Source organism: Hordeum vulgare, chromosome 3H (genome assembly GCF_904849725.1).
Source record: "Hordeum vulgare subsp. vulgare chromosome 3H, MorexV3_pseudomolecules_assembly, whole genome shotgun sequence".
Classification (NCBI taxonomy): Eukaryota; Viridiplantae; Streptophyta; class Magnoliopsida; order Poales; family Poaceae; genus Hordeum; species Hordeum vulgare.
Window position 1 is genome coordinate 428,760,302 of NC_058520.1, and position 72,089 is coordinate 428,832,390.

At 43.1% G+C, this 72,089-nt stretch overlaps 1 long non-coding RNA gene across 1 annotated transcript; it reads right to left on the reverse strand.

Moving 5' to 3' along the window:
* Positions 1-30,346: 30,346 nt before the first annotated feature.
* LOC123444099 lies at positions 30,347-35,360 on the reverse strand. Its single transcript, XR_006630942.1, has 2 exons — positions 34,981-35,360; positions 30,347-30,618 (listed from the first exon to the last, which is right to left on the reverse strand). It is a non-coding gene; the product is annotated as an uncharacterized LOC123444099 (long non-coding RNA).
* Between the last annotated feature and the right edge of the window lie 36,729 nt (positions 35,361-72,089).

Here is a 72,089-nt window from a genome sequence, read left to right on the forward strand (position 1 = left end):
CGTGACACCATGATCTCCATCATCGTGTCTCCGTGAAGTCGTCACACCAACTACTACTATCACTACTACTATAGCTAACCGTTAGCAATGAAGTAAAAGTAGTAAGCACATGGCGTTGCATCTCATACAATAAATTAAGACAACTCCTATGCCTCCTGCCAGTTGTCATACTCATCAACATGCAAGTCGTGAAACCTATTACAATAACATGATCATCTCAAACATCATACATGCAACATCACAACTTTGGCCATATCACATCACATGTCAAACCCTGCAAAAACAAGTTAGACGTCCTCTAATTGTTGTTGCAAGTTTTACGTGGCTGATTTGGGTTTCTAGCAAGAACACTTTCTTACCTACGTGACAGCCACAACGATGATATGCCAAAGCTATTTACCCTTCATAAGGACCCTTTTTATCAAATCCAATTCGACTAGAGTAGGAGAGACGGACACCCGCTAGCCACCTTTATGCACGGTGTGCATGTCTGTCGGTGGAACCAGTCTCACGTAAGCGTACGTGCAATGTCGGTCCGGGCCGCTTCATCCCACAATACCGCCGGAAAAGAATAAGACTAGTAGCAGCAAGCAATTGACAAATCATCGCCCACAACCTTTTGTATTCTACTCGTGCATAGAATCTACGCATAGAAAACCTGGCTCGGATGCCACTGTTGGGTAACGTAGCATAAATTCAAAATATTTCCTACTCATATTCAGATCTTCCTATGGAGAGACCAGCAACGAGAGAGGGGTGAGTGCATCTTCATACCTTTGAAGATCGCTAAGCGGAAGCGTTACTAGAACGCGGTTGATGGAGTCGTACTCGCGGCGATTCAGATCGCGGTGTGATTCCGATCTAGTGCCGAACTACGGCACCTCCGCGTTCAACACATGTGCAGCCCGGTGACGTCTCCCACACCTTGATCCAGCAAGGAGGAGGGAGAGGTTCGGGAAGATCTCCAGCAGCACGACGGCGTGGTGTCGATGGAGAGACGAGGTCTCCCGGCAGGGCTTCGCCAAGCACTGGAAGAGAGGAGGAGAAAGAAGAGCAGGGTTGCGCCGAGGGAGATGGAAAATTGTGTCTCCAAAAGCCCAAAAGTGCCCACTATATATAGGAGGAGGGGAGGGGGGGGTACCACCCCTAGGGTTCCCACCCTAGGTGGTGCGGCAGCCCCCCCCCCAGATGGGAGGTGCGGCAGCCAGGGCAAGAGGCAGCGGTGGCGCACCCCTAGGTGGGCCTTAGGCCCACCAGCGCCTAGGGTTTTCCCCCCTCTCCACCTCCTGCGCCTAGGGCTTCGTATGGGGGGCGCACCAGCCCACCTAGGGGCTGGTTCCCTCCCGCACTTGGCCCATATAGCCTCCCAGGGTCGTTGCCCCCTTCTGATGGACCCTCGGGGCCACCTCCGGTGGTCTCGGTGGTCCCGGTACGTTACCGGTGACGCCCGAAACACTTCCGTTGTCCGAAACCATCCGTCCTATATAACAATCTTTACCTCCGGACCATTCCGGAGCTCCTCGTGATGTCCGGGATCTCATCCGGGACTCCGAACAACTTTCGATAACCTCGTATAACAATTCCCTATAAACCCAGCGTCACCGAACCTTAAGTGTGTAGACCATATGGGTTCGGGAGACAAGCATACATGACCGAGACACCTCTCCGACCAATAACCATCAGCACGGTCTGGATACCCATGGTGGTTCCCACTTGCTCCATGATGATATCATCGGATGAACCACGATGTCAAGGATTCAATCAATGCTGTATACAATTCCCTTTGTCATTCGGTATAGAACTTGCCCGAGATTCGATCGTCGGTATACCTATACCTTGTTCAATCTCGTTACCGGTAAGTCTCTTTACTCGTTTAAGTAGCACGTCATTGTGTGACTAAGTCCTTAGTCACATTGAGCTCATGATGATGTTCTACCGAGTGGGCCCAGAGATACCTCTCCGTCACACGGAGTGACAAATCCCGATCTCGATTCGTACCAACCCAACAGACACTTTCGGAGATACCCGTAGTGCACCTTTATAGTCACCCAGTTACGTTGTGATGTTTGATACACCCAAAGTACTCCTACGGTATCCGGGAGTTGCACAATCTCACGGTCGAAGGAAAAGATACTTGACATTGGAAAATCTTTAGCATACGAACAATACGATCTAGTGCTACGCTTAGGATTGGGTCTTGTCCATCACATCATTCTCCCAATGATGTGATCCCGTTATCAATGACATCTAGTGCCCATGACCAGGAAACCATGATCATCCATTGACTAACGAGCTAGCCAACTAGAGGCTTGCTAGGGACACATTGTGATCTATTTATTAACACATGTATTACTGTTTCCTGTTAATACAATTATAGCATGAACAATAGACGATTATCATGAACAAGAAAATATGATAATAACCATTTTATTATTGCCTCTAGGGCATATTTCCAATAGAGGAGACTATATTTTGAAGCACAAGAGGAAGGAGTTCATCATTCTACCACATATATTACCTTTTGGAGGGTGGTGCCTCCTAGATTGGTTAGGTGTCGCTTGGGAGCCTCCTACTTCGTGTTGTGAAGTTGAACTAAGATGTTTGTAAGGGCAAGGAGATCGCCTACTTCGTGAAGATCTACCGTGAGCGAGGCTAGTCCTGAGTGGACGAAAGATGTGGTGGAATAGACAAGGCCGCTTCTTTGTGGACCCCTTGTGAGTGGAGCCCTCCGTGGACTCTCGCAGTCTTTACCCTTCGTTGGTTGAAGTATCCACTAACATGGACGTACGATAGCGCCACCTATCGGAACCATGCCAAAAATCATCATGTCAACCTTTGCATTTGATCTCCATACATTACCCTCTACTTTACATTTGCATGTTTTACTTTCCGCTGCTATACTCTTAGAAGTGCATGTGTAGGGTGTACTTGACTAGTCATAATTGCTTAAACTGGCCCACACTTAAAATTGGGAAAAGACTGAGTTTTTATCTTGTCAAGTAGTCTAATCACCCCCCCCCCCTCTAGACATACTTCTGATCCTACGGATATATTCCTTGAACGGGAAGAACTTCAATGAACAGTTCTGTAAACAATGGCGTTCTTGAGAAGCCGCTGATGTATGGCTTTGCTTGACACAGAAATCCATCCTTAACGGTACCAATATGTGTGCGAAGACTATACTAGCCATAGTTCAGTTTATCCGAACACTGGGTCGTATATTGTTAATCCACATAGATGCATGATAACCCACAAGTGTAGGGGGTCGTTTGTAGCCCTTTTCGATAAGTAATATTGTCAAACCGAATGAGGAGCTAAAGGTATAATTAATATTCTCTCAAGTTCTATCGACCACCGATATAACTCTACGCACGCTAATGCTTACTTTACCTAGAACAAGTATGAAACTATTTTGCGGGAAAGAAGCTAGAAGTACTTAGTAGGTGTAATAGATAGGTTTGCAAGGTAATAAAAAACGTGAAAATAAAAGTTAGGTATTGTTCTGATAAAAGAACAAGAAAATAAATATAGCGAGTGTGGAAAAGTGGTGATAGGATTCTCGAGATTGTCCTAGGCAATTGATAACTAGACAGATATCATTTTCGCGGGTTTATATGAGGGAGAGGCATACGCTAACACATTTTCCGTACTTGGGTCATATACACTTATGATTGGAACTCTAACTAGCATCCGCAACTACTAACGTAAAACCCAACAATAGCATTAAACATCAAGTCCCCTTTACTCCCATATGCAAATAACTCTCTTACTCGAGTGTAAGCTTCTCTCACTCTAGCCACCCACTATAAGAGAATCATGCACATATAGCAAACCCTCCAGCATGAATCTTTCACATGTGTGCCTCACAGAAAGCACCTTAGGACAACACCAATATAAGCCGTGCAACTCAAATCAACCAAGATCATCAATCAACCCATATGACAAAAAAGGAACTACTCAAACATCATAGGATAGCCACACATCATAGGATAATAATATATAGGATTAGTCACCATGTTAAAGTAGGGGGTACAGCGGGATGCGAGAGAGTGGACCGCTGTAGATAGATAAGGGAAGGTTATGGTGGTGGTGATGATGGCGGTGAAATTGTTGGTGTAGATCATCGTCATGATGGTTGCCTCGGCGGCGCTCCGGCGCCACCGGGAGAGAGGGGGGAGAGCCCCCTTCTTATTCTTCTTCCTTGGCCTCCTCCCTAGGAAGGAGGAGAGTTTCTCCGGTGGTCCATGGCCGCCATGGAACTCGGAGGGAAGCAGCCCCTTCGGGATTGGATCTCTCTCTCTATTTCTCTCCTGTTTCCGCGACCTATTTTCTAGCCCTTCACCATTTCTTAAATATCCGGAGATCCTTAACTCCGATCGGGCTGATAGTTTGAGGGGATTTCTATCGAAAAATTATCTTCGTTGCAGCAAAAGTAGGGCCTCAACCGACTTAAGGGGTGGCCACAAGGCATAAGGGCGTGACCCCCATGGGCCGCACCCTGCTGGCTTGTGCATCCCTCGGGACCGTGTTGCATTGATTCCAACTCCCAAAATTCACATATATTCCAAAAAAAATCTCCTTCAATTTTTATAGCGTTTGGAGTCCGTTTGATGTGAAATTTCTGCAAAACAATAAACACACAAAAAACAGGAACTCACACTGGGCACTAGGTCAATAGGCTAGTGCTAAAAAATAATATAAATTGGTAAATAATTACACAAAAAGTATCCTAGAATGATAATATAATAGCATGGAAAATTCAAAAATTATAGATACATTGGAGATGTATCAAGCATCCCCAAGATTAATTCCTACTCGTCCTCGAGTAAGTAAATGATAAAAACATAATTTTTGATGTGATATGCTATCCAATATGCAATCTTTTGCATGTATGCTCACTAAGAAATGATGAATTAACAAAAATTGACATAGTAATACTTATAAGCACAAGCAACAAAATCATCGATCTTTCAAATTGTACGTTCCTCAAAGAATGTTTATCCCCATTCATCTTATTATATTAGCAAGTCATGGCTCCATCTTCACCACATTAATACAAATGTCAAGCACCACGGTGCCCAAGTCAGGCAATTGGATCATACTTTTTCAACATGCATCAACTTTTTATTCTTTAAGCAATACATGAGCGTGAACAATGGACATAACATATAGGTGGAATAGAATGTGGTGGTAGGTTTCAAAGGGGTAAAATTGGAGAAGAAAGTCTCGCATCAACTAGGTGTATCAATGGGCCATGGAGATGCCCATTAATAGATATCAATGCGAAGAGTAGGGGTTGCCATGCAATGGATGCACTAGAGCTATAAGTGTATGAAAGCTCGACTAAAGCTAAGTGGGTGTGCATCCAACTTGCTTGCTCATGAAGACCTCGGGCATTTGAGGACGTGTGTCATCAGAATATACAAGCCAAGTTCTATAATGGAAAATTCCCACTAGCATATGGAAGTGACAAAACAAGATACTCTCTATATGAAGAACATGGTACTACTTTGAGGCACAAGTGTGGTAAAGGATAGCAACAAAGTCCCTTCTCTTTTTTCTCTCATTTATTTGTTTATTTTCTTTATTTTTTTTCATGGCAGGCCCTTTTAATTTTTTTACGCTGGTCCCATTTTTTTATGATGGGCTCGTTTGGCCTCCCCCATTTTTTATTTCCTCACTGGGATAATGCTATAATAATGATGATCATCAAACTTTTATTTACTTACAACTCGATATGAAAAACTAATAGGATGATATCACTTTATATGAATGCCTCCGGCAGTGTACCAGGATGTGCAATGATCTAGCGTAGCAAAAGATATCAAAAAATGGACAAGCCATGGAACTATCATGCTAGATATCTTACGATCATGCAAAGCAATATGACAATGGAAGTACTAGTCATATGAAGGGACGGTGGAAGTTTCATGGCAATATATCTCAGAATGGCTATCGAAACGCCATGATTGGTAGGTATGGTGGCTGTTTTGAGGAAGATATAATGAGGCTTATGTGCAACAGAGTGTATCATGTCACTGGGTTTGGATGCACCATCAAAAGTTGCACCGATCCTTGAAGTGAGAATGGGCAATGCACGATACCGAAGAGGCTAGCAAATATGCAGAGGTGAGAGTGCGTATATCCATGGTGTCGCATTAGTCAAAAGAACTTGTATACTTATTGTAAAGTTTTATTAGTTTTATCACAAATCAAAGTACGACTCGCATGCCCCGAGGGAGAGGGTTGGGAGGAATTAACCATCACACAACTCTGACTCGAAACAACACTAGGATTTCAACGAGGAATATAAATGCTCACACATCATCACCATGCCCTTTTAATTTTTAGATGAACAAGAAGTTTAACACCTATTAATGCCGACACTTCTGTGAATCAACAATGATGCACTCACACCCTTTCACATCACCATATCAATATCATTGACCCACAATTTCTCTTTAATGTGCTACATGAAGGTTTTGATTATCACTCCTTGAATACCTATTATTTTTGGACTAGTCTTATAACCCATGCAAATAACCGACACTGTTTATTAACTCTCAATCAAATATAAGTGAAAACGAGAGTTTAATTCTTTATATAAAAGACCTGGGCATGCTCTAATAAATATAAGTGAAGCAAAATAGCATTCTACAAATAACGATTTTCTATATGTACACAAACGCGCATCCAACTTCAAATGATATAAGTAAAGCACATGAATCATTCTATAAATCAACTCAAAGATATAAGTGAAGTGCAAAGAGCATTATGTAAATCAGCCATGGACTTTCCCAAACCATCATGGTGCATTGCTAAAAGGAAAATAAAAGGCACATACCGATAATTGTTGAAGAAGAAAGATGGGATACCTTCTGGGCATCCCCAAGTATGTCGCTTGAGTCTCCTTGAATAATTACTTCGGGTGCCTTGGGAATCCCCAAGCTTGATCACTTGCCTTTCCTTATTCTTCTCATATCAATACCTCCTCGATCTTCGAACACTTCATGCACACAAAACTTAACAGAACTTTTATTAGAAACATTAGTACATAATCATCAAATCTCACTGTGTCATGCCATAACATTATCGTGTAATTATAATGTAACATTACCCATTGTATGCTATCACAATTCTATGGATCCCAAGTCAATGGGGCTCAAGAAGAATTCAAAGCTTAAGCACGCAAAAAAACTATAACAACAATTTGTCAAAAACGGGACTGTGTGTAAAGATAAAGATGAAACATATACTTATGTAACTTAGCAAATTCTGAATATTTAGCAAGTGGTAAATAATGTATATAACAGTAATGTGTAAAAATTTCATAAACTTTTGACATTCTAGTAAAATATGAAAAATCAAACACCACATCCAAAGTTTCTGTTTTTACACATCACATATCAAACAAGCAATTTAGACATCCTAAAGGTAATTGTTGGACCTTTTTATTGAAAAACAAGATTTTGAATAACATCTAAGATACAACAAAAAAATAAAATGACGCTGCAAGCAAAACATATATTTTGTGATGAATAAAAATATAGCTCCAAGTAAGATATACTTATAGTGTTGAAGACGAAAGAGGGATGCCTTCGGGGAATCACTAATCTTAGTTGCTTGAGTATTCCTTGGATATTACCTTGGGGTGCCCTGGTAATCCCCAATCTTAGGTTATTGCTGCTCCTTATTCTTCGCATATTGATATCTCACCCAAAACTTGAAAACTTCAATCACACAAAACTTAACAAAAACCACGTGAGATCCGTTAGTACAATAGGCAAATCATAAACTTTCCGTACTGTTATATATTGATTAATATTTAATTATTGCATAGTGTACAATATTCTAACTTCTCAATGTATTATACCCTCCGATATAATTCATAGCATCATCAAAACAAGCAAACTATGCAAGCAAAAAACAAAATTTGTCTAAAACAGTACAGTGTGTAATGATCAACACAAATACCAAATTTTTGTAGCCCAAAAAATTCTGACAAATTAGGAGGACCACGGGAATTTATATTTTAGCATTGTGTAAAATATATATATCAAAAATACGTTCCAATAAAATCATAGAAATTCTGCACTGCACTCAAAGTTTCTGTTTTTGCACATGATCAATTCTACTATCATCCAAATCATCCAAAAACCTTTACTTGGCACACTATTTTTATAATACAAATGATTTATAGAAGGGGATAATTTTTTAAAAAAAATTCTGTAATCAAGATTCACAAAGTTTCCATGGGCATGAACAAGGTTCAAGGCTAGCCCCCACTTCAATGGTGCTTGTCCTTCTCACTTTCACTTTTATTTTTGAAAAAGTGTTATGTTCCCCACTTTATTTTTTGTTTTTAATTATTTTTAAAGCAAAAAACATAAATAAGTGAATCTCGAAAAAATCCGGGTAGTCTCCCTGGCATCGCTTTCTTTAAGGCCATTAAGCTAGGCATATATTGCTCAATTAATTGATCTACCCGGACCCCAAGGTATATCAAAGACAATTTTAATTACCATTGATTTATAATTCAGTAGTGAGAACAAAGTGATATATATCATGTAACAACGAAGTCCAACTCTATTCCTATGCATTGGCATGTCATAAAAGAAAAATTCATAAACATCAAGTAAAGGCCAATACATAGCATAAGTAGTTTCTTGCAGTTTTCTTGAATTGGAAACATGAAGAGGTGAAGACTTGATTCCTCTCTCATAATAATTTCAACTAGAAGCAGCAAGCACATGCATATTATATTCATCAAAACCATCACGTGTAATGGTAAAACGCAACCCATCAATATAATCCTTAATAAGTGCAAACTTCTGTGATATGGTGTAGTTGGCAGACTTCAAAAAGCTAATAGGACTATCGTGTATGGGTGCAATAGCAACAATTTCATGCTTAACATAAGGAACTACATCAAGTTCATCTCCATAAGCATAATTCATATTGGCATCATGGCCACAAGCATAGGAAGCATCAAGTTCATCAAAAAGGGATATTTCAAACGAATCCATGGGATCATAGGAATCATCATAGCATTCATCCTTTGGTATGTGCAAAGGGAAATAAACAATGTTTGAGTTGAAGAGTTACTCTCATTGCAAGGTGGGCACACATAGCTAATCCGCTCTTCCTCCTTTTTTTCTTCGCTCTCCTCCTCAGCTTTTTCATCTAATGAGCTCACAGATTCAACAATTTCTTCTTCCATAGATTCCTGCAAAATATTAGGCTCTTCCAAGGCAGCGGTCATTCTTTCAACAAATCATTAATATTGACATTGTATTTATAATTCTCATAGCCATATTTAAGTATGGAAAAATTTCCAGATTTGTAAGGAATATCATCATACTTTTCAATCAAAGAAGCAATTTCATATGCACCCTTCAAAGCAATATATTCTTCTGCTTGTTCCATGTCATAGTAATCATATATACCACTTGCAAAAGAAGCCCATGTTTTATTATCATTAAATTCATATTGAAAGGGAAGATGTGAAGTCTCCATCTTAGAGCAACAAGTATAATCACATCTCAAGCCTTAATTCCAAGCATACCAATGCAACATTTTAATTTGATCCCATAAGTGTTTCCCTTTTTGAGTCAAGCGGTAATCCCTTAAGTACTCATGTTGATTCAACGTGTATCACATTATCAACTTCAATGGGGACTTCTCAGGATTATCAAAGCAGTATTGAATGCTTTCCACATAACTAGCATCAAGGGTTTTAGGAGGTTTCCCATATCCATGAGTGGAAAGTACAACTAATTTTTTGGTATTTCGTGTTCCATATCCATAACTAAAGATAAAAAACAACTTATAACAGAAAATAAAATTACTTAGTGATAACGCAAACAAGCACACATGCTATTGCTCCCCAGCAATAGTGCCAGAAAAAGGTCTTGATAACCCACAAGTGTAGGGGGTCGTTTATACTCTTTTTCAATAAGTATGTCGAACCCAACGAGGATCTAAAGGTATAATTAAATTTCTCTCAAGTCTTATCGACCACCGATATAACTCTACGAACGCTAGCGCTTAATTTACCTAGAACAAGTATGAAACTATTTCGCTCGAAAGAAACTAGAAGTACTTAGTAGGTGTAATAGACATGTTTGTAAGGGAATAAAGAACATGCAAATAAAAGTTAGGTGATGTTTTAGTAAAAGAACAAGAAAATATGTATAGCGAATGTGGAAAAGTGGTGATAGGATTTCCGAGATTTTCCTAGGTAATTGATAGCTAGACCAATATCATTATTGTAGTTTTACATGAGAGAGAGGCATATGCTACACACTTTCCGCACTCGGATCATATGCACTTATGATTGGAACTCTAGCAAGCATCCATAACTACTAAAGATCATTAGGTAAAACCGAACCATGCATAGCATTAAACATCAAATCCCCTATACTCCCATACGCAAACAACTCCCTTACTTGGGTGTAAGCTTATGTCACTCTAGCCACCAACTATAAGCGAATCATGCACATATTGCAAACCCTCCGGCATGAATCTTTAACATGTGCACCTCACAGAAAGCACCTTAGGACAACAACAATATTAACCACGCAACTCAAATCAATCAAGATCATCAATCAACCCATAGGGAAAAAGGAACTACTCAAACATCATAGGATATCCACACATCATAGGATAATAACATATAGCATTAAGCGCCAGGTTCAAGTAGGGGGTACAGCGTGATGCAGGGGAGTGGGACGATGTAGATAGATGATGTAAGGTGATGGTGGTAGTGATGACGGCGACAAAGTTGTTGGTGCAGATCATTGTCATGATGGTTGCCCCGGCGGCGTTCCGGCGCAACCGGGAGAGAGGGGGAGAGAGCCCCCCTGCTTATTCTTCTTCTTTGGCCTCATACCTAGGTGGGAGGACGGTTTCTCCTCTAGTCCATGGCCGCCATGGCACCCGGAGGGCAGCAGCCCCTCCGGGATTGGACCTCTCTTTGTTTCTCTCGTGTTTTCGCGACCTATTTTCTCGCCCTTCACTGTTTCTTAAATATTCGGAGATCCGTAACTACGATTGGGTTTTGAGGGGATTCTTTTAGAAAATTATATTTTTTGCGGCCAAAGGAGAGCTCCAACCGACTTAAAGGGTGGGCACAAGCCATTATGGAGCGGCCCCCTGGGTCGCGCCCTATTGGCTTGTGCCTCGCTCGGTCATCGTGTTGCGTTGATTCTGACTCCCAAAATTCACATATATTCCAGAAAAATCTCCGTAAATTTTTACCGAGTTTGGAGTCCATTTGATATGGAATTTCTATGAAAAAACAAACAAAAAACAGGAACTAGCATTGGGAACTCGGTTAATAAGTTAGTGCTTAACAATAATATAAATTGGTAAATAATTACTCAAAAAGTATCCTAAAATGATAATATAATAGCATGCAACAATAAAAAATTATAGATATGTTGGAGATGCATCACTGCCCATGGTATCTTACGCGCAAAATTGTGCCTTCGTGGCACATACTTTGCTCGAGTCGAGGTGCTACTATCAAGAGCGTATTGATGTCTACTACACAAGCTTCTTCTTGTAGACTCGTGTTGGGTCTCCAAGCGCAGAGTTTTGTAGGACAATAGAAAGTTTCCCTCAAGTGGATTACCTAAGCTTTATCAATTCGTGGGAGGCGTAGGATGAAGATGGTCTCTCTCAGGCAACCCTGCAATCAAATAACAAAGAGTCTCTTGTGTCCCCAACACACCCAATACAATGGTAAATTGTATACGTGCACTAGTTCGGGAAGAGATGGTGATACAAGTGTAATATGGATGGTAGATATAGGTTTTTGTAATCTGAAAATATAAAAACAACAAGGTAACAAATAGTAAACGGCGAGCAAAACATTGTATAAATGCTTGGAAACAAAGTCTAGGGTCCATACTTTCACTAGTGCAAGTTCTCCCAACAATACTAACATAGTTGAAACATATATAAATCCCTCACGTGCGACAAAGAGTTCACTCCAAAGTCACAAACAGCGGAGAAAAATGAAGAAATTATTGTAGGGTACGAAACCACTTCAAAGTTATCTTTTCCGGTCAATCTTATGAGCTATCCCTATAAGTGTCACGAACAACCCTAGAGTTCGTACTAAAATAACTCCTTAAGATACACATCAACCAAAACCCTAATGTCACCTAGATACTCCAATGTCACCACAACTCCTTCAGTCTAACGCACTTCCTATGCATAGGGATTTTGTGAGCAAACAATTTATGGGAGCAAGAATCAACTAGCATAGGAAGGCAAAATAAGCACAACTTCAAAACTTTGAACACATAAGGAGGAAACTTGACATTATTGCAATTCCTACAAGCATATGTTCCTCCCTCATAATTACTTTCAGTAGCATCATGAAGGAATTCAACAATATAACTATCACATACAACATTCTTTTCATGATCTAGAAGCATAGAAAATTTATCACTCTCCACATAAGCAAACTTCTTCTCATTCATAATAGTGGGAGCAAACTCAACGAAATAACTATCATGAGGTACTTGATTGACATAACCACTTTGAATATTAAAATCATGATAACTAGTTTCATGGTTACTGTCACTCTTTATAACATACATGTCATCGCAATAATCATCATACATAGGAGGCATGCTATCATCATAATACTTTTGCTCATCAAAACTTGGGGGACTAAAAATATCATATTCATCGAGCATAGCATCCCCAAGCTTGTGGCTTTCCATATCATTAGTATCATGAATATTCAGAGAATTCATACTAACAATATTGCTATGATGTTCACCACTCAAAGATTTAGTGCCAAACATTTTAATAACTTCTTCTTCTTACACTTGAGCACAATTTTCCCTTCCATCATTTTCACGAAAAATATTAAAAAGATGAAGCATATGAGGCAACCTCAATTCCATTTTATGGTAGTTTTCTTTTATAAAACCAAACTAGTGAAAAACAAGAAACTAAAAGATTTAATTGCAAGACCTAAAGATATACCTTCAAGCACTTACCTCCCCGGCAACGACGCCAGAAAAGAGCTTGATGTCTACTACACAACCTTCTTCTTGTAGACTCGTGTTGGACCTCCAAGCGCAGAGTTTTGTAGGACAATATCAAGTTTCCCTCAAGTGGATGACCGAAGGTTTATCAATCCATGAGAGTCATAGAATGAAGATGGTCTCTCTCAAGCAAGCCAGCAATCAAATAACAAAGAGTCTCTTGTGTCCCCAACACACGCAATACAGTGGTAAATTGTATAGGTGCACTATTTCGGCGAAGAGATGGTGATACAAGTGTAATATGGATGATAGATATAGGTTTTTGTAATCTGAAAATATAAAAACAGAAAGGTAACAAAAAGTAAACGACGAGCAAAATGTTGTATAAATGCTTGGAAACAAGACCTAGGATCCATACTTTCACTAGTGCAAGTTCTCCCAACAATACTAACATAGTTGAATCATATATAAATCCCTCACGTACGACAAAGAGTTCACTCCAAAGTCACAAATAGCGGAGAACAAACGAAGAAATTATTTAGGGTACGAAACTACCTCAAAGTTATCTTTTCTGATCAATTTTATAAGCTATCCCTATAAGTGTCACGAACATCCCTAGAGTTCGTACTAAAATAACACCTTGAGAAACACATCAACCAAAGCCCTATGTCACCTAGATACTCCAGTGTCACCACAAGTACCCATGGGCTTGATTATACGGTATCCATCACACAATTTCAGATTCATCATGTTCAATCCAACACAAAGAACGTCAAAGAGTGCCCCAAAGTTTCTACCGGAGAGTCAAGACGACAACATGTGCCAACCCCTATGCATAGATTCCCAAGGTCACGGAACCCGCAAGTTGACCACCAAAACATACATCAAGTGGATCAATAGAGCACCCTATTGTCATTATGGATATCTCATCTCAAGACATACATCAAATGTTCTCAAAACCTTAAAGACTCAATCCGATAAGAAAACTTCGAAGGGAAAACTCAATTCATAACAAGAAGATAGAGAGGGGAAAACTCCATATGATTCACCTATATTAATAAAGCTCGCGATACATCAAGATCGTGCCATCTCAAGAACACGAGAGAGAGAGATCAAACACATAGCTACTGGTACATACCCTCACCCCGAGGGTGAACTACTCCCTCCTCGTCATGAGACTACCAGGATGATGAAGATGGCCTTGGGTGATGGTTTCCCCCTCTGGCAGGGTGCCAGAACGGGATCTCGATTGGTTTTTCATTGCTCTGGAGAGTGATACGTCTCCGTCGTATCTACTTTTCCGAACTCTTTTGCCCTTTGTTTTGGACTCTAATTTGCATGGTTTGAATGGAACTAACCCGGACTGGCGCTGTTTTCAACAGAATTGCCATGGTGTTGTTTTTGTGCAGAAATAAAGTTCTCGGAATGTCCTGAAAATTTACGGAGATTTTTTCCGGAATAAAAAAAATACCTGCACAAAGATCCACCGGAGGAGGTGGACCAGTGGGCCACAAGCCCACATGCCGCGACCACCCCCTGGTCGCGCCGTGAGGGCTTGTGGGGCCCACGTGGCTCCACCGCCACCAAACTCAGCTCTATATCTTCCGTTTCGCTCGAAAAAAAATCAGAGAGAAGGCCGCCACATCATGTTCTTCATCTGGAGGGCAGATGTGGAGTCCGTTTCGGGCTCCGGAGAGGGGAAATCGACACCATCGTCATCACCAACCTTCCTCCATCGGCAATTCCATGATGCTCTTAATCATTCGTGACTAATCTCATCGTAGGCTTGCTGGACGGTGATGAGTTGGATGAGATCTATCATGTAATCGAGTTAGTTCTTGACGGGAATTGATCCCTAGTATCCACTATGTTCTAGATTGATGTTGCTACTACTTGGCTATGCTTAATGCTTGTCACTAGGGCCCGAGTGCCATGATTTCAGATCTGAACCTATTATGTTGTCGCCAATATATGTGTGTTTTAGATCCTATCTTGCAAGTTGTAGTCACCTATTATGTGTTATGACCCGGCAACCCCGGAGTGACAATAGCCCGAACCACTCCCGGAGATGACCAGAGTATGAGGATTTCATGTATTCACCGCGTGTTAATGCGTTGGTCCGGTTCTTTATTGAAAGGAGAACCATAATATCCCGTAGTTTCCATTAGGACCCCGCTGCCACGGGAGGGATGGACAATAGATGTCATGCAAGTTATTTTCCCTAAGCACGTATGACTACATACGAAATACATGCCTACATTAGATTGATGAACGGGAGCTAGTTACATATCTCTCCGTGTTATAGCTGTTACATGATGAATCACATCCGTCACACTCATCCATCACCGATCCACTTCCTACGAGTCTTTTACTACTGGTCCTCGCTACGTTACTTTGTCTAGGCTTGTCCCTTGCTACAAAAGGGATTGGGCTACTTTGCTGCTACTGTTGCTACTGTTGTTACTCTGCTGCTGCTATTGTTGTTCCTTGCTACTTCGCTGTTACTTGTTACAAGATCTTTTCCGACACTGTTGTCGGGGAAGAATAGTTACTCACCCACGTGCAGCCTACTGGCGCCATTGATACAACAGTTAGGAATAGTCTGCCTTGTCAACAGATCGTTTCTGGCACCGTTGCTATCATACCACTTTGCTACTGATACTTTGCTTGCAGACACTAATCTTTCAGGTGTGGTTGAATCTGATAAACTCAGCTGCTAATACTTGAGAATATTCTTTCGCTTCCCTTGGCGAACCAACAAATTTGGGTTGAATACTCTACCCTCAAAAACTGTTGCGATCCCCTACACCTGTGGGTTATCAAGGCTTTTTCTGGCGCCGTTGCCGGGGAAGCACAACTATATTCTCTGAGTCACTTGGGATTGACGTCTGCTGATCACTATGATAAATCTGAAAGATCCAAGAACTAAAACTTTGCCTTCCACTACGAGGAGAGGTAAGGAACTGCCATCTAGCTCTGCACTTGATTCACCTTCAGTTATGAGTAAGTTTGCGACTTCGCCTCCTGCTAGAAATCTGGATATGTCGCCTGTGCTTGATGATGCTACTTCCGCTACCCATGATGCTATGCTTCATACTATGCCTAATGATGCTATGCTTGATACTATGCCTGATGATGCTATGCTTGATACTATGCTTCATACTATGCCTGATGATGCTATGCTTGATATTATGCCTGATGATGCTATGCTTGATACTATGCCTAATGATGCTATGCTTGATACTGCTTTGCCACTAGGTGCCCTTGATGCACATATTGCTAGAGTTGCTGCTAGATGTGATGATACTTTTGAAACTGCTGATACTATTGAAGTAGAACCTGCTACTATGCCTGAATTGCCTGTTATGCCCGATACGCGCTATGTTATGGAGGGAGAGATAGCTGAGGATTTTCTTGCGTGTAAGGATAGCTATGACGTTGAGAAACTATTGCGCAAGTGGAAAGAAAAATCTCTGACTGCTAGGATGAAATACGACCCGAAGTTTGCCACTTCGCCTATCTTTGTGACTGATAAGGATTATGAATTCTCTGTCGACCCTGAGTTAATCCCTCTAGTCGAATCTGATCCTTTTCACGGTTACGAGTCTGAAACGGTTGTAGCCCATCTTACCAAACTGCACGATATAACCACCCTATTCACTAGTGAGGAAAAGATTCGCCACTACTATATCCTCAAGTTGTTTCCTTTCTCGCTAAAGGATGATGCTAAGACTTGGTTCACTTCTCTTGCTCATGGTTGTGTGCGCAGTTCCCAGGATATGGTCTACTATTTCTCTGAAAAATATTTCCCTGCCCATAAGAAGCAAGCTTCCTTGCAGGAAATATACAACCTTGCTCAAGCTGAAGAAGAGAGTCTCCCACAAGCTTGGGGGAGGCTTATCCAGCTACTGAATGCTTTGCTTGATCACCCTCTTGAGAAGAACGAAATACTTGATATGTTCTATAATGGACTTACCGATGCTTCCAAAGACAACTTAGGTAGTTGTGTCGGTAGTGTTTTTAGGGAACGAACTGTAGAACAAGCTGAGATTCTACTGAATAACATCTTGTGCAATGAGAATGCTTGGACTATTCCCGAACCACCTCCTAAGCCAACTCCGAAGAAAAGAGGTATTCTATTCCTTAGTCCTGAAGATATGCAAGAAGCCAAGAAATCTATGCAAGAGAAAGGCATTAAATCTGAAGATGTCAAAAATCTACCACCTATCAAAGAGATCCATGGTCTCAATAACCCGATACAGGTAGTAGAAGTAAATTCTCTGTGTAGGTTGGATGAGAGTGATATTCCTTTTGATAAACCTGCTAGCTTATGCATGGATGAATTTGATAACTTCGTTGCCAAACAACAGAGTTTCAATGATTATGTTAGCAGACAATTGGAAAAGAATGCTCGTATGCTTAGTCATTTAAGTGCTTGTGTGGACAGAAGTGTCAATGATCTTAAACTTTTGAGTAAACATGCCTCTATGGTTACTACTCAGGTAGAACAAGTACTTAAAGATCAGAATGTCTTGCTCGATGAGTTGAATGAAAATTCCGTCAGAGTCGTCACTAGAGGCGGTAGAATGACCCAGGAACCTCTGTATCCTGAGGGTCATCCGAAGATAATTGAACAAGATTCTCAAGGAGTTAGCACTGATGCACCTAGTCATCATAGAAAGAAGAAAGATGATAGGAACCTGCACGCTAGCAACCCTGTTGCTGCTACACCTGAGAGTCCAAACGATGTCTCTATCTCTAATGCGGAAACACAATCTGGTGATGAACATGAGCCTAATGATAATATCAATAGTGATGTTCATGTTGATGCTCAACCTAGCAATGAAAAGGATGTGGAGATTGAACCTGATCTTGATAACCCACAACCTAAGAATAGAAGATACGATAAGAATGACTTCGCTCCTAGGAAGCATGGTAAAGAAAGGGAACCATGGGTTCGGAAACCTATGCCCTTTCCTCCCAAACCATCCAAGAAAAAGGATGATGAGGATTTTCAGCGATTCGTTGAAATGATTAGACCTGTCTTTCTGCAAATGCGTTTGACAGATATGCTCAAAATGTCTCCGTATGCTAAGTACATGAAAGATATTGTGACTAATAAGAGGAGGATACCTGAGGTTGAGATTTCCACCATGCTTGCTAACTATACCTTCAAGGGCGGAACTCCTAAGAAACTAAGTGATCCCGGTGTGCCCACTATACCTTGCTCCATTAAAGGCAACTACGTTAGAACTTCTTTATGCGACCTTGGAGCCGGTGTTAGTGTTATGCCTCTATCTCTTTATTGTAGACTTGAACTGGATAAGTTGACACCCACTGAAATCTCTCTGCAAATGGCCGACGAATCAACTGCTTTCCCTATCGGCATTTGCGAGGATGTGCCTGTTGTGGTTGTTAACACCACTATCTTAACAGACTTTGTTATCTTGGATATTTCCGAGGATGATGCCATGGCTGTCATCCTCGAAAGACCCTTTTTAAACACTGCAGGGGCTGTTATAGATTGCAACAAAGGCAATATCACTTTCCATGTCAACGGTAATGAGCATATGGTGCACTTTCCGAAGAAAGAATATCGAGTACATTGCATCAATGCTATCGAAAAAACTTCATCGATTCTTATTGGGAGCTTTGAATGCCATATTCCTCGTGTGAAGATGAAGTATGATTTGCTTGTTGGGGAAATACACATCCCCATTGAAGTAACTTAGTGGCTATTCGAAAATTCTCCGTTCTCGTTTGCGATTCGAGAAAGTTTTGTCGAGGGGATTTGATCAACCCTATTGACGGGTTTGTTTCGATGACCATGAGATGGATGAATCGAGGAGTCACAAACCTTTGTTCCAAGCTTTCACTTTAGGTTGCTTAGAAAAAAAATGATAGATTTAGTTTAGTTTTCCCTGTTTTCTGTTTTAGCGTCCGGTAGAAAAGTACCCCGAAAATAAAAGTTCTCCGAACGTCCTGAAAATCAAGTATGATTTTTTCTGGAATTTTTGAAAAATTCTGAGACAAAGAGCTTGTCTGGGGCTGCACCAGTGGGCCACAAGCCCTAGGGGCGTGGGCAACCCCCTGGCCGCGCCACCCAGGCTTGTGGGGCCCACAAGCACCCCCTTCACTCATTCTTGCTCTCATCTGGTTCTCCTACCTCCAGAAAAAAGTGTTTCACAACTCAAACCCGTGTTCTTGCTCCTCTTGCTGGGATTTTCGATCTCTTTGCTCAAATCACCATTCTACGAACTGTTTTGGGGTAATTACTCCTTGGTAAGTGACTCCTCCATTGGTCCAATTAGTTTTTGCTCTAGTGCCTTATACTCCGCGTATTTTTGCTGCCTTGGTGACCCTGTTCTTGAGCTTTGCATGCTGATTTTAGCTGGTCCCAAATAGTTTTGATGCGTAATATAACCTCTAGGCACTTGTGGGAGTAGTTGTTATGAGTTTTGTTGAGCCTTATTCACTTTTCCTTAGAATCACAAAAAAATTCGGAGATAGAAATGTGAAAGATGAGGAGGTTCTTAAGAGGCTCGTCAAGCCGTGACTCCAAGGATGATGGGCGTGAGAAGAAGCCCAAGTATTTGGTCCCTCGAGTCGCAGAAGTTCGAGTGTGCGAGTGGCCAAGCGACGTGTTCTTACGCGCTGCTGGAATTTACGAGGACTTTTATCACTTGGTGGAGAACGCAGGCCTTACCGCCTTTGTTGAAGATAAGTGTCTGCAATACCTCCTCCTCACTAATATCTTCGTACAAAGCTTTAACTTCTATCCGAGGAAGAATCCTCCTATGTTTGAGTTCAAACTTTATGATATCCCCCAGCGCATGTCACTCTAGGATTTTTGCAATGTTTGCAAATTGCCTTACGTTGGGGATATTCATGAACCTCGTCCATGGGACTTGGAAGCTTTCATCGGTACAATTGATGTAGGAGAGGAGAGAGGAGTGTCTTGCGCTAGAGCTGCTAGCATACATTTTCCCGTGCTTCGGTACTTCTCATTATTTGTGGGAAAATGTTTGATTGGCCGTGGGAAAGCTATGTCACTTAGTTCCCCAGATCCTACGGTCTTGCGCGAGGCCCTTTATAACGATAAAACTTATAGCTTGGGCGCTATAGTAGCTCAACGGTTGAACCTGAACCGTTCTAAGGGTGTTGTCTATGGAGGTATCTATGCTACTCGTCTTGCTAGACACTTTGAGATACCTATTAGACTGGAGGAAGAAGAGATTCTTCTTCCCGAGAGATATCTAGATTACGATAGCATGGTTCGTGATGACTTTCTTCATAGAGATATAAATACAAGGATGATTTATAACCTGGTATTTAGTCAGTGTACTCGTGAGACTATTACTTTGCCTGCTCCTTCTTTGTTCAATCTTCATGCAGGCAGGTACACTATTATGCCCTCGGACATCTACGCATATTGGAGCTTAGCCCAACCATAGGTGCCCGTGCCCGAGCCGCCAGTCGAGTACCAGACGCCAGTTTACCAGTGGGAGCCAGAGGAGCTCACACAGCAATGGCATCCTCAGTCCACTCGGAGTACCCCGGAGCTGGTTATTTCCCTCCTTGAGAGTAGACCAACTTAGGCCAAAAGCCTAAGCTTGGGGGAGTACGTCTTCTCACCGACTTTACATTTTTGCTTATGCTTTCACTTTATTATCCGGTGTTCACACTTTGCCACTGTATCATCCATGCTAGTTTATTTTCTTTTTCTCGTTTTCTTTTCGTGCGTCTGTCTAGTTTGAGAAAACCCAAGAAAATTTTCTTTTTCTTCTTTTGCTTGTTGGGAGCTTTCCCTTGTAGATAGTTTTGTTTTTCTTTGGGTCAAGGTAGAAGATAATGGTTACAATGTTTAGTGGCTCTTGCATGCATACCTCTTTAGCTTTCAAAGAGCCATATTACTTTGTCTTCTCCTTTGTGTTTGCCTGCAGATTCCAGCGTAGTCTAATGCACGAGCACGCTTATTATTGTTCACATCGTTCGGTCGTGCAAGTGAAAGGCAATAATGACGATATATGATGAAGTGACTGAGCCTGGAAAAGATGGTATGAACTCGATCTATTTTGTTTTTGTAAATATGACTAGCTCATCATGCCTGATTCAGCTTGGTTGTGAGAGGAACATGTTTGCAATGACAACTTAGAGATCATAGTTGCTTATGCCATGCTTATTTAACTAGGAGCTTATAATGGTTTGTCTTGGTTGCCAACATGAATGCTGAGATGACTATGATGTAGTATGATAGGATGGTATCCTCCTTTGAATGTTTCAAGTGCCTTGACTTGGCGCATGTTCACGCATGTAGTTGAAACAAAATCAACATAGCCTCTATGATGTTCATGTTCATGGTGATTTATGTCCTACTCATGCTTGCACTCAATGTTAGTTAATCTCAATGCATTTTGATGACTGTTGTCGCTCTCTAGTTGGTCGCTTCCCAGTCTTTTGCTAGCCTTCACTTGTACTAAGCGGGAATAATGTTTGTGCATCCACCTCCCATAAACCCAAAGTTGTGCCATATGAGTCCACCATACCTACCTATGTGCGGTATCTACGTGCCGTTCCAAGTAAATTTGCATGTGCCACTCTCTAAATCTTCATGAAATAATTTGTTTTGCATGCCCGAACCGCTCATGTGGTGACAGGGGGCTATTGGTATCTTCCATGCTAGGCGTGTTATCCTTGATATGTGTTTATTCACTATCATTCACGAGAAAGGGGCCGATAATTGTAATTCTCAGTTCCATGCTCAAATCGAAAAGATAATTGCAAACAAAACTCCCCCAGGATTGATGTTGGTATGGATGGTACCCGAGGATTCGACTAGCCGTGGAGTGTGATTCATTGGTGGTGGGGGAGTCAAAACTTTACTTTTTTGTTTGGGAACCGCCTATAGCATGTGTAGCATGGAAGATGTTGAGAACTCTTAGTCATTGCATTGACAATGAAAGCATGCCACCCAAAATTATTATCTCTGTTTTCAAAGTTTGAGCTCTGGCACCTCTGCAAATCAATGCTTTCCTCTATGAAGGGCATGTCTATTTATGTTCCTCTTGAGTCATCCTCCTCTTACAAAAGCACCAATTAGAGAGCACCTCTATCATTTTTATGCTTTGCTTTTAACTGTGTTGAGTATGACTATGACTGGATCTTCATTGCCATGAATTACAATGTTTAGTCAGCCCTTGGTCTTTGAAGGTGCTCTGCATTTATGTTTTGCGGTCTCAGAAAGAGCTAGCGAGATACCATCTATTCGTACTGCTTCATGTTGTTTTGATTGAAGTGTTGACATTTGAGGCTTATTATTATTTGCTCGCTAGTTGATTATGTAATTTGCTTATGTGGTTTGCTTGTGATCTTGCTGAAATTCTGGTTATGAGTTAGACATAGTTGCAACAACAAGATCAAACAGAGTTCGTCAAAGTTTTTCTTTTGTCTCTTTCAGTTTGTCAACTGAATTGCTTGAGGACAAGCAAGACTTTAAGCTTCGGGGAGTTGATACATCTCCGTCGTATCTACTTTTCCGAACTCTTTTGCCCTTGTTTTGGACTCTAATTTGCATGGTTTGAATGGAACTAACCCAGACTGACGCTGTTTTCAGCAGAATTGCCATGGTGTTGTTTTTGTGCAGAAATAAAAGTTCTCGGAATGTCCTGAAAATTTACGGAGAATTTTTCTGGCATAAAAGAAAAATACCCGCGCAAAGATCCACCGGAGGAGGTGGACCAGTGGGCCACAAGCCCACAGGCCGCGCCGTCAGGGCTTGTGGGGCCCACGTGGCTGTACCGCCACCAAACTCACCTCTATATCTTCCGTTTCGCCCGGAAAAAAAATCAGAGAGAAGGTTTCATCGTGTTTTGCGATACGGAGGCGCCGCCACATCCTGTTCTTCATCTGGAGGGCAGATCTGGAATCTGTTTCGGGCTCCGGAGAGGGGAAATCGTCGCCATCATCATCACCAACCTTTCTCCATCGACAATTGCATGATGCTCTGCATCGTGAGGAATCTCATCGTAGGCTTGCTGGACGGTGATGAGTTGGATGAGATCTATCATGTAATCGAGTTAGTTTTTGACGGGGATTGATCCCTAGTATCCATTATGTTCTAGATTGATGTTGCTACTACTTGGCTATGCTTAATGCTTCTCACTAGGGCCCGAGTGCCATGATTTCAGATCTGAACCTATTATGTTGTCGCCAATATATGTGTGTTTTAGATCCTATCTTGCAAGTTGCTATGTGTTATGACCCGGCAACCCCGGAGTGACAATAGCCGGAACCACTTCCGGAGATGACCATATTATGAGGAGTTCATGTATTCACCGCGTGTTAATGCGTTGGTCCGGTTCTTTATTAAAAGGAGAACTTTAATATCCCGTAGTTTCCATTAGGACACTGCTGCCATGAGAGTGATGGACAATAGATGTCATGCAAGTTCTTTTCCCTAAGCACGTATGAGTACATACGAAATATATGCCTACATTAGATTGATGAACGGGAGCTAGTTACATATCTCTCCGTGTTATAGCTGTTACATGATGAATCACATCCGTCACACTCATCCATCACCGATCTACTGCCTACGAGTCTTTTACTACTGATCCTCACTACGTTACTTTGTCTAGGCTTGTCCCTTGCTACAAAAGGGATTGGGCCACTTTGCTGTTACTTGAGAATATTCTTTCGCTTCCCTTAACGAACCAACAAATTTGGGTTGAATACTCTACCCTCGAAAACTGTTGCGATCCCCTACACATGTGGGTTATCAGAGGCTTACGGCGGTGAAACTCCCCATCTAAGTTTCTTTTTGGAGGTTTGGGTATTTTTAGGAGTACTTAGCGTTGGAATCACGTCAGGAAGGTTCTTGAGGAGGTCACAAGCCACAAGGCCACGACCAGGGGGTAGCAACGCCTGGGAGGCTTGTGACCTCCTAGTCCACTTCCGGGCCCAGCTCTTTGCACTAGTATTTCTTATATTTTCCAAAAATATTCTCCGTAAATTTTCAGCCCATTCCGAGACTTTTATTTCTGCACAAAAACGACACCATGGTAGTTTTGTTGAAAACAGCGTCAGTCCGGGTTAGTTCTAGTAAAATCATACCAAAATCATATAAAATTGATGGCATGAATACTTCGTAAATTATAGATACGCTCGAGACGTATCAACATCTCCAAGCTTAATTAATACTCGTCCTCGAGTAGGTAAATGATAAAAGAAATAATTTATGAAGTGTGAATGCTAGCAAGTGCACAAGTTTGATCAATGAAAATTTCACTCACTTTTTTCTAGGATCATTATATATCGTAAAGAGTATCTCATCTCATAAAACTTATAATGATGAAGTAACAAGCTATTCACATGTTAAAGTATACACCATAAAGTTTCTTGAAAACTAACAAACTATGATTCCAGTCACCAAAAAATTGCAATTCATCTCATTTTCAGGAAGGGTCTATGTAAGAGCTTTTGATTTAGCAAACTCCATGTACTCAACTATCATATAGTCTTCCATGATTGCTAACACTCAAAGCATATTTTTAGAGCAAATGGCATCCGTCGAACAGAGAGAAAGATATGGGCTTAAAGTTTTGCCTCCCAACTTATTTATCATATAGATAATTGTCAACAATAATAATTAATGATCAAATATATTTGTGTGGATATATATGTCTAGATCATTCCCCAACACATGACGCTTGCCAAGAAAAAAAGGTGAAATATAGGAAGTGGTGAAGATCACCATGACTCTTGCATAGATGTAAGTACTAAAAAGTAAAAGATAGCCCATTCACAGAGGAAAGCATTGATTTGCAGAGGTGCCAGAGCTCAAGCTTTTAAAACAAAGACGAATAATAATTTTGAGTGGTATGCTTTCATTGTCAACCATAACAACCGAGAGATTTCGGTATTTTCCATGCTAGATACATTATAGGCAGTTCCCAAACAGAATGTTAAAGTTTTTACTCCCCCTCCGTCAATCAATCACACTCCACGGCGAGCCGAATCCACAGGTACCGTCCATACAAAGAACAATCCTGGGGGATTTTTGTTTCATTATATTTTAATTTGATTTTTTGAGCATGGGACTGGGCATCCCGAATACCAGGCACTTTCTCGTGAATGATAGTGAATCAACACATATCAAGTGAATAACTGACCTAGCATGGAAGATACTAACATCCCCTAATCACTATATTGAGCGATTCGTGCATACAAAACAGAATATTATTTGAAGGTTTAGAGTTTGGCACATGCAAATTTATTTGGAACGGCAAGTAAATACCGCATATAGGTATGTATGGTGGACTCATATGGAACAAATTTGGGTTTAAGGGTGTTTGGATGCACAAGTAGTATTTTTACTTGGTGCAGAAGTTTTGACTAGTATGAGGTGGAAGCAAACACCACATGTTGGAGGATCCATAAGAATAGAACTTCTATACAAATATACCCAAGCATAACTCATTACGTTGTCTTCCTTGCCCAACTTCAACTAATTTGCTCAAGTTCGAAAATAATTAATGGGTATTCACAATCATAGAAGATTTCCAAGATAGTATATTTATATGTGAAATCTCTCCTCCTTCAATATTATTTCATGAATTGTTCAAGTGACCAATGCAGTGTTTGCTAACTTTCAATAAATTATACCACATGTACTTCTTATATGTGAAGTCATTACTCCCCATGGCATAAGCATATAAAACATATATAATCTGAAATTTATGATATTCAATTCATTCAACCCTTTACTCACAGGATATAAGTGAAGCACGAGAGTAAATGACAAAACTATCCAAAACATATAAGTGAAGATCAATGAGTAGTCAAACAATTACGTAGCTATGTGAGGACTTTATCTCTCTCTTAATAAATATTTTCAGATCTGAGTATTTTATTTAAACATCAAGAAAAATAAAAATAGCACTCCAAGAATAGGACGCATCATGTGAACGAATAAAAATTTAGGCTCAACATAGGCTAACCGATAGTTGACGAAGAGAGGTGGGATGCGTAGCATCCCCAAGCTTTGATGCTTGAGAGTTATTGAAATATTTACTTGGGGTGCCTTGGGCATTCCCAATCTTGAGTTTTTGTATGTTGTTCAATCCTATCGTATCCCGGTTTCACCTATTCTCAAAAACTTCATCCACACAAAACTTGAAAAGAACTCATGAGATAGGTTAGTGCACATAATAATAAATCAACTATTTATGTACTGCCAAGACAAGTTGCATAATAATTTCAAACATCATCTACTATTTACTATCATTTCCACAATTTGTAACTGTCAATATAGGCTATGGAAACTATAGGATAAGTAGATAACAAAACTATGACAGCAATATGTCCAAACAGAACAGTGTGTAGCAATTTATGAAAACAGTGTACTTATGTAACTCAAAACATTATTAAAATTTAGGACATGCTATAAAATTTATATGACAACAGTGTGTAAAATGTTCAGAAACTTTTCACGTTCCAGTAAAATATGAAAATTCAAACACTACAGCACCAATTTCTGTTTTTACACAACACCAATCAAAGCAAGCAATGCAAGCATCCTAATGCAGTTCTTGGAACTTTTTATTGAAAAACAAGATTATAAATAACACTAACGTAAAACAACAAAATAAAATCATGCTCCAAGTAAAACTCATATTATGTGACGAATAAAAATAAAGCTCCAAGTAAGATATACCGATAATGTTGAAGACGGGAGAGCGGATGCCTTCTGGGGCATCCCCAAGCTTAGGTGCTTGAGTATTCCTTTGATATTACCTTGGGGTGCCTTGGGAATCCCCAAGCATAGGTACTTGTCACTCCTCATTCTCCTTATATCGGTATCTCACCCAAAACTTGAAAACTTCAATCACACAAAACTTAAGAGAACTTCATGAGATGGGTTAGTAAAATAAATAATGATCATTCACTTAGGTACTATCAAGACAAGATTCATAATTGTTCCCACATAATACCTACTGTATTATACTATTACCATAATCTATATCACTTAATATAATCTGTGGGAACACTAAAATAAGCAAACTATACATGCAAAACAGAATTTGTCAAAAACAGAACAGTCTCTGAAGATTTGTAGTGTAACCATTCTTCCCTGTCTCGGAAAATTGTGAAACATTAGGACAGCTTGAAGAACTTGTATATCAAGACTGTGTACAAAATTAAGAAGCTTTTGACGTTCTAGTAAAATCACATAATTCATCTACTTGACGCAAAACTTTCTGTTTTTGCACATAATTAAACAAACAAGTTTCCAAACTATCTCAAAGGCTTTACTTGACACTTTATTGAAATAAAAGGCATAAAAATGATTATTACAGTAGTTTAATCATGTGAACACCAAAAAACAGAAAGTAAAAGTGTTGGGTTGTCTCCCAACAAGCACTTTTCTTTAAAGCATTTTAGCTGGGCATGATGATTTCAATGATGCTCAAATAAGAATAATAATTGAAACATGCAAAAGAGCATCATGAATCTCATGACAAGCACATTTAAGTCTAACGCACTTCCTATGCGTAGGGATTTTGTGAGCAAACAATTTATGGGAGCAAGAATCAACTAGCATAGGAAGGAAAAAATAAGCACAACTTCAAAACTTTGAACACATAAGGAGGAAACTTGACATTATTGCAATTCCTGCAAGCATACGTTCCTCCCTCATAATTATTTTCAATAGCATCATGAAGTAATTCAACAATATAACTATCACATACAACATTCTTTTCATGATCTACAAGCATAGAAAATTTATCACTCTCCACATAAGCAAACTTCTTCTCATTCATAATAGTTGGAGCAAACTCAACAAAATAACTATCATGAGGTACTTGATTGACATAACCACTTTGAATATTAAAATCATGATAACTAGTTTCATGGTTACTATCACTCTTTATAGCATACATGTCATCGCAATAATCATCATACATAGGAGGCATGCTATCATCATAATAGTTTTGCTCATCAAAACTTGGGGGACTAAAAATATCATATTCATCAAGCATAGCATCCCCAAGCTTGTGGCTTTGCATATCATTAGCATCATGAATATTCAGAGAATTCATACTAACATTATTGCTATCATGTTCACCACTCAAAGATTTAGTGCCAAACATCTTAATAACTTCTTCTTCTTACACTTGAGCACAATTTTCCCTTCCATCATTTTCACGAAAATATTAAAAAGATGAAGCATATGAGGCAACCTCAATTCCATTTTATGGTAATTTTCTTTTGTAAAATCAAACTAGTTAAAAACAAGAAACTAAAAGATTTGATTGCAAGACCTATAGATATACCTTGAAGCACTTACCTCCTCGGCATCGACGCTAGAAAAGAGCTTGATGTCTACTACACAACCTTCTTCTTGTAGACTCGTGTTGGACCTCCAAGCACAGAGTTCTGTAGGACAATATCAAGTTTCCCTCAAGTGGATGACCTAAGGTTTATCAATCCATGGGAGGCGTAGAATGAAGATGGTCTCTCTCAAGCAAGCCTGCAATCAAATAACAAAGAGTCTCTTGTGTCCCCAACACACGCAATACAGTGGTAAATTGTATAGGTGCACTATTTCGGCGAAGAGATGGTGATACAAGTGTAATATGGATGGTAGATATAGGTTTTTGTAATCTGAAAATATAAAAACAACAAGGTAACAAATAGTAAACAACAAGCAAAACATTGTATAGATGCTTGGAAACAAGGCCTGGGGTCCATACTTTCACTAGTGCAAGTTCTCCCAACAATACTAACATAGTTGAATCATATATAAATCCCTCACGTGCGACAAAGAGTTCACTCCAAAGTCACAAATAGCGGAGAAAAACAAAAAAATTATTGTAGGGTACGAAACCACTTCAAAGTTATCTTTTCCGATCAATCTTATGAGCTATCCCTATAAGTGTCACGAACAACTCTAGAGTTCGTACTAAAATAACTCCTTAAGATACACATCAACCAAAACCCTAATGTCACCTAGATACTCCAATGTGACCACAAGTACTCATGGGCTTGATTATACCATTGACTGTAATGACACCCTTAGGTCCTGACCACTTTAACTTGAGGTATGCATAATGAGGGATGACGTTCAAGCAACTGAACGTTGTATGGCTGAGGAGTGCATGGTACCCTCTATGGAAGGGGACAATGTCGAAGATCAAGTCTTCGCTCCAAAAGTTGTCGGGTGAACCGAATACTACTTCTAGGGTTATCTTACCCGGCCAGCGAGCCTCGACGCCAAGAATTACTCCTTTGAAGTTGGGTTTCTGGGTTTGATTCTTGATGGACCAATGCCCATTTTTGCACTGTATCATAAATTAGATTAAGACTCCTACCTCCAGCCATGAGGACTCGTGTGAGGCGATATCCATCAGTGATGGGGTCGAGTACCAAGGCCGCTGATCCCCCATGCCGAATACTGTTGGGGTGATCCATGTGATCATACGTGATCGGACATGCCGATCATGGATTGTACTTTGGGGCTACAGGCTCTATGACGTATATGTCCAGAAGTTCCCGCGTCCTCTCCTTATTCGGTCACTGAGTGACATAGATCATGTTCACGGTTTTTTTACTTCAGGGGGAAACTGCTATTGGCCCCAGTTGTTCGGGTGACGCGGTTCTTCATCATCCTCGCTATGAGGGCTCTTGGCCTGGTCTTCGTCCACGCTCTTACTCGCCGCCTTGATCACCCAACATTTACGGTTGGTGTGAGTAGTACATTTGTTTTGGGTGCTTTGTATCTGACAGGGCCTCTCGAGTATTTTGTCCAGCGTGGTCGGGACGTCCTGATTTCCTGTAAAAGGCTTATTTCTGGATCCAGGCCTGGAGTTGCTGAATCCGGCATTAACTATCGTGTCATCGGCTTCACCACTGCTGTGTCAACGCTTGTTCTTGTTGCGTCATGACTTTCCGTTACTGTCTTCGACTGTGGAAGTGTCAGGGTTTGAAGGAGGGTTGTTCCGACAGGCCAGCCAAGTATCCTCACCCGTGCAATGGTGGGTCATGAGAGAGGTAAGGGCAGCTCGTCCTCGGCCTTTCTTGTCTGAGCGTCCGGGCTAGCCATTCGCCTCGTATGTTGTTGTAGAAGGAAGCTAATGCCTCGACATTTGAACAATCAACAACCTGATTTTTCTTGGTGAGGAATCTATTCTAGAATTGTCGTGATGACTCGTCGGGTTGTTGGATGATGTGGCTCAAGTCATCGGACCCACGCAGTAACGTCCAAGATGCGACACTATCCATATTTGGGACGAGGCCTTAATATGGGTAGAGATGCATCTCGGCATTTCACAAGTACATAAACCATTGCAGATACATTTATGAAGAGATGAGTATATGGATTAGTTTACACTTGCCACAAGTTAAATTACAAGTCACACAACATTTATTTCAACCATTCAGAAGACAGGGCCCGTCTACGAACGAAATCAAAAGATAAAATGCAATGAGTGTGTCTCGCTATCCGAGGAAACGACCGAGGCCTTCTACTCATCGGGGTACGTCACGTACATGCGCCTGCCCTCCTCATCAAACTCCCACTCGAGCTGCGAAGCATCGAACGCCTCTGGATCTGCGGTACGAAAACGTGTGGTATTATAGTAATTCGTGAGCCATGGGGACTCAGCAATCTCGCGACGAGGATATCGGGACGAATCAAGTTATTTAGGTAAGACTTGAAAAAGTGGTGAGGTTACTGCAACACTAAGCATATTTAGTGGCTAACTTTCGAGAACATAATTATAATTGAGTGGGCTACGCATAAATGGTTGAGAGGTAGCAATGATCAAGAAGTGATCCTGAAAACCTACTTACGTTAATCATAACCTCACCATCTTCTCAATCGGAGTAGAAACTCGAGAACAGACACATTCATGATTACGCACACAGTTGGCATAATTTAATTAAGTTTACTTCATATTTTCTATAACCGGATGTTAAACAAATGTCCAAGTTGCCACATAACCGTGGGCACGGCTTTCCAAAAGATATTAACCCTGCAGGACTGCTCCAACTAGTCCATCACAAACTACCACAAGCTATGTAGGAATCCTTGACCACGGAAAACCGTGATCTCCTCGGATCCCTGATGGAAAACGTCAACCTTGAGAGAGCCCAAAGTATCCTCGGAATCGTGATGCACAAGATACATCAAGAAGGGTAAAACAAATCTAGCAAGACCGCCCGACGTGGCGACGACCCCGATAAGAGCCGCCTATCTCAGTCATAAGACACGTCAGATAAGAGACGCGTACATTAGCCTGACAAAAAAATCACCCAAGTTGCCCTAGGTTGGCCCCACACAGTGCTATGGGTTGGACCAACACTCATGAGGAGGATTTGCCCAGGGGTTGATTAATTTTCCTAGGGGTAGCTATTCCTATGCTTTTTAATTATTAAGTTGTTTAGCAAATGGAGTACCAAGGTTGGGTCTTGCCAGACAAGTTTTGAACCCAAAATAATTTATCAAGGGTATCCGCATAACAACCCCAAGTGTGTTAGGAGTGCTCAATATTAAACATAACACCTGTAACCGAAATAGTATGACAAAAGTGAAACAAAACACCGAGCAAGAGGCCAAGCCTTCTGCCTTCACAAGGTATATATGTGCATTAATTTAAATGGAAATAATAAGATGATATTCCAAATATATATGTCAACACATGGATCAACCTGCACCAGCAACTAGCAACGCTATAAGAAGGGTTGAGCAAGCGCTAACTTAGCCAATCAATATTTTGCTCGGATGTGGAGGGTTAGAGGATGTATCATGGCATTTTTGGAGGCTTGATATTCAGGTGGTAGGCAGCGATAAATTAACAATAGAAAATGAGACAGCTAAGCATAACAAAATTAGAAATGATATCAATGTCACGATTATCTTGCGTGGCACTTCTTTCGAGGAATAAAACTCTTGCTCTTCACGTACGTTCTAAATGGGATCCTCGTAGTTGTTTTCAGCACCCGATGCTACCCGAAACAAAATACAACATTCAATGAACACACAACCATGGCACGATGCTATATGATGCATGAATATGATGTGAATGAAGCATGGCAATGCTAACTAGTCATCTTTCTCATGCAATTATTTAGTTATTAACATTCTGGACAGGGCCTCAAGATTAACTATTTGGGCATGCATGAACATGGCAAAAATGAATGCATCACAAGAAAACGATACAAATGCATATAAAGAACATCGCAAACCGAGTTACGGATCTCTCGAAACTCTCAGTACAAGGTACGGAAGGTAACGATGATAAAATAGAATTTCAGAGAGGCTATGGGCAATTCCTTGCCATCCCAAGTATGCCACTAGATTGTTCACGAAATTCTAGGTTAAATAGACCTAAAGTTCATGCAAAACAAAGGGGCACAACTCTCACAAAGCACAAAATAATCCAACAAACATCTGTCCAAAAACAGCAAGATACCGCTTTGTTCATATGAAAACTAACAACTAGAGCCACCTATCATGCTCAACCAAGACATGGATATGAATCTAACAAAGAGTACAATAACCTCTGGATAACAATAACATGGATAGGATCATGGATCAATGGCAATCAAGCTCACAACATGGCAAAAAATTATAACACATTAAGACTTAGAGAAAATATCAGTTTTACACTAGCAGGTTTATCATGATATCATGTTGATAGCAATAAAATCTATTCTACATTAACTTTCATGGCATGAAATTTAACAGGGTAATAGAGTGCAACAACTCCTACAATTCACTCTTACTAACGATGAGCTAATACTGCACATAATCAATAATAGCATCCACTCAACATGGCATGATGAATAAGCAAATTCCCACACTTAGCCAAATTTTCACAAGGTGAATTCACAGTAGTTTACATCAACATGGAATGATTGACAGGAAGAATAGCTAAGATGCAAAACCTATTTTGCAAAGTAATGGCTCCATTTCACAGAGGGCAACATGCTCTTTAATTCACAGTAAAATGTACCACCACAAAGAACTTGTAGATGCTTGATAATCATCATGGCAACACAACTACTTGAAACAGTTTTCACACTTAGTCATATTTCAACATAACCAAAACAACAATATGGAGATGACATGTTCACATCAAGGAAACCATAAATATATAGATTTTTCATGGCAAATAAAAATACGAGGTCCTAGTACTCCGAGAACACTACAACTTTCATGTTGACAAGTTTACCAAACGATACAAGGATCAAACAATAAAAAATAAAAAATGTCATCTTAGCACAAAATAGCATCCACACAAACTTGCTCAAATGACCAAACTAACACTACACATGGATTCATTGGATTTTTCTATCCCAAATTCATACTCCCTCCATCCCAAAATAAGTGTCTCCACTATGTACTATCTCTAGTATAAAGTTGTGCTAAGATTGAGACATTTATTTTGGGATGGAGGGTGTATATCATTAGCCTATGTTACAGTAAAAAAATCAAGCCACACACACTCACATAATTTGCTACATCACATATATCCTAAGACATGCCAAATTTGGCATATTCCAAAACTAGACAAATCCAGATTCGACTGCCTACCATAAATGGCATATTCCAAAACTAAAGAAGTAAAAATAAATAAAAACAACATAATAACTCAAAGGGGGTCCCACTGGTAGTCTCACCAGGACCCCTCAGTGCATGACAAGTGGGTCCAGGGCCCATTGTCAGCCTCACATAAAATATGAAAACGAAAATGCAAAAGGGGCACACAAATGCAAAAGGTGCTCAAGCGAGGTTCGGACCTGAGACCTCTTGGGCTTGCATACATAACGGTGCTCTGCTACAGATGAAGCATCCTACAAAACTGCTGGGCTCTCGTCTTCCCTCAGACAGAGAAGAAGAGCCGACAACAGAGGGCGCAGCGGTGGGTTCCGGGGCCAAAGAACCCCGGCGGGAATGCGGGATCAGAGTTTTGGATTTCGTCCGAAAAAAATAATTTTTCACCGATTTTTGTCAATTTCGTCCTGGCCCGGTATCTGTGTGTACCGGCCCAAATTTTTCGGCCCATTTTGAATTCTTGGTCCAGCCCACGGTACAGCACAGCCCACTAATCCCTCCCTGCACTATATAAACATGGCCTGTGCCCTCACAACCTTAATTTTGGATCCCCAATTTCTCCTGCCGGCGGCTGCCAGTGAGTTGGAGCAGCTCCGCATCCTCCCATCTTCCTCCCACCCTCCTCCCGTCTTCCTCCCACCCTCCTCCCATCTTCCTCCCGCCTAGCCGATGCGTCCATGGAGCGAGCGCCGCGCGTTCCTGACGCCAGCAGCATTGGCTGACGTTCCAGCGGCAAGCAGCAGCGGCTTCCATTCACGGCGGCAAGCGGCAAGCAGCAGCCAACAGGAGCGCGCGCATGGGGGCAGGGCTGGCTTCTGATTTTGTCTGCTGATTCAAGGCTTCAGGAGCTTCTTTTGCATTTCAAATTTCTGGGAAAATTCGTTCAATTTTCGTCTAATTTTCGTTCAGTTTTCGTCCACAAGTTCAAATTTTAGTTTGTGCTTTTCGTCCGAAGTTTTCAGAAAAAATCGAAAAAAACGAATTTCGCCAATTTCGTTCAGCAGCGGTAAAAATTGCAAAACGAAATCCAAAATTCTGTGCGGGATTACGCAGGGATTCTATTACTGGGTCTATCCTGGAGATCTAGCGCAGCACGGTGGGACACAAAAGCTTGTTGCTCCCGTCCATGGTGAACAGGAATGGCAGCGGGCGCGAACGACAAGGGAGAGGCACATACGCGGAGCTGCTAGCGGGCGCGGCGAGGCAACCGTGTGCGCGGGCGAGGCGATGCACATCAAAGGAAGCATCATAGCACCTATCTTGGCATGCCATGAAGGACGAACGTGGGAAACTCGGATCTGCAACTACGGCGCTGACAGGACCTTCGAGGGATGGGGAGGAGGAGAAGCTCACCGCAGGGTTGTTGCTGGAGTCAAACCATACTGCGGTGACCGGAGACGGAGGGATGACGCGGCTAACAAAGGTGGGGATGATGCGCACGGAGCACCCGGTCCACGAAGAAAACGTAGTCGAGGCCGACGATGGAGAAGCGGGGCTGTGCATCTATCACCCAGAATCTGTCGAGGACGACGACGCGGGGAGGTATGACATGCTGAAGAAGAGCCTGGTGCCTGACACCCGCGAGGAAAACGACGATCTCCGGCGATCTTCCCTGACTCTCCCTGAATGTCTCTCTGAATCTCTCTCACATACACATAAACTGACCAGTAGGGCGATAGCAAGGTAGGGAGTTGGTGGCTGCACGAGGAGGGAAGGGGGAAACCCTAGGAGAGGCGCGGACGTCGAGGGGATAAATAGGGGAGCGAGGAACTGTACCGACCACGACGTATGAGAGGAGGGGGAGCGTGGCTGGTTTCGCTGGATTGAGATGAGGCCCAAGGTGGGTTGTGGCTCATGGGCCTGTGCGGTGTTGCTGACTGCTAGGAGAGGAAAAGCCGAGGGCACTGGCTTTCTTTCTCACGGGAAAACCTTTCCTATTTTTATTAACACAGAAACTGCAACACCTCTCACAAAAAATAGAGGAAGGGTTTCAGGAAAATAAATATGTTTTCTACTCAAAAAAATATGCCCTATTTAATAAAATTGGTTTGGAAATTTTTAGAGACACAAAATAAAATGCCCTTCTGGACCAACTAGCACGGATTTTTGCAAGTTTAAAATAGCGGGAAAAATAGAGCAAGCCTGAGAATCTCTAAATGACCAACATGATTTTTCTAAAGAATTTGCAACATTTTAAAGGAGGTGTTGGTATAACAGTATTTCATCACATCACAAATATTTTGAATTAAAGGGAGAGAGAGAGAGAGAGATTAAGCATTGAAAGGAAGGTTTCACTCATGGACCATAAATCTTGCAAGCACATCATACAACAACATTTCACTCCAACCAACACAAGCAACAAGGAGCAATAAAATAAAATGCATGTCATGATGATATGATGCTATGATGTATGAGGAGATAACAAGCAAGTGAAATTCATGAGCACCAAATCTTATTAAGCCAACAAAGTGCGATGCAAACAAGGTTACACATGGTAGTGGAACCACGGTTGGACTTGGGTTGTTACGCGGGTGGCCGGACATTAGTGTCCTGAAAGTTGTCTCAAAAGGCATCTTCGAGATCCACCCAACTCCCAATGGATGTTTCGAGGAGGATGTTCAACGAGTGCCTAGATGGCCCTTTGAGCTTTAGTGGTAAGTACTTGATTGCGTGGAGGTCATCTCCACAAGCCATGTGAATGTGGACAAGGAAACCTTCAATCCATATGGCCGGGTATGTTGTCCCATTGTACTGCTCGATATTTATGGGTTTAAACCTATTGAGAAACTAATGTTGCACCACCTCATCCATGAAGCACATCGGGTGAACGGTGCCCCTTATCCGAGTTGTATCGTGCTAGAGATCAGACGAGATCTTACTGTGCTGTTGATCCCGAACTCCATCGAACTGATTGGGTAGGGCTTGGTAACTATCTTGTCTCATGGGGGTGCGACTCCTAGATCCGTATATGGATCGTGTATGTCCTACTTTAGACTTAATGTCCTGTCGCAGGTCGAATGGGTCTTCAGGTTGAGCTGGTTCCTTTCTCATGTTCCATCCTCAAGGAGGGCGGTCTGGTTGATCGTCTTGTGTGAATATGGGTGGTGCGGGCTCCAAGGCATCGTCCTCGAATTCTAGCAACAAGAGGCAACACGGGTAGCTTTTAGTTTGTCCCTATCTTTCTTGTTCGTACCCCTCTTTGGCGGCCAGGACTTATGTCCATCTCTTAGTGATAGAGTCATATTCGGCTTTGAGCTGCCTCTGCCTTAGCTTAAGGCTCCGTGCAGTGGCTATGAGTTGCCGCCTTCATACTTCTTGATCTAGTGGGTCCTCGGGGATGATGAAATCCTCGTCTCCCAAGTTGTCTGACTCCTCAGTCGAAGGGGTGTAGTTTCTATCTTCGGAATCGCCAAGATCCTGAGGCTTGTCCATGTCCATGTAACCTGGTAGGTCGGGGTCATACTCGTGGTTTGCAAGTTTTGGGGATTTAGCAGAATTTTCTGTATCTTCAGGGTCGAGGTTATCTCTGGTTCCTGATGTCTACTACACAACTTTATTCTTGTAGACTATGTTGGGCCTCCAAGTGCATAGTTTTGTAGAATAGTAGCAATTTTCCCTCAAGTGGATGACCTAAGGTTCATCAATCCATGGGAGGTGTAGGATGAATATGGTCTCTCTCAAACAACCCTACAATCAAATACAAAAAATCTTGTGTCCCCAACACACCCAATACAATGGAAAATTGTGTAGGTGCACTAGTTCGGTGAAGAGATGGTGACAGAAGTGCAATATGGATAGCACATATAAGTTTTTGGAATATGAAAATATGAAAACATCAAGGTAGCAAGTGTAAAATAACAACCAAAATGTTGTGTAAATGCTTGGTAACAAGGCCTAGGGTTCATACTTTCACTAGTGCAATCTCTCATTAATGCCAACATCTAGAATCATATGATCATCCCTTAATGTGCAACAAAAATAAATCCAAAGCGGAGAATAATAAGATGAAATTGGTGTAGGTAGTAGAACCACCTCAAAGTTATTCTTTCTCATCAATCTTTTGAGCTGTTCCTATAAGTGTCACAAATGACCCTAGAATTCGTGCTAGAATAACACCCATGATACATATCAATTAACCCTAATGCCACATAGATACTCCAATGTCACCTCAAGTATCCGAGGGTAAATTATGCAACATGCACCAAACAATTTCAGATCTATCATATTCAATCCAATACAAAGAAATTCAAGGAGCACCCCAAGATTTTGATCGGAGAACATAGTATGAAAACTTACAATCAACCCGTGCGTATAGATCCCCAAGGTCACTGGAATCCGCAAGTTGATGCCATAACATATGTCAAGTGAATCACTTGAATACCCTAATGTCACTACGAGTATCCACAGGCAAGACATACATCAAGTGTTCTCAAACCTGAATATTTAATCCAACATAACGAGATCTTAAAGTGAAAGATTCAATTCATCATAACCATATCAAGGCACAGACACCATATGACCCAACTGTATTAACAAAGCCCGTGATACATCAAGATCATGACATCTCAAGAACACGAGAGAGAGAGGTTAAACACATATCTACTGGTACAAAACCTCAATCCCAAGGGTGAACTTCTCCCTCCTCGTCATGGCCTCCGCCGGGATGACAAAGATGGCCATTGGAGATGATTTCCCCTCTCCAGCAGGGTACTGGAAAGGCTCCATATGGGTTTTTCATCGATACAAAGAGTTGCGGCAGCAGAGCGGAAGTTCTCTCTTTATTTCTCGGGTTTCTAGTATACACACACACACACACACACACACACACACACACACACACATATATATATATAAATGATTTTTGAGCATTGGAATCGTGCCAAACGGAGCCACGTGGCCCCCACAAGCTATCAGGGCGCGACCTAGGGGGTTGGGTCCTGTTGGCTTGTGGCCACTGGTGGGTCCCCTTCGGTGGTTCTTCGCTCCAATATTGCTTATTTCCTCCAGAAAAAGTTATAAAAAAGTATCGGCGATTCCGAGAAATTTCATTTTCTGCACAAAAACAACACCATGGTAATTCTGCTGAAAAGAGTGTCAGTCTGGGTTAGTTATAAATAAATCATATAAAGTGCATCAAAACCATAAAAAAGTATTGTAAACATAGACAAACATGCCATGAATACTTCATAAATTATCGGTACGTTGGAGACGTATCAGCATCCCCAAGCATAATTCCTACTCCTCCTCGAGTAGGTAAATGATAAAAGAAATAATTTACGAAGTGTGAATGCTAGCATAGTATATAATTTTGATCAATGATAATTCCAATCACTTTTGTAGCATCATAACTAGCAACTTTTTCATAAAAATCATCATGGTTGAGTAGCACTCAATTCACATGTCATGGTTCAAATGATGCATTCTCTTGAAACACAACATCATATGTTCTTAGTCATCAGTCAATTTCGATGCATCATCAAGTCTAAGTAAGAGGTCCACATACTCAATTATCATATAATCTTCTATGATTGCTAATACCCGAGGCATATTTTTAGAACAAACAACATCCGTCGAACAGAGTGAAAGATATGGGCTTAAAGTTTCGCCTCCCAACATACTTATCATAAAGATAATTGTCAACAATAAGGAATCATGATCAAGTATATTTGACTCGATATAAATTTTTGGGTCTTTCCCCACCAGAAGGTGCTCCCCAACAAATAGACCAAGGTTAGAATAAGAAGTTGACTCAACATGAAAGTAAATAGATTATCCCTTTGTAGAGGGAAGCAGGGATTTACAGAGCTGCCAGAGCTCATTGTTTTAAAACAGAGATGAATATGTAATTTGGGTGTTATGCCTTTCATGTCAATATTACGACAAGAGTTTTCAATATCTTCCATGCTAATCAAGAATTGAAATTTTACTCCCCCTCCAACATTCAATCACATTCCATGGTTAGCTGTATCCACGGGTTCCCTCCAAACAATCAACTTTCTAGGGGGGGTTCTTGTGTATTTATTTTTGTATTATGTAGGACTGGGAATACTTTTTACCAGCCTGTCTCATGCAATGACAAGTGACTAAACACTCATCTTGAGAATAACTTGCTTAACATGGGACATAATAACTACCCCGTCGCTCCATGAGCGGTACGAGCACACAAAACGAATGTTTATTTGAATGTTGAACCTAACTACAGAGTTGCGCCGCACGCAAGCGTTACTGTGCGGAGGCTCTTATATATATGTGTGTCGCTGTCGAAAAGACGGAAAAAAGTAATGGAGAGAGCATGCAGACAGTCCTTGCGTCCTAGCACACTAAATCGAGTATAGTACTAGCTAGAGGCAGAGATTGCAACGGTAACTGGCCCATGCATACGTCCAAGCGTGGGAAAATAAAGTAATCTAAGTACTTTTGTATTAGTGGCGATGATGGTTTACCTAAGTAGTAAGATCCCATATCAACATGTGAAAAAATGATTTATCTCACAGATTAATAATTTGATTGGAGATTCGTCTCCACCATTAGGTTCGTCTCGACGAGACCTTCAAAATAAGATCTCATGTTGATATGTTTTGTTGATTTTTTTTTCGTCGCTCCTAGTTGCCACATTTATGTCATCATAGTTGTCATCTTACGGGTGTGCAGTTGTCACAAAAATTATAATAGTTATCGAGACAATAATTTTATACTTTTTAAGTATTGAGTGTTATGTGGAGCCAAAAAATGGTTATTAAAGCACTAACAATAAGCAAGTAAAATGCATGAACGAGCACAAGCACAATGAATCAAGTTTTTTAATGGGGTATATCGACGTTGATAAACCTGATAACCAAGTTAATTTAATGTGAGAGCTATGTGACAAATAATATGACAAGTAAGTGATAATAATCTGGTAAGTACCGACGAAAACAAAAGTTATCGAAACATACCGACATGTGATCTAGTTTTGATGATCTCGTCGCAATAAAGCCAGTGATGAAAACGGATCATTAATTGAGATAACTGTTTGTGAGATAAATCTTTTTATAAATACAACTCCGTTAAGCGAGCTCTCCGAGTTGTGTGCATCCACCGCACGGGAAAGCGGTTGTACATTGAGTGCAGTTTAGATTTTCCCTTTAAATTTTATCTAGTGACTAATTATTTCATAAAGTCTCACACGCATCATAGCAGAGTATGACCATACACGGTGGCAGATTAAAAATAGAAGGGCACAAATGAATAGTACTAACTACTAATACTACACTACTACTCGAGAGGCACGGTAAATATTGGCACACTACCTCACACTACAGGTGCAAATTGCACCTCGGTGTAGCATCTAAGCATGAAAGCTAATTAGAAGGAATATGTGACTAAAACGGTCTTTGTGCATGAAAGCGGAACCGTGTGCATGCGGCCGCCGCACGGGAGGGATACTATGCGCACGCTGTAATATAGATTTTTCCTTGAACGTTTAGAGATGTCACATGCAAATTTACTTGGATTGGTAGTGAAATACCATATATAGGTAGGTATGGTAGACTGTCATGGAAGAAACTTAGCTCAAGGATATGGATAAACAAGTAGTATTTCTACTTAGTACGAAGTTTTAGCTAGCAAAAGGTTCTAAACAAGCACCACATGTTGAAGGATCCATAACAATATAATTTCTATGCAAATATATCCAAACATAGCCATTATGTTATGTTCCTTGTCCAACTTCAACTAGTTGATCAAGTATGAAAGTAATTAAGGGTTATTCACATTCATAAAAGATGTCCAAGATAATATATTTGTATGTGAATATTCTCTTTCTTACACTAGTCATTCATGAATTACTCATATGACCAATTTGCTGATCGTCAAACTTCAATAGATTTTACTTTATAAACTAGATGTGAAGCTGCTACTAAGCATAAAGCACATTGATAATTTCATATTGATGATATTTCATTCATTCATAATTTACTCTTAGGATATAAGTGAAGCACAAGAGTAAACATCAAACTACTCTCAAAAGATATAAGTGAAGATCAATGAATAGTCAAACAATTAAGTAGCTATGTGAGGACTTGCTACTGCAACAAAAGACCTTCCAACAGTGCCAGAAACGAGCGTGCTGCGGGAGACTATTCTTGTCTTCATACTCCTCAACAACGGCACCGGGAATCCTTCTGCTACGGCTATGCCTTTAGGGACTTCCTTGGCAATTATGCAAAGGATTCCCCCGTGGCCTTGGAGCCTTGCGTTGGTGTTCCCTCAAAGCGGAAAGGGTGATGTAGCACAGTGGTGGTAAGTATTTCCCTCAGTTTTGAGAACCAAGGTATCGATCCAGTGAAGAATATCACAAGCACCTGCACAAACACAAAGAGCTTGATCCCAATGCTATGAAGGGGTTGCCAATCCCTTATAGATTGTTTGCCAAGTGAGAACTGAAACCAACAAAGAAACAAAGCAAAGTAAAAGCAAAAGTGGAAACGATAGGTGTGAATAGACCCGGGGGCCGTAGTGTTCACTAGTGGCTTCTCTCATGGAAGCAAGTAGACGGTGGGTGAACGAATTACTGTCGAGCAATTGATAGAACCGCGCAAAGTCGTGACGTTATCTATGACAATGATTAAATCTATAGGCATCACGTCCAAAACAAGTAGATCAATACTTTCTGCATCTACTACTGTTACTCCACACGTCGACCGCTATCCAGTATGCATCTAGTGTATTAAGTTCATGAGAACAGAGTAACGCCTTAAGCAAGATGACATGATGTAGATGGACAATCTCATATCTACGATAAAAGCCCATCTTGTTACCCTTGATGGCAACAACACGATGCGTGCCTTGCTGCCCCTTCTGTCACTGGGAAAGGTCACCACACGGTATGAACCCAAAACCAAGCACTTCTCCCATTGCAAGAATCATAGATCTAGTTGGCCAAACAAAACCCAAGACTCGGAGAGACTTACAAGGATATAAAAATCATGCAAATAAGAAATCAGCAAAGACTCAAATATATATCATAGATAATCTGATCACAAATCCACAATTCATCGGATCTCGACAAACACACCGCCAAAGAGGATTACATCGAATAGATCTCCATGAAGATCATGGAGAACTTTGTATTGAAGATCGAAGAGAGAGAAGAAGCCATCTAGCTACTAACTACAGACCCGTAGGTCTGAAGTGAACTACTCACGAGTCATTGGAGGGGCGATGATGTTGATGAAGAAGCCCTCCAACTACAAAGGCCCCTTCGGCAGGGCACTGGGAAGGGTCTCTAGATGAGATCTCGCGGAAACGGAAGCTTGCGGCGGTGGAAAAGTGTTTTCGTGGATGCCCTGATTTTTTCTGGATTTTTAGGGAATTTATAGGCCAAAGACCTAGGGCAGGGGAGCGCCAGGGGGCACAAGCTTGGTTGCCGCGGCCTCCCCCCTGACCGCGGCAATAGGGCTTGTGGGCCGCCTGTGGGGCCACTAGCTTGGCCCTCAAGCCTCCCGATGTTCTTCCGTTCTGGAAAAATTCATTTCGGGGATTTTATTCCGTTTGGACTCCGTTCCATAATCAGATCTGAAAAGTGTCAAAAACACAGAAAAACAGGAACTGGCACTTGGCACTGAGTTAATAAGTTAGTCCCAAAAAAGATATAAAAGGTAAACAAAACATCCAAAGTTGACAAGATAACAACGTGAAACCATAAAAAATTATAGATACGTTTGAGACGTATCAAGCATCCCCAAGCTTAACTCCTGCTTGTCCTCGAGTAGGGAAGTGATAAAGAATGAATTTTTGATGCTTTCATGCTACCTAGCATAGATGTCCTTTGTAACTCCTCTTATGTGACGTGAATGTTCAGATCCATTCGATTCAAAACAATAGTTTGCTTTTGACGTGGAGACAATAATAATTCAAGCAAACTAGCAAGGTAATCATGAAATTTCAAAATAACAAGGCCAAAAGAAAGTTATCCCTACAAAATCATATAGTCTGGCTATGCTCTATCATCATTGCACAACGAATTTAAATCATTCACAACCTCGGTATTGGCCAAGTAATTGTTTCCACACCTTTACTTTCTCAAACTTTTTCAACTCTCATGCAATACATGAGCGTGACCCATGGTTTTAGCACTATAAGTGGTGTGGAGTGTGGTGGAGGTTGCAAGACAAACAAGGAGAAGATGGTCACATTAACTAGGCATATCAATGAGCTGTGGAGATGCTCATCAATAGATATCAATGTGAATGAGTAGGCATTGCCATACAAATGATGCACTAGAGCTAAGAGTATGTGAAAGCTCTTAAAGAAAACTAGTGGGTGTGCATCCAACTTGCTTGCTCATGAAGACCTAAGGCAAATTTGAGGAAGCCTATCATTGGAATATACAAGCCAAGTTATATAATGAAAATTTCCCACTAGCTATATGGTGGTGACAAAGCGAGAAACTCTCAATCATGAAGATCATGGTGCTTAATATGCACAAGTGTGGATAGGTGGTAGCATTGTCCCTTCTCTCTTTTTTCTCATTTTTTATGGGCTCTTTGGCCTCTTTATTTATTTATTTTTTAATTTGGCGGGCATCTTTGGCCTCTTTTATTTCCTCACATGGGACAATGCTCCATCAATGATGATCATCACACTTACAACTCAAAACTTAGAGCAACGATGACTCTATATGGAATGCCTTCGGTAGTGTACCGTGACAATGATCTAGCATGGCATGGACATTAATGGAAACATCATGCTAGCTATCTTACGATCATGCAATGGCAATGTAGACGTGGTGGCACATGTCATGGTGGTAGTTGCATGGCAATATATCTCGGAATGACTTTGAAAAAGCCATAGTAGGTAGGTATGGTGGCTGTTTCGAGGGAGGCTAATGGTGGGTTTTGTGCACCGGCGAAAGTTGCACGGCACTAAAGAAGATAGTGATGGTGGATGGTGAAAGTGCATCTAAACCATGGACTCAACATTAGTCATGAAGAACTCATATACTTGTTGCAAAAGTTTTATTAGTAATCGAAACAAAGCATTCAACGCATACTCCTAGGGGAAGGGTTGGTAGGTATAAACCATCGCGCGATCCCGACCGCCACACAAAGGATGACAATCAATAGACTAATCATGCTCAGACTTCATCACATAGCGGTTCACCATACGTGCATGCTACGGGAATCACTAACTTCAACACAAGTATTTCTAGATCCACAACACCTTACTAATATAACTTCAATATTACCAAAACCACAACTCAAAACTAGTTGAGATGAATCAAACTTCTCTAACTATTAAATGCACATGAAGGTGGAATTTTTCGTATCCCTTTGGATAACTACCCCTTTTGAGACTAATTTCAAAGCATAGATCAACTACCAAGCCACGCACCGCCGTGCTGTAAAAGATATAAGTGAAGCACATAGAGCAAAAGCAACTAGCTCAAAAGATATAAGTGAAGCACATGTGAGCTGAATTGTCTACCAAAGGATATAAGTGAAGCTCGACAAAATCACGGTGAGTGCATGTCTCTCTATCTAGGTGTGCAGCAAGGATTATTGTGACACAAAAAAAGACTCCTACGATACAAGACGCTCCAAGAAAAACACATAACATGTGGTGAATAAAAATATAGCCCCAAGTAACGTTACCGACGGATTGAAGACGAAAGAGGGGATGCCTTCCCGGGGCATCCCCAAGCTTAGGCTTTTACGACATCCTTGAATCATCTTGGGGTTCCTTGGGAATCCCCAAGCTTGAGCTCTTGCCACTCTTTATCTTTTTGTCCATAAGAACTTCACCCAAAACTAGAAAACTTCACAACACGAAACTTAAAAAGAAACTCGTGATAACATTAGTATAAGAAAGCAAACCACCACTTCCTTAGGTACTGTAGCAAACTTAAATTCTACTTATGTTGATGTTGGTTACTGTATTTTCAATCTTCCATGGTTAATACCCCCGATACTATCCATAGTTTCATCAAAATAAGCAACCAACACAACAAAAACAGAATCTGTTAACAGCAGACCTGTCTGTAGCAATCTGTATACTTCATATACTTTTGGTACTTCAACAATTCCGAAAAATTACGATAGTCTGGAGAATTTGCATAGCAATCAGCAGAAAAAAGAATCAACTCAAAAGCTCTTACAGAAAAAATGAAAATTCTTTTCGTGAGCAGAAAGTTTCTGTCTTTTCCAGCATGACCAAATGATCATCCCAAAGACTAATCATAACGGTTTTGCTTGGCACAAACGCAAAAAGAAACACAAAAAACACAATCATAACAGAATTATGAATGTGTGGAAAACACAAAAGAGAAAGAAAAAGGATAGATTCGTTGGGTTGCGTCCCAAGAAGCTCTATTGTTTAACGCCCTTAGCTAGGCATAAGGTGATGGAATCACGTATAGTCATCCTTGGTGCTCAAACCATAAGTAGTGTGATCATTTATCATATTAAGATGTTCATCTTTATTGGATGACTCACCACTAGCTTTAGGAACAAAATCAGACTTGACAGTCTTTTTGAGAGTGAGATTTGGAGTATTTTGCACAGCGGAAAAAACGGAACCCAAGTTGGTTATGACATCCTCTAGTTCGCCAATTCTAGAGGAATCATTAACTATAGGTTCCTTCTCCCTTAAAATTTTCAAAACATTTCCCACTTTGGATCCATACTGAGTAATCTGATTGTGGATCTTTCTATACAAACCCTCAATAAGTTCAACTATGGCAATTTTGTTTTCAATAGCGTCAAGCCTTTGCATCACGTGTTCCAAGGTTAAGGTAGTTCCATTAACCATGAGCGGGGGTGAGCCTACCAAATTCATGATAGCTCCATAGGAGTAAACAGTATGGCTCCCCAAAAAATTCCCGCCTACGATGGTATCAAGAATATACCTATTCCAAGGAGAGATTCCAACATAAAAACTGCGAAGAAGGACGGTAGTGGATTGCTTACGAGTGGATCTACTTTGAGCATTGCAAATCCTGTACCAAGCGTCCTTTAAATTTTCTTCCTCATTCTGCCTGAAATTGAGAACTTCGTTCTCAGGGGTATCGTTTGGAGTAGTGGGTCTAGCCATTTATGGACTATCCCACACAAGAACGAGGAGGAAGAAAGTGAGTGAAGCAGGCAAAAGAGAACGACAAAGGAAGACAGCAAAAAGGCAAAAGGCAAGAGGAAACGGCAAAGGAGAAAGGCAAATGAAAGCGGCAAATGTGAAGTGGGGGATAAGAAAACGAGAGGCAACTCGCAAAAAAAAAGTAAATGCAAGAGATGAGTTTGTGAGACCTACTTGCATAGATCTCTCCCTCCCCGGCAATGGCGCCAGAAATACTTCTGCTACTGCAACAAAAGACCTTCAAACGGCGCCAGAAATGAGCGTGCTGACGGGAGACTATTCTTGTCTTGATACTCCTCAGCAACGGCACCGGGAATCCTTCTGCTACGGCTACGCCTTTAGGGAGTTCCTTGGCAAATATGCAAAGGATTCCCCCGTGGCCTTGGAGCCTTGCGTTGGTGTTCCCTCGAAGCGGAAAGGGTCATGTAGCACAGCGGTGGTAAGTATTTCCCTCAGTTCTGAGAACCAAGGTATCGATCCAGTGAAGGAATATCACAAGTACCTGCACAAACACAAAGAGCTTGCTCCCAACGCTATGAAGGGGTTGTCAATCCCTTATAGATAGTTTGCCAAGTGAGAACTGAAAGCAACAAAGAAACAAAGCAAAGTAAAAGTGAAACTGGAAACGATAGGTGTGAATAGACCCGGGGGCCGTAGTGTTCACTAGTGGCTTCTCTCATGAAAGCAAGTAGACGGTGGGTGAACGAATTACTGTCGAGCAATTGATAGAACCGTGCAAAGTCGTGACGTTATCTATGGAAATGATTATATCTATAGGCATCACGTACAAAACAAGTAGACTGATACTTTCTGCATCTACTACTATTACTCCACACGTCGACCGCTATCCAGCATGCATCTAGTGTATTAAGTTCATGAGAACAGAGTAACGCCTTAAGCAAGATGACATGATGTAGATAGACAATCTCATATCTACGATAAAAGCCCATCTTGTTACTCTTTATGGCAACAACACAATGCGTGCCTTGCTGCCCCTTCTGTCACTGGGAAAGGTCACCGCACGGTATGAACCCAAAACCAAGCACTTCTCCCATTGCAAGAATCATAGATCTAGTTGGCCAAACAAAACCCAAGACTCGGAGAGACTTACAAGGATATCAAATCATGCAAATAAGAAATCAACAAAGACTCAAATATATATCATAGATAATCTGATCACAAATCCACAATTCATCGAATCTCGACAAACACACCGCCAAAGAGGATTACATCGGATAGATCTCCATGAAGATCATGGAGAACTTTGTATTGAAGATCCAAGAGAGAGAAGAAGCCATCTAGCAACTAACTACGGGCCCGTAGGTCTGAAGTGAACTACTCATGAGTCATTGGAGGGGCGATGATGTTGATGAAGATGCCCTCCAACACCAAAGTCTCCTCCGGCAGGGCACCGGGAAGGGTCTCCAGATGAGATCTCGCGGAAACGGAAGCTTGCGGCGGCGAAAAAGTGTTTTCGTGGATGACCTGATTTTTCTGGATTTTTAGGGAATTTATAGGCCAAAGACCTAGGGCACGGGAGCGCCAGGGGGGGGCACAAGCTTGGTTGCCGCGGCCTCCCCCGTGGTCGCGGCAACAGGGCTTGTGTGTCACATCCCTGGATCCCTAACTAGGTTTTAGCATTTTTCTCATGTTTACATTCATTGCATTCAAGAACTTGAAACAAATTCAAAGCAAGTGGTGAAACAAAACCCCAAAAACCCTAGCCACTTCTCAAAATTCAAGGAAATTCAAAACTTGTTAAAATCAATGAACCCAAAATGGCCTCAAGAAAAGTTCAACTTTTCTGATAATTCTTGAAAACAAATTATGAGGGAAGAAAACTATTTTCAAAACACATTTGGCATTTTATTTAAATTCAAAAATCCACTGAATTCAAGTTTAAATTTGAATTCAAAAACTTTCAAGTTTTCAAAAATGTTGAAAACTTCAAAATGTTCAAATATTTGAGTGTGTTCAAAATAATTTTTGAACTAAGTTTGGAGCCAAAATAAATAACAGAACAATTCAGCTTCAAAACAGAAAAAATAGAAAAAAATGGGAAAAGCTTACGTGTCGCTCACCTGGCCCAGCCCAGCTCTCTCTGTCGTCTTCCTCCTCGCCAGTGGGCAGCAGGAGGTGGCTGCCGCGTACTCCGGCGCGGCCACGCACCTGTGCGCCTGCCTGGCCGCCGCTTCGCGCTGGCACGCGAGGGGATAACCTCCCCGCAGCCTCTCCATGCTCGCCCCTCTCCTCATTCGCCCCCTCCGCCTCATCCTTCTTTGCCGCCATTAGAGCCGAGCCCGAGCTCGAGCTCCCCGTCGTTCTAGCCCACCTCTCCTCCTTCTGAGATGTGCAACAGATCCGCCGCAGCTCCCTGAAGCTCCCAAGCTACGAGCCCGACGCCAGGATGTAGTGAATCGACGAGACACGGTCGTCTTCTTCCTCGGGTCACCGAAGCTCGCCGTCGGCGTTCTCTCCCTACAGGTCGTCCCCGAGCAAGCTAGCGCTACCATTGCACTCCCCGTGATCCTAGCAAGATATCCCCCAAATTTCCCCCTTCGATCTCTTCCTCTAGCCCTGTTTTCACCAGAGCCCGACGAGATCCGCCGCGGGAGCTCGTCGCCGGTAGCCCTCCGGTGAACGGCTCGTCCATCTGAGTCCACCAGAGGCTTCACGGCATCGAGTAGGTACTGTAGGAGCTTAGTCCCGTGCGTAACTCCCTCTGTTTCCATGAGCCCAGCGATGCCCGAGCTTCGGCCTCCGCCAAGCTCGTCGCTGGTGCCCTCTCCGGCCAGTTCGTCCTCGGCTAAATGCAAAAATGGACCTGCGGGAGACGTGTCGTTCTTCTGGTGCACTCCGCGCAGAGTTTGGCCGCCTGTGCCGCGTTTCCGAGCCTCTCCGCCGTCCTGGAGGTCGTCGGAGGCTCACCGCCGGCGAGAACGACCTCGCCGCCGGTGGATCGGACCCCCCTTAGTCTATGAGAGGTGGGGCCAACCTCTGGTTAATTAGTAATAATAAAAATAATAGTAACTTAATTAAATTAACGTAAGCAGTCACTGACAGGTGGGACCTACCCTGCTAATTAACTAATTAACTTAAATTTAAACTAAAAACTGGCCTGAGTCACTGACCAGTGGGTCCCACTGGTCAGGTTTGACTTTCAACGGCCAGTTGGACCTGCTGATGTCATGCTAATGCAATAAAGCTTTTTCTGTTCAAAAATTATTCCAGAATAAGTTCAAAACTTTGGAAATTCATAAAAGTTTGAATATAACTCCAAATTGGACAAATAATATATGAAAAATGATCAGAAAAATCCAAGGAATCTGAATATGTCATTTTCAAACATGTTTAAAAATGTTAACTTCACCAAACATGCAAAATGGTGAATAGGTTAAATTTGATAAATGCTTTGGAGTTGGAATTTGAAATTCATTTGAATTCCACTTCAAATGCCTTGACCAAACAATGCTCAATCACAACCAGCAACTCAACATATCATTCCCATGCATGTTAAAACAAGATGACCTGAGCATCGGGTCGAATCAATTAAAAGGGTATTCGAAAATACCTGGTTTGAAGTGATATTTGAATCTTCATTCAAATCAACTTCAACATAATAAATGGTAGCTACATTAGCCTACCACCTTTCATCTTCATGCCATGCTCATGCTTCATCTTGTTGCATATGGTTGATATTGATAGATGTCATTTCTATCAGTAGGCTCTGCTCCTCCGGATTCCACCGAATATCCGACTGATGGATATTGTCCCTCTGTTGAGCAACAGGGCAAGCAACCATTTTGATCATCCCGATAAATCCCATGTTCTCGCTCCTGCACTTACTTATTGCATTAGGATCAAACGCTTCAAATGATTTTGCCACGTTAGTTGAACCCACTTCCTGTGCATGACCTGTCTTTGTCACAGTAAATAGCTGAACCTTGCAACCTAGCATACTTGGTAGATGCTTGAGCCATGATGTGCCTTATCCTACTATGCATGCCATGCTTAGAGTTGTGCATGGTCTGTCATCTGGGTGATGAACAGAATTGTGAGAATGCGTTCAGTAAGTAAAGGTTGTGTGTTAAACCTGATTTGCTAAAGGTACCGGTGAAAGGCTATGTAGGAGTACATGGTGGGTTCTTTCATTGGAACCGTCCTTAGGAACTGAGTTCTGTGTATGTAATCCAAGATGGGATACTACCACATGCTGGGCCCTGAAATATGACCCCGCTCGACTTATTAATTGCTTAGTACTCGGTCCATGAGTTGCAAGTAGTTTCTGGTGTTTATAGTCATGCTGGAGGCCGTGCGTAGCGCTGACCTTAGAGGTGGGCTATGATGCGGTAGGCAGTGGCACGGTGTACCAAGTGGCACCCGGATGGTGGGCTTGGGAACCCTGCACACATCGTTTGGGGCCGTGGCGGAAACCTCGGCCGGACTTCCGTGCGGGTTACCCTTAGATAGGCGATAGACCTGGACTAAGTATTAGCGTGGTTAACGGTCGTGGCCGACTCCCTCGCTAGGCTTCCTCTTGAAGGTTGCCGAGGTGCATGACGTGCACATGGTGATAAGTGGCGAGAGCATGTGTGAAGAAGTACACCCCTGCAGGGTTATGATCTATTCGAATAGCCGCGTCCGCGGATATGGACTACTTGGAGACATATGTTGTTCATAGATAACTTTAATGGCTACTGAGAAAATTGGCAAGATAAGCGTGAGTGTCGTGGACGGCATTTCCGTATGGAGACGGAATGATTCCACGATGGAGTATTGTTGTAGTGTTAGTGGACTCGTGTGCAAGAAATGAAAGTTGTCAAAACTATTTAAAAATGCAAGTTGTCTAGCCACGAGTCAAATGTTGGCTTTCCGCATGAAACCCCACAACTCCTTATCGATACATTGCATGAGTAGGTAGCTTATCCTAAAGTTTTGCTGAGTACTTTTGTACTCATGTTTGCTTAATAATTGTTGCACAGGTTGTTAATGACCCTAATGGAGGGTTCTACCTAGACATCAACGACGACGAGTAGCTGGTATCCCAGCTACGATCTGGCCCTAGGATGGGTCTGTAGATAGTCAGGCCATGTGCCTTTGTCTTTCCTTCTGTCTGTACTCAGACAACTTTACTCTTCCGCTGGTTTGTAAGAATTGTGTGTATGACTTGTGATGATGGGTCGTGAGACCCCTACCTTGTAATATTATGTTTGTGGCTCTTCCGAGCCTTCTAAATAAAGTTTGTATGTTTATGGTTATGTTGTGATGCCACCGATGTATCTATACATATTGGTATGCCATGCGTACGTGTGTTGTACTTGATATGTATGGGGTTCGATTACCTAGCCATAGGCTTTAGTAGCATTCCTTACAGGGAAATGCCCCTTTGTGATCCAACGATCCATGGTAGTTTGCTACTGCTCCGGACAATTGGTTGACCGGCATGTGTCCTTCTTAGTTGCTTTGTCTGTCCCTGTTGGGGAAATGTCACGCGATGTAATGGAGTCCTTGTAGCTTGCTACGACTCGTCTACATTCGCTGGTGACCGACACCTACTTTGCTGGGTCATGTATGCATGTCCCTGTGTGGAACTGTCACTTTGGTTTATGACTAGACATGTCGATCCGGGTCTTTTGTCATTGGATTGCTAGCGACACAATTGCATACGCGAGTCAAAAGGCGCAAACGGTCCCGGCTAAGGTAAGGCTGCAGTTGTGGGGATAACCTTGCGTGAGACCGCAAAGAGATGCGATGTGTTACATGCTGGATTCCTATGGCCTAGGATCGGGGTCCCGACAGCGTTGGTATCAGAGCCTGACTGACTGTAGGATTACTAAGCCAAACTGGTCGAAGTTGAGTCTAGAATTGCTTTAATTATATATAAGGGAATTGTTTGTGGAAGGGAACGTAAGACTCTTGTTCTCTTCTCAAGTTATTCTATTCTGGTCATCCTCGTCTTTTCTGCGGGGATTAAGGACTAGGTTACTTACCTTCTCTTAGGCTCGTGTTTCTGATCGGTAGACTATAGGACAACGGGTCGAGAGTTATTTCGGGTTTCTTTTATCCCTAGGAAAAGGAAGTAAGTTTTGATGATCAGAGAATTGAACTTGATAGTTGAGTGGTTACGCTATCCTATCTTTATGGGTTGTCCCAAAATTGTTTTTGAGCATTTACAGCCGTTATGCTGCCCAATTTTGTCTTCAGAGCTCTAATGCTTTTGCGTTACTCTCTATTTTCATATGCCTGGCCGTACTTCTCATCAAGTGGTTCGTCTGACTAGGTGCATTGATGTGCCGGGTCATACGGCGATGCTAGTCAGGATGATGTTAGTGTCCGGTTACCACTGGTACTCAGAGTACACAGTGGAGGAGCAGTACCGGGATTTTAATCAGAGCCAATACCTCTGCACTGTTAGGGTATTCCCATATTACCCTGGAGCTGAGGAGCCAATCCATTGGTCTTATGGATTGGGAGTCACTGTTGACATGGCAGTACAAGATGCTGCCTATTCAATGCTGACCATCATGAGGACTAGACATGCACTGTTGCAGAATTCCGAGTTCTGCGATGTTCCTGCCTCTCAGCCAGGTGAAGAAGGATACCCCAATGGGGTCTACTTTGATTCCTCTATGGAGGATCCGCTGCTACAGTCCACTGTTGAGATGCTAGAGAATAGAGACAGGGATGCTCGTGCCCTTCGTATGGAGCCCTATGCTACACGTGCACGTGTGTGGACGGCTTTGACGCAGCTGGCACCTGTAGTCCAGATAGGGTATGGAGATATGGAGATGTTGAACCCTGTTAGGAACCATCTTCCGGCTCATGTTGACTGGCCTGCTATAGGAGGAGTCACCCCTCTTCGTGGACCTCTACTACCACTAGTCAGGGGTCCAAGGCCACATCCGTGTCCTTATGGATCCCAAGGATCTCAGGCTAGAGTATTTCCTGATCCACAGGTTGAGCTTCCAGGCCATGGAGGCAATCTTTATGAGATGTTCTATGCGGATGCCTGAACCGTGAGTGGAAGGATAGTATGGTAGTAGCTGTACTTTCACAGTCATGTGTGACTTGTGAAGTATGCTTGTGTCGTGAATTGAATTCCGGAGGCATAGATAAATAATGTATAGGAAGCTTGGAAGCCTCTGATGAGTAGTTTCATATTTTCAGTAGTTTGTTCTTTGGTTAAGGTTGTACTGAACTATGTAATGGTGTGTATGAACCATGGTGTATATATAGCAGTTGCTTCTTACCATGCCGTTCGGATATTCATTTCCGCATTCCATGTGTTCAGTGCATTCTTAATCCATAGCTAGTATTGATGATGATATTGGTCTAAGTTGTGAGTTTGTTTGTCAGGATGGTGTTCACCAGGTTGAACTGTGCCCCTGCTCATGAGCAAGGCGAGGGTAGTCAAATGTCGCAGGAAGAACTGCCTCACCCGCCCTCTCTGGCGGAAGTTATGCTTGAGGCAGAGAGAAACAAAAGGGAGACCAACCGACTGTTAGAGCGTATTGAGCAAAATACGGCTCGTGAGCCTAGGAATGCTGCAGTGTCCCTCAATGACTTTGTGAAGCTAAATCCTCCAAAGTTCCATCACTCTGTCGATCCCCTCGACGTTGATGATTGGCTGTGCAGTATCTCACGTAAGATTTGCTCTGCGAATGTTTCTAAGGCCGACAAGGTGACCTTTGCGGTGTACTTTCTGGAAGGACCCGCCAATCTGTGGTGGGAGAACTTTGAAGCTATGCGTCCTGCTGAACCAGCAGCTACATGGGCGGACTTTAGTGCAGCCTTCCGTCTACACCATATTCCAGAGGGCCTGATGGACAGAAAGAGAGAGGAGTTCTGTGCATTCACCCACGGAAAGTTGACCGTGGATGCCTATAGCCGCGAGTTCGGTAACCTCGCCCGCTATGCAATAGAGGAGGTGTCTACTGATGCCAAGAAGCAAGAAATATTCCGTAAGGGTCTGAGCCCTGAGCTTCGTCGTGACTTGCGCCTCCATGAATGTACAAGCTTCCAAGCCGTGGTCAACAAGGCGATCAGTGCCGAGACTGGTCATACCGACTATGAAGCCACAAAGAAGCACTCCCGTGACTTTGGCTCGTCATCTGGTTCCGCGTTTCCAAAATGCAGGTTGTAGGTTCCAAACAGTTCTCTGCCGCCAAGATACACTCCGAGGCCATCCTATGTGGCGCCTCATACGAATCAGACCAACCCTCCAGCAAAAACCTATGGTGGTCCAGCTAACAATGCAGCACCACGTGCCAATCAAGTGATCTGTTACAGGTGTGGAGAACCAGGGCACTATTCCCGTGAGTGTCCTCAGAATGTGGGTGCCAAGCAACCCGGAAAGTCCGTTGGGCAAGGCAAGTCGGGCAAAGCTTACTATGTGAAGCCAACTCCTGCACGTGGCTATGTGAACTATGTTTCAGCAGAAGAAGCTGCAGAGGATCCCGACGTCATACTGGGTACGCTCCTTGTTAATCATCACCCAGCTTCTGTTCTTTTTGACACTGGGTCTTCTCATTCCTTCATTTCAGAAAGTTATGCACAGTTGCATAACATGTCTTTCTGTGATATGCCAATCCCATTGGTTGTCCAAACCCCTGGTAGTAAGTGGCAAACCTCCAGGATAACCTATGTCAATGAAATTCTAGTAGACAGGCTAGTTTTTCTAGCATCATTGATAGCCTTGAAATCTTTAGATATTAATATCATCTTGGGTATGGACTGGATGTCAGCTCACTATGCCAAGACTGATACTCATTCCAGAAATGTTCAGCATACCCATCCCTTGGGTGAGATAGTCAATGTCTCTACTCGAGTTGCCAAATGCCAACTCTATCCCCTCAATGCCAACCCTCTTCCGGAACTTGAAGACATTCCGGTAGTCCGTGACTTCCCGGATGTTTTCCAGAGGAACTGTCAGGAATTCCACCTGACAGAGATGTAGACTTTGTGATAGATCTTGTTTCGGGAATTGTTCCAATAGCCAGAAGACCATATAAGATGGCACCCCTGGAGCTAGCCGAACTTAAGAAGCAACTAGATGAGGCCTTGAATAAAGGTTTCATTCATCCTAGCTCTTCTCCTTGGGCTTGTCCCGTCCTCTTCGTCAAGAAGAAAGACGGAACAGACCGGATGGTTGTAGATTACCGACCAGTTAATCTAGTCACCATAAAGAACAAGTATCCACTCCCCAGGCTCAACGACCTGTATGATCAGCTCGCTGGATCCTCAGCTTCTCAAAAATGGATTTCAGGTTGGGATACCATCAAATCAAGATCAAGAACGGGGGCATCCCTAAAACGGCTTTTGTCACTCGTTGTGGCCAATACGAGTACACCGTCATGTCCTTCGGTTTAACCAATGCCCCAGCCACTTTCTCCCGCTTGATGAATTCTGTCTTCATGGAGTATTTAGATAAGTTCGTCGTGGTTTACCTCGACGATATTCTAATATACTCGAAGACCAAAGAAGAACATGCGGAGCATCTAAGGTTGGTATTGATGAAACTTTGAGAGCATCGCCTTTATGCCAAGTTTTCAAAATGTGAATTTTGGTTACCAGAAGTGACCTATCTAGGTCACGTAATCTGTGGTAAGGGTATTGCTGTCAATCCCGAGAGAGTTCAAGCTGTCCTTGATTGGACTCAACCTGAATCAGTTAAGCAAGTTAGGAGTTTTCTTGGTCTAGCGAGCTATTGTCGCCGCTTTGTCGAGAATTTCTCCAAGGTTGCAAAGCCTCTAACTGAACTCCTCAAGAAAGATAAAAAGTTCGAGTGGACACCATAGTGTGAGCATAGTTTTCAGGAACTGAAAAGACGCCTGACTTCCGCACCTGTGTTGCTACCGCCAGATTTCTCTAAGGAGTTTGTTATCTACTGTGACGCCTCGCGACAAGGATTAGGTTGCATTCTCATGCAAGATCGTCATGTGATTGCATACGCATCTCGATAGTTACTCCACATGAGGATAATTACCCCACACATGATCTTGAGCTTGCAGCGGTAGTCCATGCACTTAAAACCTGGCGAAATTACCTTCTTGGTAATCGTTGCGAAATATTCACTGATCACCAAAGTCTGAAGTATATCTTCACCCAGCCGGATTTAAATCTCAGGCAAAGATGGTGGGTTGAGTTGATCACGATTACGACTTAGGGATAACTTACACCCCGGGGAAGGCCAATGTTATGGCTCATGCACTAAGTCGTAAGTCTTATTGTAACAATTTGATGCTACAACGAGGTCAACCACATCTCTATGAGGAATTTCGGAAGTTAAATATCCATATTGTTCCTCAAGGATTCCTTTCTACCCTAGTGGCGAAGCCTACTCTTAAGGATAAAATGTAGCTGGCCAGAAGCGTGATAAGGGTATTGAAAGGATCGATATGGTTGGCTAGAGGGGGGGGGGTGAATAGACAACGACCACTTTTTAATTAATCTTAGCAAGTTAAGGTAAACACTATACGGGTTCACAAATAATATGACAATGAGGTGAACCCTATAGAAGCTAACAACGAGAGCTATTAAGACTACTAAGATATAGTCACACGCAAAAGCAAATACAAAGTAAAGGATAGAGATAACCACAAGTGGAACCGATGGAGACGAGGATGTGTTACCGAAGTTCCTTCCCTTTGACAGGAAGTACGTCTCCGTTGGAGCGGTGTGGAGGCACAATGCTCCCCAAAAAACCACTAAGGCCACCGTATTCTCCTCACGCCCTCGCACGATGCAAGGTACCGTGATTCCACTATAGGTGCCCTTGAAGGCGGCGACCGAACCTTTACAAACAAGGTTGGGGCAACTCCACACAAAGCTTGGAGGCTCCCAACAAGACCACGAAGCTTCACCACAATGGAATATGGCTTCGAGGTGACCTCAACCGTCTAGGATGCTCAAACACCCAAGAGTAACAAGATCCGCAAGGGATAGGTGGGGGAATCAACTTTTCTCTCGGTGGAAGTGTGGATCTAGGCCTTCTCAACCAATCCCTAAAGAATCAACAAGTTTGATTGGCTAGGGAGAGAGATCGGGCACTTTTAAGCTTGTGGAGCAACAATGGAGCTTAGAGAGGTAAAAAAAGCGAGTTCCTCAGCTAGAAGAACCCTTTATATAGTGGGGGAAAAATTCAGACCGTTTTCCCACTCTCTGCCCGAGATCCAGCGGTACTACCGCTGGGAAGGAGCGGTACTACCGCTGTCGGGCGGTACTACCGCTGGGGCCTCCAGCGGTACTACCGCTGGAACCGGCGGTACTACCGCTGGGGCTTCCAGCGGTACTACCGCTGGAGCAGCGGTACTACCGCTGGCCCTTGGTAGTGTATAAACACTACTACCGCCGAGAAAGTCTTCGCGAAAGGGTCCGTCCACGAACTACCGCTAGGCAGGTGGAACAGGGCACCTGGAGCGGTACTACCGCTGACCAGGGGCGGTACTACCGCTGGCCAGCGGTACTACCGCTGACCAGGGGCGGTACTACCGCCAGCTAACGGTACTACCGCTGGATACAGCGGTACTACCGCTGGTAGTCCAGCGGTACTACCGCTGGGACCAGCGGTACTACCGCTGGGGACCATTTTGCCGAGACGCAAAGAACAAACAGGCGAGGGCCGCTCCAAGGAAAAAGGAAAGGGAGAAAATAGAGGTGTGCGTGTGCAAAGATAGATTCCACCCAAACCTTTCCACTACGGATCCCCTCTTAATAGTACGGCTTTCCTATGACTCAAATGAAGAGAATCTAGGATAGCGCCGTGCTTCCGTTCCCGAAGAGAGGAGTCGTGTCGTCTTGTGCCGTTGACGAATGTTGCCTGAAACCTTGACACACACGATTAGTCCTGTATGGTACTATCATCAATCACCAAAATTACTTACGCATAAATTATGCCTCAACAATCTCCCCCTTTTTGGTGGATTGGTGACAATACCGGATTTGCATGGATAATAATATGAGAATAAAAAGGATGGAGATATATGACATATGACTCACAGCATATGATGGAAATAAATCTAAACTCACATAGGGTAGATCATGTCTCACACACGATAGCAAACAAAGCAAACCAAGTTCAAAGCAAATCAGCAAAGCAATGCAAAGTTCGAAAGAAATCAAATCCCTAGACTCTCTCCCCCTTTGGCACAAGACACCAAAAAGGGGCACACCTAATGTCACAGGTAGCTACTCCTCGTCCTCCGGATCACCAGACTCGTCGGTCCCCTCCTGGTCAGTCTCCTCCTCATCTTCCGCCTCATCACCCGACTACTGGTACCCCTGAGCCTGCATCCAGGTGGCCTCCGGCGTGATGTCGTCCTCTGAGCCACTAGAGATGTCCACATCCAAGGTCCTGAGAACACGCTTATGCCTCTGGCGGCTCTGCTTCTCAGCCACGTGTGACTAATACTGACCCTTGGCCTGCATACAGAAGAGAGTCTTCATCTTGTCCTGCAACTTGATAGCCCAAGATGGCATGGCAGACGAGCGGGGCTGAGAGGCAGGTCCTCTACCAGCAGCGGTCTCTGTATCTGTGTCCATTTGCTGAGAGGAGGAAGATGGGTTGGTCCACTTATCCTTGATGCGCAGCTTGATTGGGTCATGCACAATATAGTCAGACTGTGCGTAGAGCACCTCTCCCGGAAAGGTCTGTTGCCACTTGTGGCAGATGTAAGCAAACAGGTAAGGCCCGTAGATAGGGACCTTACGGTTGATAATGCAGTTCCATAGTTCTGTGAACATCACATCTGCAATATCCAATTGAGCAGACTCCACAGACATAGCCTCCTCACATAGTAACAACATCTCAGCCAAGACGCCATGGACCTCATCGAAGTTACCACTCCGAGGGAAGAGGGTGTTCCGAAAGATGCGGTGCATAATGTCCAGGTGCTTGGGAAGCACCCCCTTCCTCAGATATAGTTGCTGCAGTCTGTCCTTTGCAAGGCCCTTATCAGCGGGGACTGGAGCGTGAGGACGCAGCCCAAGAGGGGTGTCAGCACCCTGAAAATCAATGTGCAAGAACTGCATGAACTCTGACCAGGAACCAGTCATCTTCTGTGACCCAGTCATCCAAATCATGGAGCGCTGTTCATCATGGGAGAAATGAACAGTGACGTAGAACTGAGCAACTGCCGTGGGATCAAAATCTGTCTTGAAGGTGATGATGTTTTTGAGCCCCATCTTGTCAATCAAAGCAAGAGCATCACCAAAGTAATCTGTATGCCGCTGAAGATGTGCCAAATCAATCCACTGGACAGAGATGTAGTTCTTCTTGAAGTTTCCAATGACATCTCGATATATCCTGCAATGGTCCTTAAAACTCCCTCGATCGTCTCCCTCTCCTGGAGATAGTGGTTCTTGGTGCGAAACTGCAGAAACTCTTTAGGAGACATTGCTCGGATGTTCACCCTCTTGTCCTTGTGGGCAACCTTCTTGAAGGGCTTCTTCTTAGGGGGGAGACCAGACGTGGCAGACCCCTCGGGCGCCTCTGTGTTGCGAAACTGTTTGGATGCCGTGTCCCGTGGGGGGTTCGAACGGCGAGCAGAGCCACCTGTGACACAGACCACAAAGCGAAAAAGAGGCAACACGAAAAGTCAAGGCAATGGATCTTGAAAGTGCAGAGAAAAGAAACAAAAGAAAAACATGCATTGCTAAGCCCAAGAAGAAAACACCGTGAATGCTCCTGGCGGTAGTACCGCCACAGCTGGCGGTAGTACCGCCAAATCTGGCGGTAGTACCGCTGGAAGTCCTGGCGGTAGTACCGCCAAACCTGGCGGTAGTACCGCTGGGGGTCACAGCGGTAGTACCGCCAAACCTGGCGGTAGTACCGCTGGGGGTCACAGCGGTAGTACCGCTACCCCTGGCGGTAGTACCGCTGGGTCCTGGCGGTAGTACCGCTGGGGGTTTGACTGTCAGATCTTGACATATAAAACTCGTATTCTAGGGCATGGACTGAATATATAATCATTAATACGTATACATCAGCCCTATTGTCAAACGGAACACATGGTAACACGAGGTACAAACATGCATAGGCAAGAGAGAGCACGTTTTAGATCTAATCAAAAAGGTTCAAATATCCGATCTAAGACGATGAAGCCCTAAATCACGGCAGCAATCTTAGCAACAAGCCATTGGATCAACAAGATGAATGCAATCCCCAATGCTCCTAACCCTAGAACACGAAAAACAACCAAATAAAAGAGGGGAGGAGCTTTTGTTACCGGGATTCATGGCTTTGGAGGAGGAAGAAGAAGTAAATCAGCCCTTCCACACCAACGGGAAGAGAGGGCTCCTCCAAGAAAGATCCAAACAGCGGGTTTTCGGGGTAGGGGAGGGAGGAGCCGCGAGGAAGAAGAAACAGATTGAAAATCGGGCTCCCCCTCCCTTTATATAGCCCAAGGGGTATGGGCAGCGGTAGTACCGCTGGGTCCAGCGGTAGTACCGCTACATAGCGGTAGTACCGCTGGAGTGCAGCGGTAGTACCGCTTGAGGTCCTGGCGGTAGTACCGCTCCCCCTGGCGGTAGTACCGCTCCCCTCGAAACCCTAGAAATATTCCGGCCGGCCGAGTTAGATTTTGAACTCTTGGCGGTAGTACCGCTGGGGTCCTGGCGGTAGTACCGCTACCCCTGGCGGTAGTACCGCTGGGGTCCTGGCGGTAGTACCGCTACCCTGGCGGTAGTACCGCTGTACATGTTTCAACACAGCTAGGGAAGGCGGGAGAACTTGGGCATATGACAAGTGAGAAAAAGGGATGACTTCTAAGAAGAGGTATCGACTTGTCATAGTATATCCTCTCCTTTATACGTAAGAGAGGATGGAGGGGCGGTGGCCGAGGCCACCTATGTTTGAGACAATGGTGTGACACCGCGAAGAATTATCCTTGGGTTCATGACCAATGCTCGTCTTTGAGGCACAAGTGCCATTTGAAAATGGCTAAAGTGAAAGACTAGATTGATTTACGCATAATGGGGGGAGGGAGAGTTCATTGAGAGAACAACACTCCCCCTATGTCCATGCCTACATCTAGACCAAGATGAAATGTGAAGTGAGGTGCAATATGCCTAGTTTCAATCCACATTACTCGAATCAATGATATTTAGCTCGTGCCTTAACTCCCGGAACCTTGCTTCATCAAGTGGCTTGGTGAAAATATCTGCAAGTTGCTCTTCAGTGTGAATGAAGTGAACCTCAATATCACCTAGCTTGATATGTTCACGGATGAAGTGATGACGAATATCAATATGTTTGGTTTTGCTATGTTGCACTGGGTTGAGGGAGATCTTGATGGCGCTTTGATTGTCACATAGAAGAGGCACTTTGTCACAAGTGACACCATAATCCTTTAAAGTTTGCCTCATCCATAGCAATTGTGCACAACAACTTGCAGCTGCCACATACTCAGCTTCGGTGGATGATAAGGAGACACAGTTCTGCTTCTTTGACGACCAACTTACCAAAGAGCGACCAAGGAATTGGCACCCTCCAGATGTTGACTTCCTCTCCACACAATCTCCAGCCCAGTCTGAGTCAGAGTAGCCAACTAGATTGAAGTTTGCTCCTTTGGGATACCAGAGGCCAAAGTTTGGGGTATGAGCCAAATATCGAAAGATTCGTTTGACAGCCATGTAATGACTTTCTTTTGGTGCGGATTGAAACCGTGCACATATCCCTACACTCAACATAATATCCGGTCTAGATGCACAAAGGTAAAGGAGGGATCCAATCATGGAGCGGTATACCTTTTGATCCACTGCTTTACCATTGGGATCACTGTCAAGCTTGCATCTGGTTGGCATGGGAAACTTGACCGGTTTGACATCTTCGAGCTCGAACCGTTTGAGCATGTCTTGAGTGTACTTGGCTTGTTTGATGAATGTCCCTTCTAGACCTTGCTTAATCTCGAATCCGAGGAAAAACTTCAACTCTCCCATCATGGACATCTCAAACTTCTCAGTCATTAGCGCGGCAAATTCTTCATTGAATGAAATGTTAGGAGAGCCAAAGATAATATCATCAACATATAGTTGGCATATGAATAAATCCCCTTTAACCCTCTTAGTAAAAAGAGTGGGATCAATCTTCCCAATTTCAAACCCACGATCTTGTAACAACTCAGTAAGGTACTCATACCACGCGCGTGGGGCTTGTTTAAGACCATAGAGTGCCTTATTGAGTTTGTACACATGATTTGGGATCTTGGGATGTTCAAATCCCGGGGGTTGTTTGACATATACCAACTCATTTAAAGGACCATTAAGAAATGCACTTTTCACATCCATTTGCTGTAATTTGAAGTTATGATGAGAGGCAAAAGCAAGTAGCATGCGAATAGATTCTAGCCGAGCGACAGGGGCAAAGGTTTCACCGTAGTCGATACCCTCGACTTGGGAGTAGCCTTGAGCCACCAATCTTGCCTTGTTTCGAATCACAATTCCATTTGCATCTTGCTTGTTCTTGAATATCCATTTGGTCCCGATGACATTATGTTCCTTCGTTGGTCGTGGCACTAGATCCCATACTTGGTTGCGCTCGAAGTTGTTAAGTTCTTCGTGCATGGCCATAAGCCAATCCTCATCATCGAGCGCTTCCTGTACCTGTTGAGGTTCACAATACGAGACAAACGCGTGATGCTCACAATAATTCCAAAGTTGTTGACGGGTAGATACTCCCCTTTTTAAACTACCAAGAACATTCTTCATAAGATGTGACTTGACTTTCAGCTTGTTCGCATTCTTGGCTGCTCGACGCTCCAAGAGTTCTTCATTAGATAACAGAGGAGCATTGACTTGTATCTTTTGTTTGCCCTTGCGTCTTGAGCCGGTTGTTTGAGCTCCAGAAGGGAATTGTGAGACAGTCTCCTGATCACTTTGTCCTTCGACTTGAGCAGGTTCACTAGTTTGATCTTGTATTAGTGGTTGCTCTTGATCTTGATCTCGTGTTGGTTCAAGGTCTTGGGGCAGTGCTTGAGTGGGCATATCACCATTGTTAGACAATTGATCTTGACCGAGAGCTTGATCAACTTGTTGAGAGTCTTCTCTTTGTTCATCGGAAGCGTGTGGGGCTTGTGGGGGTGATGGCTCCACTTGAGTAGAGCATTGTCCTTCTCCTTCGGCCATAAGGGGTTCCTCAATGGGGAGTATTTGACCAATCCCCATTCTTCTTATGGCTTCGGGAGGAATTTCATCACCTATATCACAAAGACCACTTTGCTCCACTTGGGAGCCATTATTTTCGTCAAACTCCACGTTACACGTCTCCTCAATTAGTCCGGTGGACTTGTTGAGGACACGGTAAGCATGAGAGTTTGTAGCATAACCAACAAAGATACCCTCATGTGCTCTAGAGTCAAATTTAGCTAACCGAGCTCCCTTTTTAAGAATGAAACACTTACAACCGAATACCCGGAAGTACTTGAGATTGGGTTTGTTTCCAGTTAGAATCTCATACGGAGTCTTGTTCAAGCCTTTGCGTATGTAGAGCCGATTGGTCGCATGACATGCTGTGTTGATGGCCTCTGCCCAGAAGTTGTATGGAGATTTGAATTCTGCCATCATTGTTCTTGCAGCGTCTATCAAGGTCCGGTTCTTTTTTTCTGCCACGCCGTTTTGCTGAGGGGTATATGGTGCAGAATATTGGTGCTTTATTCCTTCATCACCTAGAAACTCATCTAGGGTATAGTTCTTGAACTCGGTGCCGTTGTCACTCCTAATCATCAAAATCTTTGCTTCATATTGACGTTGCACTTCATTGGCAAAGTTGATGACCGTTTGTTGCGTTTCACTCTTCCTTTTGAAGAAATATACCCAGGTATATCTTGAGTAGTCGTCAACAATTACTAAGCAATACTTTCTGCCTCCAAGACTATCGAATGTTGGAGGACCAAACAGATCCATGTGAAGAAGTTCCAATGGCCTCTTAGTGTAGATAAGAGTTGATGGACGATGAGCAGTTTCATGAATCTTTCCTTCAATGCAAGCACTGCAAACACGATCTTTAGCAAAGCTCACATTTGTTAGTCCACGAACATGGTCCCCTGTCAGAAGACTTTGCAAAGACCTCATATTGACATGAGCTAAACGGCGATGCCAAAGCCAGCCCACGTCAACTTTAGCCATTAGACATGTCGCAGTCTTAGTGGGTCGCTTTGAAAAGTTTACCACATAGAGACCATTTTCGACATGTCCAACATAGGCTACTTTGAGAGTCTTGCTCCTTAGGAGGACCACAGTGTCAATATTAAAGAATGTGGAAAAACCCATGATTGCAAGTTGACGAACGGAAAGTAAATTGTAGGCAAGAGACTCAACAAGCATGACCTTCTCAATAGACAAATCTTGAGAGACGACCACCTTACCAAATCCCAATACCTTTGACGAGGATGCATCAGCGAATTGGACATGGGTAGGCATAGATGGAGAAGGGTGCACATCCACCACTAAGTCCTTGCTTCCGGTCATATGATTTGTTGCTCCACTATCGAGCAACCATGACACCCCACCGGAAGCAAACTCCTGCAATAGATCAAGGCTTGGTTTTAGGTACCCATTTTTTAATGGGTCCTTTCATGTTAGAGACAAGGGTCTTAGGAACCCAGATAGCCCATTCAATATCTTCATCGTAGGAACCAATAAATCTGGCATAAACATGCCCATCACTAGCACAACATAACACATAAGAGGAATTGAGTTTGCCGGCTGTGTTAGTAGGAGCGGCTTTGCCCTTCTTGAGGTTCACATAGTCCACCTTGTTCCTGTTCACCTTCTGAGTACCCTCACCCTCCTTGACAAAGATGTCCATGAGGGTGAGAGATCGTTTGCTCTTGTTCTTCCTTTTACCTTTTGACTTGGAGGTAAGTCCAATTCCTTCCTTTCCTACGACACCCTTTTGAGTGCTCAAGAGATCGTTCAGACTCTTCTCACCTTGTCTGCATGACACAAGGCCCTTCTCAAGTTTCTCCTTTAACTTGGCATTTTCTTCCACAAGGTGAACATGCTCACAACAAGGGTTAGTTGCACAAGTATTATCAATTAGCACAAAGGGAGGACAAGTAGAGATCTCCTTGGTAAGCTTTGCTTGGAGTTGATCATGAGACTCTTTCAGAGCGAAATGAACACCTTTCAAGGCTTTGTGGGCCTTGTCAAGTATGTCAAACTCTTCTTTGAGTCTGTCACGGCCAACCTCAAGAGCATACTTTTCAGATTTAAGCATGCGAGTAAGAACAACATCATGATCCAGTTTCTTTTGCATTTTAGTGCAGTCATCGTTATATGACTCCTCAAGAGCCAGACGAAGAGTGCGCTCTTCTTCAAGAGTACTAGATAATTCAGCAATTTCATCGGCATAGTCACGACTATGTCCATGAAGCTCGGAGATGGTCTCGTCATGAGACTCAATAAGGTCAGTGGCCTCACCCAATTGTTCCAAGAGAGCAACAAAATGCTTCTTGGTTTCTCCCTTAATAGTGCATAGAAACTTATCAAGATCATGTTCATTAAGTTCTCCAACATCACTATCTTCTACACAATTTAACAATGAAGGAGTAGAAGTAATGTTGGTCTTAATGAAAGAAGTTACCTGATTGGTACCTTTTGCCATGAGGCACTTGGTGATGTGGTTCTCGTTGAGGGCGTTGAAAAGAGACACCTTCTGGGAAGGGGTAGTGGCTATAGCAACAGTTGCCGTTGCCACTGTATCATCATCATCATCATCATCAGAAGTATACTCCTCCAGGGCCACCATTCCTTTTGGGTGAGGTTTCTTCACAAAGTTGTTCTTGATTGGAAATGATTTGGTTTTGTCTTTGCGAATGAGCTTGCCTCCATTGTCTTCTCTCTTCTCATATGGACATTCTGCCACGAAGTGACTCACGTTGCCACAGTTATAGCATGTCCTTACTCGTTGTTTGGGTTTGAACCCACTTGAGTTGTTCTTGTTGAAGGTTGGTCTTGAGTTCCTTTTATTTCCCCAGAATTGCCTTGATGCAAGAGCCATGTGCTCATGATAGGCATACTTTGTGTCTTCCGGGCAGCTCTCCTCTTCCTCATCTTCTTCTTCTTCTTCAAGCATTACTCTTGCTTTCAACGCAAGTTTGGGTGAAGAGATTTTTGATCGGACACGAGCAAGTGCATTGTCGGCAGTTTCGTTCATGATCGACATTGCAATGAACTCATCCAACACTTCACTGGAAGACAAAGAGTGAAAGTCTGGCCGCTGACGAATGACAGATGACATGGCTTTGTTGAAAGGCATGATGGCTTTGAGAAACTTGCGTTTGACCCAAGTGTCATCCACATCCTTACTTCCATGATCCTTTAGTGCCACGGCAATAGCAGTCACCCTCCGATAGAGATCACGAGGGTCCTCTTCTTCCTTCATCACAAACTCATCGGCCTGATCAAGTATCACTTCATAGTTGGATCGTTGAATACTTGAGCTTCCCTTATACAACACCATAATATGCTCCCAACAATCCTTGGCCAATGTGAAGGGACGTAAGTGGGGAAGATCTTCAGGTGGCACAGCAGACTGAAGGATAAACAGCGCAGAGTGATTATATTGATTGTCTGCATCTTCTCTTGGAGTGAGGTTGATTGGGTCATGGGGGTAATATCCTTGCTCGATAATTCTCCACAAGTTTGTTGAGCTGTGATTCAAATGAGACTTAATAGAAAATACCCAGTTAGCAAAGTCACCTTTCACAAGTTTAGGAGGAGGACCAACCGGATTAAGACGAGGTGCGAGAACGGGTCCTCCATAAGTCATGGGAGGTGGAACAGAGGCATGTGTTCCAGTCCCATCCTTTTCGTGAGGTGAAGCAGGTTGCATACCTTTAGCCGCTTCCTTAGAGGAGTTGGCCTCCGAATCGGAAATGGTGGGTTTAACCACTAAAGCCGGTTCGGGTGAACTTCTAAGACCGTCAATTAATTCCTTAAGCATGGTTTTGACTTCGCTCGTCAAGGACGTCTTGAGAGCTGCCATAGCCGTATTCAAGTCGTCCCTTGTGACCGAAGTCAAGTCCATGCCCTCGGGTTGCCCATGGTTCACTTCCTCTTCGCCTTCCATACTCTTCGGGTGGTTAAACCCTTAATAAAGAGACGTGGCTGTGATACCAATTGAAAGGATCGATATGGTTGGCTAGAGGGGGGGGGTGAATAGACAACGACCACTTTTTAATTAATCTTAGCAAGTTAAGGTAAACACTATACGGGTTCACAAATAATATGACAATGAGGTGAACCCTATAGAAGCTAACAACGAGAGCTATTAAGACTACTAAGATATAGTCACACGCAAAAGCAAATACAAAGTAAAGGATAGAGATAACCACAAGTGGAACCGATGGAGACGAGGATGTGTTACCGAAGTTCCTTCCCTTTGACAGGAAGTACGTCTCCGTTGGAGCGGTGTGGAGGCACAATGCTCCCCAAAAAACCACTAAGGCCACCGTATTCTCCTCACGCCCTCGCACGATGCAAGGTACCGTGATTCCACTATAGGTGCCCTTGAAGGCGGCGACCGAACCTTTACAAACAAGGTTGGGGCAACTCCACACAAAGCTTGGAGGCTCCCAACAAGACCACGAAGCTTCACCACAATGGAATATGGCTTCGAGGTGACCTCAACCGTCTAGGATGCTCAAATACCCAAGAGTAACAAGATCCGCAAGGGATAGGTGGGGGAATCAACTTTTCTCTCGGTGGAAGTGTGGATCTAGGCCTTCTCAACCAATCCCTAAAGAATCAACAAGTTTGATTGGCTAGGGAGAGAGATCGGGCACTTTTAAGCTTGTGGAGCAACAATGGAGCTTAGAGAGGTAAAAAAGCGAGTTCCTCAGCTAGAAGAACCCTTTATATAGTGGGGGGAAAATTCAGACCGTTTTCCCACTCTCTGCCCGAGATCCAGCGGTACTACCGCTGGGAAGGAGCGGTACTACCGCTGTCTGGCGGTACTACCGCTGGGGCCTCCAGCGGTACTACCGCTGGAACCGGCGGTACTACCGCTGGGGCTTCCAGCGGTACTACCGCTGGAGCAGCGGTACTACCGCTGGCCCTTGGTAGTGTATAAACACTACTACCGCCGAGAAAGTCTTCGCGAAAGGGTCCGTCCACGAACTACCGCTAGGCAGGTGGAACAGGGCACCTGGAGCGGTACTACCGCTGACCAGGGGCGGTACTACCGCTGGCCAGCGGTACTACCGCTGACCAGGGGCGGTACTACCGCCAGCCAGCGGTACTACCGCTGGATACAGCGGTACTACCGCTGGTAGTCCAGCGGTACTACCGCTGGGACCAGCGGTACTACCGCTGGGGACCATTTTGCCGAGACGCAAAGAACAAACAGGCGAGGGCCGCTCCAAGGAAAAAGGAAAGGGAGAAAATAGAGGTGTGCGTGTGCAAAGATAGATTCCACCCAAACCTTTCCACTACGGATCCCCTCTTAATAGTACGGCTTTCCTATGACTCAAATGAAGAGAATCTAGGATAGCGCCGTGCTTCCGTTCCCGAAGAGAGGAGTCGTGTCGTCTTGTGCCGTTGACGAATGTTGCCTGAAACCTTGACACACACGATTAGTCCTGTATGGTACTGTCATCAATCACCAAAATTACTTACGCATAAATTATGCCTCAACAGGTATATCACGGATCAAGGAGAATATTATTAGCGGAAACGCTAATGAATTCTCCATGAATGATCAAGGTGTTGTGTTCTTCCAGAATCGTCTAGTGGTTCCTAAGAATCCACATCTAAGGCAGTTAATCCTTAAGGAAGCTCATGATTCTCCTCTCACCATTCATCCTGGTAGTACTAAGATGTATCAGGACCTACGCCAGAGGTTTTGGTGGACTAGGATGAAGAGAGAAATTGCTGAGTTCGTTGCTAACTGCGACGTTTGTCGTCGAGTTAAGGCAGAACATCAAAGGCCTGCTGGCACCATTCAACCTTTAGCTATTCCTGAATGGAAATGGGATAAAGTTAGTATGGATTTCATTACCGGATTTCCCAAGACCAAGAAAGGAAATAATGCTATCTTTGTGGTCATTGACCGTCTCTCCAAAGTAGCCCATTTTCTTCCAGTTCGTGAGACTATAATAGCTAGCCAGCTAGCAGAGTTATATATCTCTCGAATAGTGTCTCTTCATGGTGTTCCCCTGGAGATTAACTCAGACCGTGGAAGTATCTTTAGTTCTCCCTTCTGGGAAAGTTTTCAGAATGCTATGGGGACTCACTTATCTTTTAGCACTGCTTTCCATCCTCAATCAGGTGGTCAAGTAGAAAGAGTGAATCAAGTCCTAGAAGATATGCTCCGAGGTTGTGTTATGTCATTCAGTATGAATTGGGAGAAGTGCCTTCCATTCGCCGAATTTGCTTATAACAATAGTTATCAATCAAGCTTGGGCAAAGCCCCTTTTGAAGTTCTCTATGGACGAAGAGGTCGAACACCTCTTAATTGGTCAGAAACTGGAGAGAGGCAACTCTTTGGCCGGGATATGATCCAGGATGCAGAAGAGCAGGTTCGCATTATTCGTGAAAAGTTGAAAACAGCCCAGTCTTGTCATAAGAGACAATATGATCGTCATCATAAGGTTGTGACCTTTGAAGTTGACGAGAAGGCTTACCTCCGGGTTACACCTTTGAAGGGTACCCATCGATTCGGTATCAAGGGTAAGTTGGCTCCTCGTTACATTGGTCCTTTTCGCATTCTTGCCAAATGAGGAGAAGTTGCCTACCAGTTGGAACTTCCTCCGCATCTTTCCAAGGTTCATGATGTCTTCCACGTCCCGCAACTCAGGCGTTGCTTTTCGGATCCTATCCGTGAAGTGGACCACGAAATGCTTGATCTCCAAGATAACCCTTCATATCGAGAATACCCTGTGCGTATTCTTGATCAAGCTGAGCGTACCACTCGACGTCAAAACCTCAAGTTTCTTAAAGTTCAATGGTCAAATCATTCTGAAAAGGAGGCAACATGGGAAGAGAGGATCGTCTCCGACTTGAGTATCCCGCGTTATTCCCGACAACTTCTAAATCTCGGGACGAGATTCTTTTGAGTGGGGGTGAGTTGTCACATCCCTGGATCCCTAACTAGGTTTTAGCATTGTGCTCATGTTTACATTCATTGCATTCAAGAACTTGAAACAAATTCAAAGCAAGTGGTGAAACAAAACCCCCAAAACCCTAGCCACTTCTCAAAATTCAAGGAAATTCAAAACTTGTTAAAATCAATGAACCCAAAATGGCCTCAAGAAAAGTTCAACTTTTCTGATAATTCTTGAAAACAAATTATCAGGGAAGAAAACTATTTTCAAAACACATTTGGCATTTTACTTAAATTCAAAAAGCAACTCAATTCAAGTTTAAATTTGAATTCAAAAACTTTCAAGTTTTCAAAAATGTTGAAAACTTCAGTAATGGTTGGAAATATTCCAACTAATATTTCAGTGTGTTCAAAATAATTTTTGAACTAAATTTGGAGCCAAAATAAATAACAGAACAATTCAGCTTCAAAACACAAAACAAAATAGAAAAAATGGGAAAAGCTTACCTGTTGCTCACCTGGCCCAGCCCAACTCTCTCTTTGTCGTCTTCCTCCTCGCTAGTGGGCAGCACGAGGTGGCCGCCGCGTACTCCGGCGCGGCCACGCACCTGTGCGCCTACCTGGCTGCAGCTTCGCGCTGGCACGCGAGGGGATAACCTCCCCGCAGCCTCTCCATGCTCGCCCCTATCCTCATTCGCCCCCTCTACCTCATCCTTCTCTGCCGCCATTAGAGCCGAGCCCGAGCTCGAGCTCGCCATTGTTCTAGCCCACCTCTCCTCCTTCTGAGCCGTGCAACAGATCCACCGCAGCTCCCAAGCTACGAGCCCGACGCAAAGATGTAGTGAATCGACGAGATGCGGTCGTCTTCTTCCTCGGGTCACCGAAGCTCGCCACCGGCGTTCTCTCCCTACAAGTCGTCCCCGAGCAAGCTAGCGCTACCACTGCACTCCCCGTGAGCCTAGCAAGATTTCTCCCAAGTTTCCCCCTTCAATCTCTTCCTCTAGCCCTGTTTTCACCAGAGCCCGACGAGATCCGCCACGGGAGCTCATCGCCGGTAGCCCTCCGGTGAACGGCTCGTCCATCTGAGGCTACCAGTGGCTTCACGGAGTCAAGTAGGTACTGTAGGAGCTCGGTCCCGTGCGTAACTCCCTCTGTTTCCATGAGCCCAGCGATGCCCGAGCTTCGGCCGCCGCCAAGCTCGTCGCCGGTGCCCTCTCCGGCCAGTTCGCCCTCGGCTAAATGCAAAAATGGACCTCCGGGAGACGTGTCGTTCTTCTGGTGCACTCCACGCAGAGTTTGGTCGCCTGTGCCG